The 72,089-nt window shown below is 36.2% G+C and overlaps 1 long non-coding RNA gene across 1 annotated transcript, besides 3 other annotated features; it reads right to left on the reverse strand.

Moving 5' to 3' along the window:
* Window positions 1-6,966: 6,966 nt before the first annotated feature.
* LOC105377152 (uncharacterized) lies at window positions 6,967-30,433 on the reverse strand. Its single transcript, XR_001740559.2, has 5 exons — window positions 30,351-30,433; window positions 23,917-24,042; window positions 10,492-10,648; window positions 7,871-7,927; window positions 6,967-7,187 (listed from the first exon to the last, which is right to left on the reverse strand). It is a non-coding gene; the product is annotated as an uncharacterized LOC105377152 (long non-coding RNA).
* Window positions 47,312-47,606: a silencer, noted in NCBI's record as "tiled region #8579; K562 Repressive non-DNase unmatched - State 24:Quies". NCBI's record gives its function as "represses a minimal TATA promoter and a strong SV40 promoter by Sharpr-MPRA in K562 cells {active_cell/tissue: K562}" and the evidence as "EXISTENCE:reporter gene assay evidence [ECO:0000049][PMID:27701403]".
* Window positions 47,312-48,290: a biological region, named in NCBI's record as "Sharpr-MPRA regulatory region 8579".
* Window positions 47,406-48,290: an enhancer, noted in NCBI's record as "OCT4-NANOG-H3K27ac-H3K4me1 hESC enhancer chr3:70664583-70665467 (GRCh37/hg19 assembly coordinates)". NCBI's record gives its function as "activates a minimal SCP1, AML or CMV promoter by ChIP-STARR-seq in naive H9 embryonic stem cells {active_cell/tissue: H9 hESC(naive)}" and the evidence as "EXISTENCE:reporter gene assay evidence [ECO:0000049][PMID:30033119]".

Genomic DNA, 72,089 nt, shown 5'->3' on the forward strand with positions numbered 1-72,089 from the left:
CATGGTCAAAGTTACCTCTCCCATGTTTTCTGTCTTGCAGCAGTGTTTTTGTGATTGATCAAGTGGTTTGTGGAACAGATTAACTAATATTTTGAAAACAATATTTTTGATAGGAAGTCTGACTTCCCCTACTTTGCTGAGATATTACAGAATATTTGAGCTGGGAGGATGCTTGAACCCATTCCTGCTCACACCCTGATTTTTACATTGAGGAAACTAAGGCCCAGTGGAATTAAGTAACACTTCCAGGCTATAATTCACAACAGAGATAAAATTAGAATTTAAACCAATTGGTTTTCAGTACAAGGGTCTCAGCTCACAGCTTTCAATGCTAAATATAATGTTTGACTGTTTCCTTTTCATATTTTTTTTCAAATGTTACCTATAAAACTACAGGTTCTGATACGCTTCTGTGCTGTTCTTATGTTGGAATAGAGTCAGGTGGCACAGAAGCTATTGTTACAGCCCCAGAATAGTTTCTGGCATTTTCAGTGGCACAATTGGAGTTTGAGTCAGAGATGTTCTAGTCAACATATTGTATGGGGCAAGAGGCTAGGTTACCATTGATCCTACCCTGGGAACCTTCAGAGGATCCTATGCTAGAGAAGTACCCACCTCCTACATGGAGACTGTAGAATTAGGCACATTAATAATCAAAACTCTCCAAGAATATCTCTGCATCAAATCAATCCAAGCATTAGCAAAGCAGCCAGAAACGTTTTCTTGGAGGCTTCTCCTTGACTCTCACTTATTTTCTCACTAACTGCTGGCCCTGCTTTTTTGCCCTGGATCCAACTCCATTATCAAAGACGCCAAGGCAAGTACTGCAATTGGATTGTCTGAAAATGAACAACACACAGATAGTGAGGAACAGATATTGTAACACCCTACCGTGCCTGTTAAATTCACACACCGAGAGAACTCGAAACCATCCAGGCGATGGAAGAAAATGGCGTCTCCCAGAAGAAATAACAGACTTGACAGGTAACACTGAAGAGAGATTTCCTGGCAAGGCAGGCTGAGGGGAATGACCTTTTGAGAACCCTCCCAAAACTTAATGATGTTAAATAATCAGCCTTTTTGCTGAGACATGAATTTGAATCCTGTGTTCTGAGATGCTGGGGTTTGGGCACAAATCACATTAGTACAGTATCATAACACTCAGGGAGAATCTGTCTACCATCAACCATCTTACTAGGCCTTTCTTTAATCCTGATTTCTTTTTGTGACAACTGACCACATAGAGGTAAATCCCAGAGGGTTTTGTTCCCATTTTGTGGCACTGCCAAATTAAAGGCACCACTTAAGCACCTCTGAGTTAGCACAACACTCCTGGTTTTTTAATAGCCTTGCACCCAACATCTGCATGTATTTAAGTTTTTTTGTTTGTTTTTGCAGACTTTAGTAACCCTGATTCTAAAACGTCTTCCTAATTCAGCAACACTTACCTTTTTTGTTTGTTTATTTGTTTGTTTTTGAGATGGAGTTTCGCTCTTGTTGCCCAGGCTGGAGTGCAATGGTGCGATCTCAGCTTACCGCAACCTCCGCCTCCCAGGTTCAAGCAGTTCTCCTGCCTCAGCCTCCCGAGTAGCTGATATTATAGGCATGTGCTACCATGCCCAGCTAATTTTGTATTGTTAGTAGAGACGGGGTTTCTCCATGTTGGTTAAGCTGGTCTCAAACTCCTGACTTCAGGTAATCCGCCCACCTCGGCCTCCCAAAGTGCTGGGATTACAGGCATGAGCCCCCGCGCCTGGCCTACCTTTTTCATTTTAATCCCTGCCTTAATTTGGGTTTCCCCAGAAGCCAATGCTAAATCAGGATTTTTCAACCTCAGCATCGTTGACATTTGGGGCTGGTGGATTAGTCCGTTTTCACGCTACCGATAAAGACATACCGGAGACTGGGCAATTTACAAAAGAAAGAGGTTTAATTCAACTTGCAGTTTTACATGGCTGGGGACACCTCACAATCATGGTGGAAGGCAAGGAGGAGCAAGTCCCATCTTACATTGCATCAGGTAAATAGAGAATGAGGAAGACCCAAAAGCAGAAACTCCTGACAAAACCATCAGATCTTATTCACTACCACAAGAACAGTATGGGGAAACCGCCCCCATGATTCAATTATCTCCCACCGGGTCCCTCCCACAACACGTGGGAATTATGGGAGTACAATTCAAGATGAGATTTGGGTGGGGACACAGCCAAACCATATCAGCTGGGTGAGTCTTTCATGTAAGAGGCTGCTGTCCTGTACATTATAGGGTGTTGAGCAGCATCCTGGCCTCTTCCCACTAGACCCACTCCTATAACAACCAAAAATGTCTCCTGACATTGCCAAATGTGCTGTGGAGGGAGAACCACTGCTCTAAGTCAAGGATTCAAGGGCAAATATAGATTAAATGGAAAAGTATTCTGAGAACAGTGGCACAGGAATAGGAAAATGTATTAGCATTCTCCAAAGCAGCAGAAAATATGCATATATATGTATATATGTATAATATATACACATATACGCACAAATTTTTTATATTATATATATATATATATATAGAGAGAGAGAGAGAGGTTTATTTTAAGGATTTGCCTCACACAATTGTGGAGGCGCAAGTCTAAACTCTACAGGATAGGCTGGCATGCTGGAGGCCCAGGGAAGAATTAACATTGCATTTCAAGTATGAAGGCAGCCTGCTGGCATAATTTCCTCTTCTTCAGGGCAGAAGAGTCTTTTTCTATTAAGGCCTTCAACTGATTGGATGAGGCCCACCCACATTCAGGAAGGTAATCTGCTTTGCCCAAAGTCTGCTAATTCAAATGCCAATCTCATCTAAATGATACTTTCATACCAACATCAAGAATAATGTTTGACCAAATATCTGGGTACAGTGGCCTAGCCAAGTTGATACAAAAATTAGCCATCACAAAAAAGGAAAGGAAAAAGCCAATAAAGGTGCATCATTAAGCAAGTTCTAATGGAAATAAGAGCATAATTCTGCTATGGAACTTGGGACACTGTATAAAACACATGCTTCACAGTTATCCACTCCATTTAAGTAGTGAGGGAACTGGAATATTCGTACACCAGTTCCCATCAGCCATTGACTTCCCTAGAGAGTTTAATGCCCTGACATGCCTGGTCTGCTACATGCTCAGGAAAAGCAGGTTCCAGCAGCTTCATTGCAATCTGTCAGGCAAAGAGGTGCTGGTGCTGGCAGTTGGAATTCAGATTGACAAGGAAAAATGGTAACTGGCCAAAGGGCTATGGGCAAGGTTCTGACAGCATGTGCTATAGTTTGTGTGAAATCAGTCACTAATTGGTCCCACCTCTGTCTGGCATTAGACCCTCCTCTCTCCATGCCCCCAAATACTTGATTTTTAAAAAATGTGGTAAAATACATATAACGTAACATTTATCATCTTAACCATTTTAAGGTGTACCGTTGGCTACATGCAGTGGCTCACACCTGTAATCCCAGCACTTTGGGAGGCTGAGGTGTGCAGATCACTTGAGGTCAGTAGTTCGAACAAGACCAGCGTGGCCAACATGGTGAAACCCCATCTCTACTAAAAATACAAAAAATTGGCCAGGTGTAGTGGTGCACGCCTGTAATCCCAGCTACTTGTGAGGCTGTGGCATGAGAATTGTTTGAACCCAGGAGGCAGAAATTGCAGTGAGCCGAGATTGCACCATGACACTCCAGCCTGGGGGACAGATGAAGACTGTGTCTCAATAAATAATTAATTAACTAATTAATTAATTTAATTAAAGTTTACAGTTCAGTGGCATTAAGTACCTTCATATTGTTGTGTAACCACCACCACCACCCAACCACAGAACTCTTTTCATCTTGCAAAACTGAAACTCTGTACCCATTAAACACTAACTCTCCTTTCCCCACTCCTCTCAGCTCTGGCAACCTCTATGCTACTTTCTGTCTCTACAAGTTTGACTGCTCTATGAACCTCATGTAAGTGGGATCATAAAATGTTGTCCTTTTGTGACTGGTTTATTTCATGTAGCATAATGTCCCCAAGGTTCATTCTTGAAGCATGTGTCAGAATTTCCTTCCTTTTAAGGGCTGAATAATATTCTGATGTATGTATATACCATACTTTGTATATCCTTTGATCTGTTGATAGACACTTGGGTTGCTGCCACCATTTGGCTATTGTAAACAATGCGCTGTGAACATGAGTGTATACAAATATCTCTTGAAGTCCCTGCTTTGAATTATTTGGGGTATATACTCAGATGTGGAATTGCTGAATTGATTGTCTTTTGAGTTCCATAGATAACAAGTAACAGTGTGCAAAACAACAGGGTGAAAGATAAGCATTCTGCGAAAGTCTGGGGTCATCCATCTCCATGACCCCAGTCAAACCTGGGCTTCTATAAGTATAAGACACATCTATGGATTGTATATAATTACTGCATTTCATGTTCTAAAAACAGTTCTATTTGTCTCCTCCTTTGCCTTCTGATGAAGAGCTTTGTTTATGAAATACCCGTCTTCAGAAGTTCTTGAAAGATCTCAAGTGAGTTGTCCTCAGAAGTGATGGCAAAAACATTGCCTGGCAAAGCCTGTGATTGACAACATCTTTTTTTAGTTACCTGAGCTCTATGCCTTCATTCTCTCACACTTTCCATTTTCCCTTTGTTTCCCCGAGTTTTGCAGCAAACTGCTGTTTAGCAAAGAGAAGCCAAATTCAGACTTAGGCCAAGCCCTAGTTACAGGCTATTTCTTTTTGTTGTTGGTACCAGCATCACATCCCACCTGGACAGACCTGCCAAGTTTTTTGGATTTCCTAGAGGAGGTTTTTATTCTGTCTGCTTGTCTGCACTTGTATACAAAACCTGTAATTATATAATAGGTGAACTTACTGTTGAGCTATTGTGCTTTCTTTTCTTTTTTTAAACCAGCTGAATTGGTCCTTTTTTATATTTTGAGCCTATTGTTACCTTTAAAACTGTTACAGTTTCCTTCCCCCTGGCTTCTAATACTTTAGCCTTTATGCCAGCAACTAAATATTTATGTAAAAAAAATCATTTAAAAATTCTCTTTCCACAAAATCTAAAAACGTTTATGTTTCTAGTTATAATTTGAATGTTTCAATGTTATAACTACACATGACTGTTAATGAAATAAATTTTGTTCTCAAAATATGTTATCCTATTTTTAGATTAGAAAACATCACCTATGAAAGTCATCAAAAATTAAGTATTCATATTTAATTCTTGTACTTAAAGGTCTGTGTCTTCTAATACATGATGTTCCTAACCTGCCCTTAACTAAGGAAATGTTTTATGGTTAGCACATGACCTGGACTTTTTGAATAGTTATATACAATATATGAAATTTAAAGTACAATGAATGCTTGATAAAATTGTGACTTGATGGAGAAGCTGGCATTTTTAAGGGAACAGAGGGAATGGTATGTCACGACCTATTTTGTGACACTATGAATTCTGCTCTTCAGTGCGGTGGTCCTTTCTTCAAACTTGTTAATTTCATGGATGCTAACACAAACCTCTTCATTTCTGTGGGCTATGGTTTTTCCAAGATCTATGGACTATTTTGTCATAGAACTACCCTTGTATTTATTTTATTCTCTTCACCTAAATGGAAAGCTTGAAGAGAAATGGATGATACCTGGTTATTTTCTGCTACATGACACCCAAGAGAAAATGAAAATGAAATGCTTAGAACACTGTCAGGAACCCTGTCAGCCTCTCAGGATACTGATTGTTGGTGTTGTTGGGATTGTAATTCACCAAACCTAAACAGATTACCAGATTATTTTGAATGGGTGTTCTTGGTGGCCATATCTAAGGATACCGTTTAAAGGAACAGTAGATAAGGACTGAACATTAAGGTTTTATCTCTGAGATTGTGTCTTAGGAACAAGCTAATCACTGCTCCCATTTTCATCTCTTTTACCAATACTACTCTTCTCTACCCTGTCTTTTTCTCTCTAGCTGGTGCAGCATTCTTGTTGATGAGGTCAGGGATCATACTGTATTTCTCTGTGATAGGGAATCATGAGGTATCTGACAAAAATGGATCTTGTTGTTCCAAGACTCAGTACTCCAGTAAAGAAGGCAAATGTGGCTTTCCTCTGAAATGGCTGGCAGTCCTTCAGAGACCTCTTGATGAAAAGGCAGAAGCAGTTATTCAACGGTTAAAGGTGCAGCCCCATTGCAAGGAGGTTCATCCTTGCAAGAGAAGAATAAAATTTTGCATTTAATTAGTCAGGTATGGATGCACAAACACTCTCCATATGATTCAGCAAATATGTGTATAGCCCTTTGCTGTAGTCAAACACACAGAAAACATAGCACTTGGTGATAACAGGGATGCTACTATTAAACATAACCAATGAATCCAGAGCTGATCATTTGAACGTAGTTTAATTCCCTACATATCTTCAGGCAGCTCACCTTCTTATTTGAGGATGCACATGAAAGAGCAGTCATGGGCAGTCAAAAGGGAACTAACTGTGAGATCGAGTCTCAGCTCACTCAACCTCTATGACTTCTCTGGTTGAACTTGATAGTATTAAAATATTTCCTTTTTAGCCATAGTGCCTTTATTTTCAATTATCTTATCTGGAACCCTAGTATATAAAACAGATAAAACCAAATTCATAAGCTCTGGTAGAACTGAGGGCAGGATCCCAGAGTCCAACCCACATAACATAACCTCCTCCTTATGTCTCCACCCACCTACTCATAATCTGCCTTAGACACTAGGACTCTGCAGAAAAAATTGAAAAAGGCTGCAGTAGTTACACTTTCCAAAGACTCTTCTAACTCTGAACATCCAATGCCATCAAGATATTAAAAATCCACTTAATCTAGGCTTTCACCCACCTAAATGCCCTGTGTTCCATGCTGTCAGTCTCAAAAGCAACAGAAATCTGACACCGAACCATTGGGAGCAAGAGATATGTATTAGAATAGTAAACTGTGTGTCCCAGTGTTCCCAATCTGGAACAGGAAATGAGAAGTTCTAGAGAGCAAAATATAGACCATTTAGCAACACTTTCCATGTGGATCTCTATGCTTTTCCTTTTGTAGGGCATTTTGCCCCCAGACATCTCTTCTGTCTTTCACTCCACATTTCCACCATTAAATTCAGATCAACACAGAAAGATCTCTGGAGCTGCACAGTACAAAGAATATACCTTTCAAGGCAAAGAAAGAGAAATAGGGGAGAGTCATTATGTTTTGCCTCTCTTTCACATTAGCAACATAGAATAACATGGAATTAAGTGCCGTTCTGAGTAAATAATATCCCTCCAGGCCACTGAGAGGAAAAATGCTCGCAGTAGACTTAATCTTCACCTCTCAGCTTCCATATGATTTTGTTTTATCTTACGTTTAAGACACTTGACGTTTGGTTTGCATGATAATTTAGGTTAATAAACTGGCCTTATTTTACTATTATATTGCAAACTTCTTAAGGGGAGGAACTTTTTCATATATGACTGTGACTCCTTTATATGGCTAAAGATGTCACCAAGTATGGTGTGTCTATTTCAGTAATTCATAACCATTAATCCCACAGTGACACAGCAATGTGGATAAGGGGCAATGTCCCAGTGGAAAGAAAGCTGCATCTCCTATGGAAATATTATATCTCCTATGGAAATATTACATCGGAATTTTAGTGGCGAATACTCGATTTTACAAACAACAGCCAGCTCTAGAAGAAATGATTTTACTCTTCCTCTCCTTATTTTGTGTCATCTTTTATCATTCTGTTGAATATTTGGCTCCTGGGAACTTCATAATACCCATCTAGCTGCTTTCTAAGCAGATACAATGTTCAAAGTTCTACCCAAGCTCACATTTCATCAACAGGTACCTCTCTAGTATCCTGTGGTCTTGTTCTGCTCATTTTCTTCCATGTGACACGTTGGTTCTAAATTTAATGAGATTACATAACTAAAGTTGAGATGTACTTATTTGTAACACTGCCTAGAAATGTTAAACTGCAACAATCAAGTGGTTAAGATGCAAGCATTTTCTACGTGATATTAAGGAAAGAAATGAAGATAAGAAATGTCAAGGTACAGAAGGATGGGACCAATTTTTTTTTTTTTTTTAATGAGGAAGAGGTCAAGATATTCTCTTGTTCTCCCACCTAATCCCCACCACACTACAACCCAGGAGCATCTAAACTTTTAGACACTGAAAAGTTGTCTCAGAGGAACACTGAACTGTCTGTATGAGCCAGTTAGAAATCTTAGTATAGGCTTTGTTCTCCCTAGCTGTCTTCTAGCTTGAAGACACTGTGATTTGGATCTAAAATAATTACTGCTATTCAGTGTCATCCACACATAATTAGCCTCAAATTATAATGAATTAACATGGCTTGCCATATTCATGAAGTGAAGTGATTCTATTACTATTTTTTCCTCTCATATACTTAGAATAAAAACACTTTAAAACTTTCATCTTGTTAGGTGGGATGTTTTCTGGACTGTGAGCTCGCAATGAAGACAAAAAGTCAAGGATGGCTAGTTCATCTGACAGGCTGCGTTATAAGGCGGAGTTCAAATGATCTCTGAGCCCTTTGCTTTCTCTTAGGCGTTGCACCTGTTGGCTATCTCTTATTCCACATCTGCTCCCCATGTGTACCTGGGGAAAACCTTAGTGTGATAAAGGTTTTAGGTCACTTTGAAAGAATCTAAACCAGAGAGATTGATTTGTCTCCTTATTCTATATAACTGGGCACAGACAGATGTTATTAATGAAGGAATTTTGAATAGTAATTCTAAAACACAGGCTTTAAGAAACATGTTTCTGAGGTGGGTGAGGGGGAGAAGAGGAAGATTTCAGAGCATGAATTTACCTTTTATTGTCATTACACGTATACAGAACAGCTCCATGAAAATTCAAGACTTTGAAGGCAAAATGCTTGAGCATCCCCACTGTTCCCTGGCCTTTTCTACAGTTTTAGCTTTTAACATTTAGTCCACTGCTCAGCTCCTAAGGAGCAAAGTATCTATATATTATAGACATATATTTAAAATCAGTTCCTCCTCTGTAACCTTGGTTTGTTTTTTTTTTCACACTCTTGTTGCCAAACCATAAATTTGAAGTTGCAAACAGGGTATTTTCCATGAAAATTTCTCATGCATAAAAATCCATCTCAGATTCCAACCAAAATTATCCGAGAAATTAGTTCATTGATGAAACTCTTGTCTATGAATGGAGTTTTGAAGATAAAAATGCCTTTTTTCTTTCTTCTTGAAGGGAACGAAACAATCCCTTTATTGTCATACTTCCTTAGAATTTATTTTCCACTGCTTATTATGCATGCCTCCTTTATGTCATCGATACATAATCCATTATGTACCCCTTATCATATTTGCTCCAACTATTGTCTCAAGATGATGTCGAAAGACATTAGATACCAGAGACTAACTTTGCGGGAGTGAATTAACGTCAGTGTTGAAGGAGCCTATAATCATATGACTAAATGGGCTTTCAGGAGGCCACACCGTATGCTGATGACAGAATCAAGAATGAAACCTAGGAATTCTGACCATTTATCTTGTTCTCTGTCCACAAATGATACTTTCTATTAGTATCGAGTACAGGCTTTCTGAAAGCAGTCTATTTTCTGGTAACATAAAACATTCATGAAGGAGTTTTAAAAAATAATCCAATGGAAATTGCTTTAGTGATTACAAAAAAGTTCTGAAAGAAAATAGTGTATGCGTACAATTATATATATAGTGTTATAAGATTATTGCAACTTGGAGAGTGCATTGAAACATTTCTTTGAAAAGTTTAGCCGATTCAAAAGCTGTAAGGCCCTAGACTATCTGATAATAAGACAATGTTTATGTCATGTATGAAACTATTGCAGTGCAGGATAGGAGCTAAGAGTATGGACTACAGAATAAGATAGACCTGTGCTCAAATAGTTTTTCCATTAGCAATTAGCTATTTGATCTTAGATCAGTACTTATCACATTTGAGACCTCAATTTTCATGTTTGTAAAGTAGGGGCATTAAGACTGGTTACTTGGTTTGTTGTAAAGATTAAATGAAATAATGCATCATAAACACCAAGGCCAGAATTTGAAGATGTCCATTGTAAGGGCAGTGTGGTTTTGAAATCTTCCCCAACTCCCATATAGAAACAACATAGCAACTAGACAGCAAAACCAGAACCCTACAGACAGTATTCACAATAAGCCTAAGTGACAATGTAACAACACAAGCCCCAAAATGTAGGAAGATGAGGACAAAACAACAAAAACCACCAGATCTGTCTGTTACAGACATCTGTACAGCAGCCAGACAACCAGTTTCTGACAACCAGAATGACCAGGGAGACATCAACAGAAGACTCTTTTGAATACGTGTATATGTACTTGTAGAACTAAAATGACATGCTATAACAATGTAGACATAGTACAACTCTAAAGAAATGGAAGAAGAATGGGAGAGTTTTTGCAAAAAACTACTTACCTGTTTCTGTGACTATAATTGGTGGTGGTAGTATTAGTATTGTTCTTCTGTGACAGTGGCATTTGCAATGTGGGGTAAAGCAAATGAGTAATTATGGAATATTCCAATTCTATCATTCCCGTGTCCTTGAGAACCAGAATTAAGATTCCAGGATTCTCTGCATGTAAGAAGTAATAGACCAAAAGTTAAGAAAGTCTATAGCCCTAGATTAGAAATGGAAATCATGAATATGAACTCATGAGGCATTCTATCTTTTATATGTATAAAAAACATCGAGTATAGTTATTCTCTTTGTCTCTATATAGAGTATATACTTAATATTTTATTAATACTTAAGTATAATATTTAAATATATAATAACTCATAGAGAGAGAATGAATTATATATTTGAGGATAATATATTTTATATACTATAAAATATTATATATTGTCATAATAATATTTTAATATATAATATTCTATATGGGTACAGCTGTGTGTATAAATAGAATTTATTTTTTAGCTCTACTGGAAAGATCTAGGAACAATGAGTAGCAATACAGTCCTGAAATACTATATTCTATGAAAAGAAGGCACTGCTTCTTGGAGAAACATGGCTGATATTAGTATTTTCTGCAAAATGTATTTTTTTCAGTATGGTTTTATGATTTTTTTCTTTTTTTAAATTTCTGAGACGGAGTCTCACTTCATCACCCAGACTGGAGTACAGTGGTGCAAGCACTGCTCACTGCAGCTTCAACCTCCCAGGCTCAAGTGATCCTCCTGCTTCAGCCTCCGAGTATCTGGGACTATAGGCACGTGCCACCACACCCAGCTAATTTTTTAATTTTTTGTAGATACAGAGTCTCACCATATTGCTGAGGCTGTTCTCAAAATCCTGGCTGCAAGGGATCCTCCTGCCTCAGCCTCTCATTTCGGGCATGAGCCAATGTGCCTGACATGGTCTTGTAATTTTTTAATGTTTTCTATAAAATTGCCTTTGATCTTCAAAGGTGCATTTTGAGATTAATAAAATTGAAATTATTGACTCCTCCATAAATTTAAAAGTAAGCTTAGAAGAAGATTAAATACATGATTTACTTTTCGTCAATCATATTTGCTGAGTCCAATTAGTAATGAAAACAAAATAAATGAAAATTTAAAAATTATAATTAAAAATTTACAAAACTGAATTATGGCATGTTCTATAAGCGATATTATATCAGTCACAGTTGTCTTATATATTTATATATTTTTTTCCAAAATAGAATATTTTTAAAGATATTTTAGTGACTTGGTGGTTTCGTTTAGAAAAAATATGTAAAAGACACAAGATAGCTCTTAGAACTTGGTACATTTTCTTGAGGCAATACTCACTTTTTCAGTGTCAAAGAATGCCCATAACAGTTAATTTAGCAATTCACTTAGTTCATACCATTTGAACATCATATATGTATTAATTTGTTGTTGCATTTTTCAAGTGGACAAGTTAGCATTTTAAGTAATGGAATTATGTGATATACTTTCTATTCAACAAAGATCTTCTTTAAATTGTGCTCAAATATATAGGTCCACAGTCCTGCATATGAAACCCTTGAGCTAATATGTTTCAGGATTCTTCAGATTTACAGAAGTACTTTAGTGGAAGAAGTGTACATTACATAATGTATCCCCCCAACCTCCCTCAGTACAGTTGCGGGCAACACCTCATGATCAAACACGTAACTCTGCCGGAAAACATATGACTATTCCCACTAAGTAAAATAAATAAAAAGTATAAGTGGACTTGTGTTGGCTCAGGTCAGGTTTTGCTGCCAAATGAGTTTGTGCTGAATTTGCAGAGAGAAAAAATTGGATTTTCAGAGCTTTTCCAATTTTAGAATTGTGGGTTCAAGGATTGTAAATCTTTCTTGTTTGTATCTTAAAAAAAAAAGCAAAGCAGCATAATGATCTGAGAGGGGTACAATATCACTTCTGTTGTTACACCCAAAAAAAATGTATACCTTGTACTCAAATATGAGGAAATGTCAGACAAATTCAAATTGATACTGTGGTAGGTAGAATCATGGTCCCCTAAAGATGCCTACATGCTGATTCCTGAAAACTGTGAATATGTTACTTTACAGGGCAAAGGGGCTTTTCAGGTATAATTATGTAAAGGATCTTGAGATGGGAAGATTTTGCTTGATTAACGCACTTAGCCCAATATCATCACAAGGATCCTTATCAAAGGGAGGTATCAGGTCAGAGTCAGAGATGGAGATGTGATGACAGAAGGAGAGGTTACAGGGACATGGAGCCACAAGCCGAGGAATGTGGGCACCTTCTAGATGCTGGAAAAGATGAGAAATAGATTCTCCCCTAGAGCTTTGGAAAAGAACTCAGCCCTGCTGACACCTTGATTTTAACCTCCATAAGACTTATTTTGGACTTCTGACTTCTATAACAGTAAAAGAAGAAATTTATGTTGTTTTAAACCACTAAATTTATAGTAATTTGTTGCAGCAGTGATATGAAACTAATACAGAGACATTCTACAAAATAACTAACCAATACTCTTCAAAAATGTCGGTCATGAAAGACAAAGACAGCCTAGAGAATTGTCCCAGATTGGAGGACACTAAGAAGACATGATAAACAAATGCAATGTGGAATCCTGGGTAAGAAGAAAGGACATTAATCAGAGACAATTGGTAAAATGTGAAAAGGGCCTCTAGTTTGGTTAATAACATTGTATGATGTTAATTTCCTGATTTGATAATTGTGTTGTGGTTATATAAGATATTATTGTTAACAGACACAGAATGAGGGAAAATTTTCTACACTTTTTGCAATAATTTTGTAAGTCTGAAATTATTTTGAAATAAGGTTTTTTTTTTTAATAAAAAGGACTGGAGATAAATCAATGGGATACCACTTCCTTTCCTCAGCACTTATTTAATATTAACATAATTGACACATATTAACCTATTTATATTATTAACATAACAGTATTAACACAACACCTATTTAATGATTAATATGAACAGACTAGGCACTGCTCTAAGCTTCCACATATATTAACTAATTTAAACTTACCATGCTAGAGGTGGGTATTAAAATCTCCACTTTACAGACACTGAAACAGAGAAGGGTAGGGAAATTTTCCAAGGTCACACAACTAAGAAGAGTGCCAAAGTCTTGAGTGTATGCTCTCAACAGCTACTAAAGGTGATTTCTTACATATTAAACTTTGAGAACATATGGCATGAATGTTACTGACTTATAGTAGAGAAATTGACTATTCAGGAAACTTTGCTTATGTCCTAATTTGTATGTTCTATACTGGTGATATTGACAAGTAACTGAATCCTAGTAAGCCAAGTTGTTACCCTAGTAATATTTTCAAATAATGAATATCACAATCTGGAAACACTAGTTCTACAGAACTAAAGGAATTTTTCCATATATTACCTTTTCGTTGTGTTACTTTTCCTCATGTTGACCAAACAGCATCCTAATCTTTTAATTAATTAATTAATTAATTATTTTCTAAAATTGTCTCAAAACTTCTATTCTGCCAACCAGTTTCCCTCAAAACTTCCAGACTTTATGTCTGTCTTGGTGCTTTAAATGTAATGTCCATACTTTTGTTCTAGAGTTAAATATATCTTATACTGAAGATATTTTTTCCCACATGGCAATAAGACAGGAGGAGTGGCCAGTAAAAGTTTTGGGGAAGAAAAGATGAGTACTAGGAATTACTTCTCAAACACCTGTGTTCTAGTGATAATCTGACATAGAAAGTAGGAATTGGGGAAAAAAGGAAAGCAGTGAAGACGTTGTCTACTTTAGCTTTAAAGCATTTAGGGCAGAAAACATATTATTTTCCATACCTTATACTGAGTAAAGCATATTGTCAATACTCAACCACAATAAATAATTAGCTATATTAGATTTACATACTTAATTCATCATACGCAGAGATTAAAATCTGTCTCTGAAAATAAGATTCTGAAAGAAAGTCTTTGATATATTCTGATAGAGGTGTAAATCATAGCACTTTGTGCAGATCTTAGATAAGTTAAATATATACCATTTTACCCTTTCATTATATCATAAGTTCCTTTTTAATATTTTTAAATAAATGCCTGCAAACTGAAAGTCTAATTCTCTTTAGAGGCTTTCCACACACATCTATTCCCACATAGATATGGATATGGTTATACCTAGCTATTTATCTACATATAATATATAAAGCAATTATTCACTGGTAAATTTGTACATTTCATTTTCCAATACAGTGTATTCACTTTAATCACATACTTTCTAATCTTTTTGCCTCCTAGTCTCAGATTTTTGAATTCAAATTTTCTTTCCTTTGTCTGTATTTAAAAATAATAATAATCATTTTACATCTATTACAAATAACAATACCTAGTCTCTGATTGAATGCTAACATTGTAATTCATTCTCAGGGTTCGGCTGCCATTCATTCATAGCTGGAGCTGTGCTCTCATTATGTATGACATCAGCAGAAACTCTCAATTCAATTGCAGCCTTTTATTTAATTAGGGGCTATGTATTATTTGGTGTGTAGTATCCAGAATTAAAAATAGCCCCTTCCACTGTGTAATGGGAAAGGAAGAAAACTTTGAATATATATTCTAATTGATATTTTTAATACTTACTCTAAAAGCAATCAAAACTTATGTTAAATATTAATTATAATATTTTTCTGCTTTTGTGCACCTTGATTTATTGCTGCCCTTTTGGGTTCACTTTTAATTACATTACAGGAAAACAAAGGATATTTTTATTGGAAGAGTTATTTAGCACAGACAATACTTTCAATGGTGATGGTTATACTGAACTTTATATTAAACTTAATTTTCAAAAGCATATTTAACACAGTTTGCCAGGCTTTGTAAAAATTATTTTTCCTTCCTTTAACAACATGCCTGTCGGGTCTCTATATTAGAAATCAGGGACAAAGCTCATAAAGGAACAAAGACCCAAAATCAGGGATGGTCTTTTAAAAGAGGTACAGTTTCAAAGACTCCTAAAGATATAAATCAAAGTGCTTTTGAATACAGAGAGCATTCTAAAAGAATATTGAACTGTTTGCTTAAAATCTCACATTATTTCCTGCTTTTTAAACCCTATTCCTTTTTGAAGGCTAGCACCAGATAGGGACAAAAGGAATATTTTCATGCAAAAATCAGGGCCAGGTACAGAGGCACAGTCAGAGTCTATTTCAAGTGGGGACAGAAATTTAATTCAAGTTATTCTCCTCTTTATTCCACATTTAACAGATTTGAAGGATTTCTCCACCTCTCTGACACTTGTGCAGACATCACTAGGTAATGTTTGCACCAGTGGCGGGCACCAGGAAATCTTGGTGTGGAATTTTTTGTTCCCTTGGAACGGATTCTGAAAAACACAGCAGAGTCCAAACATGTCTGCTCAAGGAAGGTGGGGCTTTATGTTTCATGAAATCAACCCTTCTGGCCCCCTCTACTAAAGAAAGCGAGTAGTCGGTCTTTTCCCTTTTTATTAGAATCTTATGTTACCCACAGCTAGGTCTTATTCTAGATGCTATTCTTCAAAGTATAAATGAATATCTTCATACTGTTAGGAAGACAGAGATGTTACTCACCTTATTCTAGATCTATGCTTTTTTATGTTTTATTTTTCATGTAATACTTCTAGCACTTTTGCTAAATCAGTGCAAATACCAAAAGTAACTAACTGATCATTCTATAACAAATCTTACTTTCCAAAAGTTATGACCAAATACAAGGCTTAAGCCCTTATGATGTGTGTGTTTCATTAAGAAAGTGAAATGCTATACCTCTGAGTAGAGCAAGTATCTGTGATTTTTCATGTTTCCATAGCAACCTGTAATTTTTATTGAACTGTGGAATAAATAGGCAAATAAAACATGCATAAAATATTGATGGCTGTTGAGGCTGCTGTCCAGGGACTTTAGTAACTTACGGTCACTACTGTCTCTTTTTAACTCATGAAGCCATTTTTTCTAATTAAAGCATATATTTATTATGATTTCCTTATTCTTTATCTAATAGATAAAGTTTGCTTTTCAAAACAGGGTTTTCCCTGTTTTGTAGCAGACATATTGGAGAGGATACTGAGAAAGTAACATAAGCATAGAGACAAAAAATATTCCCTAAATTTTTCTAAGGGAACTTAGGCGATTTGCATTGTCCTGGATTGAATTTCTCTTTTTTGACTAATTTTTGCAAGTTACAGACAGTTCTCTATTAAAAATATATATTGCCGATGAGAAAATAACAAATGCAAATAATAATAAGCATGTTTGAGAAAGTAAATTGTTTATGGAAAATAAGTATTTCAACTTTAACTGGAAATAAAAAATGGAATCAATTAAATTGTTTATTTGAACTTGAAAAAAGCAAGTTATAAGATGAAATTGATCTAACATCCATGTATTTCATTGATGCTGATCATTATAGTACTATGTGGTCTGTGTCATTTCAGTTCAATAAACATTTATTGAGAACCAACCTTATGCTCAGTACCATGCCAATTGTAAAAAAAAAAAAAAAAAAAAGAAAAAATAGTAAAGTTTCTGAACTTAAGTTATAGCTTAATAGAAAAGTCTTGATGAAAAGAGAAAAAAAAGAACCTTAAAATCACATCTAGTATCTGGAAAAAAATAAAGCTGTATCACTACCTCGTAGCTTACAGCAAAATAAATTCCAGATTGATCAAACTAAAACTTACAAAATAAAATCATTAAAATACTAAATGAAAGCATAGACTTTTTAAAATATTTATGTAATCTTAGAGTCAGAGAGTGGAAAATTTCTACATATGATCAAAACTCAGGGGCCATTTAAAAAATGATAAATTCTGTTGCATAAACGTGAAAACAATTCACATGACGAAATAATATCAAAATGTCAAGGGACAAAGAACAAATTGAGAAATATTTTTTCTGCTTATATCACAGCGACTAATTTTTAATAGATATAATATTCCTATAAGTCAATAGGAAGAATATTTACAATGTAATAGGAAAATGAATAAAAGAACAGGAAACAGAACAAGCACATGTTTGGAAAAAAATGCTCATGTACACTCATCATAAGATAAATGCACGTTAGTGTGATACTATTTCCACCTAGCATATTGGTTAAAATAAAAAAAGTTTTATAACCAACCTGTTAGCAACAGTGTGAGTATAAATTGTTACAAGCATTTTAAGGATGCTTTCATGACTTTTATAACCTCCTTGGATGACATTCTAGCAATACCTATCCAAAAATGCCCATAACAATTTCATTTCTAGGACATTCTCATCTATGGGCAAAATGCAGGTTATTCATTGCAGCACTGCTTGCTATATAAAAACATTGGAAACAACCTAAATGTTCATTAATAAAAGACAAGTTAAATATATTTCAACACATTCACACAATGAAATACTATGCAGCCATTAGAAGAAGCAACTCTGTGAGTATAAATAAGGAATTATGTCTAAGAATATTATTAAATGAAAACAGCAAGTTGCAGAACAGTGTTAAAGTATACTCCCATTTGTGTGTATAAAAGGCAAAATATTTCTTTATGTGCTGTCATATATATAAACTATCACTAGAAGTGCACAAAGAAAATCCTTACTCTCCGAACAGATGAATTTGTAGCCTAGAGTACAGGGCTGAGATGGCAACTTACCTATCATTCTGTATCCTTCTATATATTTTGAATTTTGTTCAAGTATTTGTTGAGCTTATTTAATTAATTTTTTGAAATAGGTATTAATTTTAAGATAATACAAAGGCAAATATATAAAAGTATGCTAACTACTTGGAAAATTTTAAGTAACAAGAGACTACTCTGTGATGCTATTCAGAAAATGTTTAGAATAAATGGGTCTTGAGCTAGACTTGAACTTAAAAGTGAGATCAGGAAGTAGTATCATGACCCAAGAAGGGCATAATCATACGTTGATGGTGCAAGCTTATGGCCACATCATTCAAGCAATTATAAGATAGGGAGGAGAAAAAATAGGTGGAGATTATGGAAATAAAGGAAAAGTGTGGAAGGAACAATGATATTCAACTAGGTCTAGTTTATTAGAGCAAGATAATGGGTTTATAGGAGTTCAAAACAAATATTCAGGCTGGGCGCAGTGACTCATGCCTGTAATCCCAGGACTTTGGGAGGTCAAAGTGGGTGAATCATTTGAGGTCAGGAGTTCGAGACCAGCCTGGCCAACATGGTTTGGGAGGCTGAGGCAGGAGAATTCTTGAACCCAGGAGGTGGAGGTTGCTGTGAGCTGAGATCATACCACTGCACTCCAGCCTGGGCAACAGAGTGAGACTCTGTCTCAGAAAAAAAAAAAAAAATTCAAATAACATCATGGTGGAAAATACCATGTTCTTAATGATTATGTTGCAAAAATACCTCTTTTTGCATAAATATTTAGATGAGGAGAAGTAGCATGATGTATTAGAAGAGGCCATGAACCTGAATTCAAGAGACACTTAATCTGGTCTCTGTTCTGCCTTTAATTAGCAATGTAACCTTGAGAAGGTCGCACTGTGTCTTCAGGCCTCACTTATATTGTCTGTAATATAAGGGGGGGGGGGGGAATGTGCAGTAGATTCATAATTCCACAATCCCTTTTTCATCTGAAGAATACTTTTTTTTCAAATAAAATATGAGAGCAAACAGTAAAATTGATAGGAACAGTGTAACTTTGAATAAGGCAGGAATGGGTGCCCCAGAGCCCACCTGCACAGTGTCATTATTTCCTACCATTGCCCTCTTCAATTGAGCAAAATCAAAGTCCTGGGAACTGGCCAAGTTCGATTTAAAACTATTTTACTAAAGGATTCCTAAGGTCCCTTTTCATAAGAGCATTCCACAATTCTAGGAGATAATTGATTCACAGGTTTAATCATGTTGTGTAATTCCTACAGAAACATTTGCCAATATAGTGGTGGTGGTAGGAGGCTATGCAGGAAGCAATTACTTTAAAAAAGATTTGTTAAGCATCTTTTCACTTGGCCCCCACAATGTTGAAAGATACAAAGCTGGCTAAAGTGTGATCCTGTCCCATTCTCATTCTCACAATTTAAATGTATTGGATTTTCTTTTTAAATCTTTTTAGGGTTCTCTAATAGGCTTCTCAAATATATGAGTTGGTATCTTTTATTTGTTGGGAACTTTTGTCTCTCCTCTCTCCTAAGATGGCAATTCAATGTATTCTAGAACTTTTAACCATTTTATATGCCTCTTCTGCACTTTTCCGTTCCATTATTTTTACTTATGTCTCATTCTGAGTGTCTTTTATTGACTTGTCTTCAGTTTTCTAATCCTGTTTTCAACTATGTCCCATTTGCTTTTAAACTCATCCACTGAGTTCCTAAGTTCAAATATTGTATTTTTAGTGCTAAACTGTCCATTAAGTCATTGTTTATGATTCAACTATATCTTTTGAAATTTTCCTTTCCTTACTTTGTCTTTTTCTCCTCGAACATATCAGTCAGAGCTATGTTAAAGACTTGGTTGGCTAATATCAGTATATGGATTATCTGTGGGCTTGTTTCTATTGTCCATTTTTTCTCTTCATTGTTGTTTATGGCCATTCCTTTTCTCACGTGTAATCATTTTTAACTGTATTTGAGACATTGTATATGTTTAAAAACTGTAGAAATTTTAAATGGTGTTCACTTCCACAAAAGAAAGTTCCTCTTTCCTCTGTTTAGCAGGTAGTGTGAGGGGTTGATTAGCTAAATGAAGTTATGGAATGAACTAGATTAGCACTGGGCTATAGCTTTTCCACCTATCTCTGTGGAGGATTCAGTTCTGCCCTGTAAAAATGTTCAGCTTGGCTCTTTGACTTTTTGCCTCATGCAGCTTCAAAACTTAGTAAATGTATTAAGGTCATGTATTGGAGGCCCTCGAGCTTTCAACCTTCTTTTGTCAGACCACACAAATATCAAAATATCCCTCAAGGTTATCTTTCTAGTTTTCAGCTTCAGTTGTATCTAGAATCAGTACATAGCCCCAGATCACGTGAGCTGCAAAATTGTCTTCTTACTCCATAAGACAATTAGACAAATCCTAGTACATTTCAAAAGCCATGTTTTTATAGTTATCAGAAAGCAACAAAAATCAGTCAGATTAAAATGCAAGAGAAGGGAGAACCAGTAAGAGGTGAGTTAATGAGCTGATGAGCAGTTCCATAAGAAGCCTCCTTTTAGGGTTCTTATCTGTTGCTCAATTTGTTTCAGGCCTTCTCTTCTAGAAGCTTTTTGTTTCCTAAGTTTGCAAGATTGTGGAATTTTTCACTCTCCTTTTCAGGATCTTTTAGTTGATTTCCTTGGCATCTCATACATTCTTAGACTCATCAATTTATGGAGAAATGGGCTGTCTGTTTGAGAGCCCTCAAATCTCCAAATTTAATAAATTTGATTATTCTGGGTTCATTTGCTCACTAAAATCTTTACTTTTTGTCTTTTTTTATAGTGACTTTCTGCTTGCACCCAGATCTCATCCTTGTGCCCTACTAGTATAACAGATACCTCCAGGGAAAGAACTGCTCATCAGCTTATCAACTCACCTTTCACTGGTTCTCCTTTCTCTTGCATTTTAGTTCATCTGATTTTTGTTGCTTTTTGATGCCTATGAAAATATGACTTTTGAAATGTATCTGGAATTGTCTAATTGTCAGTGGGAATATTCATCTGCAGTAACCTACTATACCCTACACAGAAGCTGAAGTTCACAACCCAGATTTTTGAGAACCTTAAAATCTAAGCAACATGAGACAAATTTTAAAATTTTTAACATATGCTCTCATACCGTTTATGTTACTATATATGAACAGATGTTTCTAAATCATTTATAATATAATAGCATGGCACATTCTCTGGTTATGTCATATAAGATGGCATCAACAAATATGCTAACAATCAGGCCAAAATTTAATTGTAGACATACAACTCTATATCTAGTTAGCTAGTAACTTTATTCAGGAAGGCAGAACTCTTTAAAACACATTAACACTTTTTAATTTTTGTACGAGAGTAATTATATAGGATCAAGTTAGATTAAATTTTGAATTAGATACTAATTTCCCAGGGTATAGAAATAACCATACACTAATCATAAGTAGTATAATGGAGGAAAAAGTGGTATTTTCTACTGCTATATGTATAACATATAAGAGGTATAAGCTTATGTTGTATTTTGAAATTCTAAGACATTGATGTTGCTATCATTTTTTTCACCTCCCAGAATATATCAACACTCATTTTAAATTATTTCTTCAATTAACTTCAGGATATCCATCATGCTAAAATTTTTAGAAAGCCTAGAGGGCTTAAGAAATTGTGTGTATGTGTGTGAAAGAGTGTACTTAAGAAATGAATTTGGTTTGCCTACCGTGGATTACTTGGAATTTATTTTATTCTTTCTTTTGTTCTTGGTTTCTTTATATTTTAATCAGAGTCATATTTGTAAAGCAATTTAAAACTAGATTAAAATTTAACCTGCAAAAGTGTTGCGTGAGAAATGAATTAACTCCTTCTGACATTCTATTTTTCTCTTGCCCTTTTACCTCCAGGACCTGTTACAAGCAATAGAACCCACTGTAGATTTTTTTTTCAGATAACACTTCACTAAACCAGTGTTTTCCAAAGCATCATAGGTGCATGAATTACCGAAATTAGATTATTGAACATGTTGAGATTATTGGGTTTTACTTCAGACAGGGACCACTGACAGTAGGACCAAGAATCTGCATTTTTAATGTGTGTTGTCCATGCAGTTGCCCAACGCCATTACCCAATGACTACTCCATTAAAATAGCATAGGACAGTGTCACCATTGACTTTTTTCTTGTTCACTTGAAGGATCATTACCTTAGTTCCCACTGCAATGCCCATAGTGGCTTCCTACATCAGCAATAGTAAGGAACTGGCCTTATTTCCCTACTCTTATCTACCTCTAGTGTCCTCCGAAGGGCTCCTCACGATCTGCTCATTTTCTATTACACTGATCTCACTAGAAGCTCTTCCAATTCCTATCTTCTTTATTCCATATTCCAAGACATTCAACTATACCTGTGTACAGGTCTTCACCTTTAAATTTCTCTTCTCAGGATCAAACCTGGAGGGAAATGTGTTACTTACCACTGGACATGTTATTTACCAAATGAAAACACAGCGGCTTGTGATACTTCTGGTGTCTATGTATTCTCTTGCAGTCAGAGTCAGTTATTTTCCCAGGCCTCACCAAGTGGGAAAACTCAACGGAAGTTTTGAGCATGGAAGATCCTTAATGAACCTGCTTAGTTCTCACCATTCCTTCAACTCTGAGTAATCAGAGGCAAAAGATAATAATAGACGACAGGAGCAAAACTAAACCTCACTTGTTTTGTGTCCAGACTGCTCATTAAGAGCAAGGGATTTGTGGTCGGACTGCCAAGATTCAAATTCTCCTTTCATGACCTTAGCCAAGTTACTTAACTTCTTCAACCCTATATATCTGCATCAAAATGGAGGAAAATAATAGTCCCTGATACCTCAAAATGTCTTAGCAAACTGTTTTTACTGAATTATAGCGCATACAGAAAGGTGCATAGTTTATAAATATGCAACTCAATGAGTTTTTACAAAGTGAACACACTCTCATATACATAGCACACAGATCAAGAAACAAAAGGTCTCCTTCTCCTCACTTCTGATCAATACCATCTCACCAATATTTGCCACTCTCATGACTTCTAGCATCACAGATCAGTTTTGCCTATTTTTAACTTGATATTTACATGTATACAATTTGGTCTCTTTTCTGTCTGGCTTCTTTCTCTTACTATTACATCTGGGAGGATCACCTTGTTATTCCATGTACTTATAATTTGTCCATTATCGTTGCTGCACAGTATTCCCTTTTGTAAATATAATATAATTTATTACTTGTTTTATGTGGATAAGTATTTATTTAATTTCTAGCTTGGAGCTATTTTAACTATTTCGCCATATGTATTTTTATTATATATTCTTATGTATGTCTTTAGTAAATAAATGTAAACATGTCCATTAGGTATATACTTCAGAAAGAAATTAGTAAGTCATAAAGTATGTGTAGATTCAACTTTAGGAGATCTGCCAAACAGCTTTCCAGTGTGGTTGTACCAATTTACACTCCCACAAACAGTATATGAGAGTCCCAATTATTCTATATTATTATCACTGAAGGCTATCATCTTTTTTATTTTAGCCATCTTGACAGGTTGAGATATTGCCTTGTGGTTGTAATTTTCTCTTCCTTAATGACAAATGCAGTTGAGTGCCCTTCACATGTACTCATATTACTGTTATGAGAACTAAAAACTATAGACAATGTAAAGCTCATTGCATAGGGCCTAGCACATAGCAAGTGCTCAACAAAGTTAAGCATTCTTACTTCTTACTCCTTTGCCTGTTGGATTGCAATGAAGAACCACCGGATGATCTCAATATTGCACATACCTACTTTTTAATAATCATTATTCTTTGCCTCTTCCAGTTGCAACAGCAAAAGCCCAGACAACTAGACAAATCATAAAAGAGAAGCTTGGTTAAAGGAGAATAAGAAGCATATTTTATGGCTGTTTCTATTTTAACTAGTATAAGCAACAGAAGTTTATCTTATTGAGCACCACTGAATTAGCACAAATGAAATATAAGCTCATTAATCACCATTTATTGATTTACACCTCGCTAATGCAATCATTTAGGAAAGTAGCTGTTAGGTAATGGTATCTCATTATGGTTCTTGTGTAATTTCCAGATAGGAATTATTATCAAGTATGTCAAGTGGGAATCCTGTGCACTGAGTTTGCGATTATCCATCCGCTCAAACAGTTGTACAAAATACCACCAGGGACGTTTCCAACTAGCCAATAACGAATAATGTAGTTTTCCTTGGCCACACTTTAAAGGGAGTTTTCTTTCTTGGCTTTTATCATTCAGTCTGGAGTTAAAGAGGGATGTAGCAACCATTTCTGGTCACATTCTGCTCATTTGAGTGCAGTCAGAAGAGAAATGCAAGCATGAAATATGGCCAATAAAGGGAGCAGAGGGCTTTGAAGACTGGGGGCTCGACCATGTAAGTGAATTGGTGTCCATTCAAAAATTTAAAACTAGGAATGACATTGCAGAGGACACAAAATGACCTTAAATTTTGAGCTGTCTAAACAATGCCAGCAGGCAGACCTTAATCAGTGCCATCCAGCATATGGACAAGAAAATTTATCCCAACAAAGTAGCTTTTATTTTTTGAATTATTGAATTGTTTGTTGTTTCCTTTGCATGAATGCTGAGTAGGGAACCTCCCTAGACACATCCTCATACATATATTTAAAATGTGAGTTGATAAATAAATTCACTGGTGTGGGATACAACACAAACTATACAAATTAAGAAATTTAATTTTTCTCACTTCTGAGATTATCATGGGCTTTGAATATACTGCCTAACACGTATACTTTGAGTTGTGCAATAAATCTGTAATTTGAACCACTTGATAAAGAACTGACTATAAAGCTTAAATACTATTTGAGTCAACAAATATTTAAGTAGTCGCAGACTAGGTGCAAGGCTGCATTTAGTAATGTGCTAAATGCAAGAATACATACATATGTAACTTTAAATCAAACCAAGGTATGGAAAGTGTAATCATAAGCAAGCCCACTCAAGTGGGTATGCAGCTTGAATACAAGGTTTAGAGCAGTGGTTTTCAACAGGGGCCATTTTTCCCCTCAGAGAAATTTGAAAATGTCTGCAGATATTGTTGGTTATCACAACTAGGGTAAAGAGAGTGCTGGCATCTAGCAGATAGGAGTCAGAGGTCCCGTTCAACATCCTGCAATGCGCGGGCTAACACTCCACAACAAATAGCTCTTTAGCCCAAAAAGGCAATAATGCTGAAGTTGACAAACCCTGATTTATAGCATTTAACCTTATCCCCAGGGTCCAGAACAGAGCCTGCCACATAGAAGGCTATCAATAATTATGTTTAAAGAATGAGTGTACTATACAGTTACTAACCTACTCAACAGAAAAGTTTGTTTAATACCAGTAATCAAATAAGCAAATTGCATGGTATGTGAATCATATCTCAATTAAAATATTAGAAACATCATATCCGTTTCGCTTTCTGTGAATATAATATTTGGATTTTTTTACAGATGTTCATATGTTACTTTCTTTATTTCCTTGACAAAGTAGAAAACAGTTTAGCATTTGAATATTGTAATAAGAAGTAATGGTTTGAAGTCAGAGAGACATGAATTCAAATCCTAAATGACCGTCAGTTTCCAGGACTGTGAATTAGGATAAAAGTAAATAAATATGGGAAAAATACGCAACTAAAATGTACTCATTTTGCCAGGTGGGGTGGCTCACATCTGTTATCCCAGCACTTTGGGAGGCTGAGGCAAGTGGATCACTTGAGGCCAGACTGGCCAACATGGAGAAACCCCGTCTCTGTTAAAAATACAAAAATTAGCTGGGCATGGTGGCGCATGCCTATAATCCCAGCTACTCGGGAGGCTGAGGCACAAGAATCTCTTGAACCCAGGAGGCAGAGGTTGCAATGAGCTGAGATCATGCCACTGCACTCCAGCCTGGGTGACAGAGCAAGATTCTGTCTCTAAAACAAAATAAAATATACTCATTTTGTAATAATGGCTAATAGAGTTTCAAGTATAGCACAGGATTGTCACGCAGATTCAGTTGGCTGTATATTATCCCTTGGTACTATTGGTTGGCAGGCAGGATTCATTTCTATTTGATGAAGGAATTACTTTATTCTGGGCTATTGCTCTATGAAAGTGTCATCAGGTCACCTAAAAAGTCATTTTGAAGTAAGAGTTACATCAACAATATCAGTCTCTTCAATGTAGGGAATTTCTACAAGCCAGGCACTGTGCTAAACACTTCATAGGCAGTTAATACTGCAGTCCTCAAGCGAAATGATGAGATTGGGATATCAAGGCTTAAAAAGATTTGGCCACACAAGCAGGAAGAGGCAGATCCAGTTTTCAACAATACATTCCCTCTCCAAAATGAAAACTCTTCTTCACTGTGAATGACTGTGTCCTGGAGCAATCAGGAGAAAGCTTCATGAGGGATAGAATTTATATGCAGTAGTGAGGAGCAAAGAGGGCTGATGAAGATGGAATGAAAAAGAAAGTAAACTCATCTCCCGTCAAAAGCTCAAATACTTTGTATTGTACAAGTTTGTTCTTTAGAACATTGTGTACAATAAGGCTTCATTAAAGTCAACTTTTATGACCATCATTAGGTTATCATGTAAATATTATAGACTAGCATATAACCATTGTAGTTAACAAAGCAGATGTCTGTGCACTGACTTGGAAAGATGGCATTTTTGTTATGAAAATGGAGACAGGATATAGAATGAGGTATACATATATCCAGATGTGTGTGTGTGTGTGTGTGTATTAGATAAGTCACAATTGTACACAGGATTGGAAATAGTGCCTACAAAGGAAGAAGAGTTTATGGAGTGGCATGAGTGATGGTCAACAGGATTTTTGCTTTCTTTCTTCTCTCTCTCTCTCTTGCTCATATTATGTTCACAATGCCTACAATTTATTAATTTAACACACACTTATTGTGTACCTACTATGACCAGTCACCACTGTTCTAGACATTTGAGTTTCATTCTTGCTCTATAATTAAGCAGTATATGAGATTGTTTCATTGGTACTCAAGCCACAATCAGGGAGTGAGCTGATGAGATCCTGGACTACCAAAGTCCTTTTGGGAATGCAGGGGAAAGAGAGGATGATATCCATCTAATATGCTTCTTGTGAAATGGAGTGTATGTGTCTCTCCCATAAGCCCCTCCATAGCAGCATTTGGTGAAGGTCTGCAGGGAAAAATCAGCCCATACATTCAGTCCCCAGGAGAAAGAACCATTTCCTGAAAACAAGGAAGATTGAGGGATTTTTAAAGAGCCTCTTCAGAGACGATTGTTCCTGCGTGACTATAATATGACTATTTATTCATACAATACTTTCCATAGATTCTGATTTTATGCTGCCATAAAGTAAAATTTTCAGAAACTTGGTGGTGGGTAACATAATGCTATCAATGACACTATTAATTAATGAAGAATTCTACTTAGTGAGGGTGAGCATCATATTCTTCTGAAAATGAATCTTGAGAGCTTCCTTGATTATACTGTGATTCTGCTTCCATTATCATTTAGAGATTGGGACATGAGATGAGACTGGTGATTATAATGATTTAAGAGGAGAAATAATATGTCAGAACTATGGGAGATTCTATAATTTCATGGTCTATAGCATAAAAAAATACATCACATCACTACATCTGGGTGTGTTAAATTTTAATATTGGCTGTTGTCATACTTTTCACAATATACCTGATTGCAAGTTTATCCTGAACTCTCCTGATATCAGTGATATATCTATTGCAGTTACTAATGAAGAAAAGAGAATGTAATAGACTTTTATTGGAAATTTCTTTAGGGTCTAGGCCATAATGGCATATATCAGGGGGAGGAGAAATTTTTCATTACGTATTTCCTAGGGATTCTTCATAATTTCACCTAGCAACATTACAGACCCTAGACCCATGGGTGCTTCAGCTGGTGCCGACTGGAATTGCTCCGCTCTGCAATGCAGTTAGCCATATGGAGAACATTATACCTCCAATCTGAAACCTGCAATAAAGATCTTTTTGCTTTCTGGAGCAATTTTGGGTTCTGAAATTTTAGTCTTTAATTTGGGTCCATAACATCTTTAGAAGCAAGAATTTTTAAGTATCCCAATATCTGTTCCTGAGATTGTGTGTGGGTGACTTGAAGATTTTGGGTTTTGATGCTTGAAACCTTCATCATTAAAATGAAACATGAAATAATTCAGATGCTTTCCAGTCAAGAGAAATTTGGCATCATGATGAGTAGTCAACCAACAGAGTAACTGAATTTTCAGTTTCTATCTGAATATATTTATATTTTTTATAAATAGATAAGAAAGTCTAAGGAATATAAGTACCAGATTATTTTCCTCAGGCATCAGATATCTTAAGAAGTGAGGTTAAATAAATTTTAAGTTTTTTACTTTCAACTTCTAAAAATCACATTTCATTGAATCTAAGACGCGCTGATTTTTATAATGCACCATTATTTTATCTACAACTATGAACTGTAATTTTAAGACTAATCCCAATTTTGAGAAAGGAAGAAAAAAAATCTTAGAATCAATAAAACTTGTAAATCACAAAGCAATGTATCTTGAAAAAAAGCAAACAACACACAAATATGGAAGTATTATCTACTCCCATTGGAAAGCTCTATAAATAATGTGTTCTGCATCCCCCATAATTGTGTAAACAGTTCTTTACAAGATAAAATTATTCAATATATTTTGTATTGCAACTGACTTTTATCATTCAACAATATATTAGGGACACTCTGCCGTAACAGTTATCTCATTTTAAAAAATAACTAAAATAATATTTAGAAGTGTCTTTTCTGTCTTTGGGTCAGAAGTTCTAAACTGTGGGCCACAACCCACTGTTTTAAATATCAATACATTTCATATACATTTCTGGTTTCCAGTTTCCCTTGAAAATCAGGCAAGGGCTACACTTTCATATGGTGACAGTTGGCTATAGGCAACTAATGACTGTTCCTCTAGTTGGAGGACATCCCTTTAGCCCCCCAGTTCACCATGTTTCCCATAGCTTTCTGCTCTCATTACATTTCTACCTAGCCCCCCACTGGTTTTAAGGTTTGCAACCCCTAAGTGAAACATTTGGAAAAAAACTTAATATAGGAAATCAGGAAGACCTTGTTGTTGCATTCCAAGTTCACTTAAAATTTTACGTAATTTTTCACTGTCTACCACTTCCACCATCTAGTTTTTACTCCTGCAACATTTACATATCTGATTCAAACTTTGTTCAATTCTCCTACTTCCTTAAAGCTGCAGTGAGAGGAGTTACCAGTACCATTTTATTGGTATCATTTGTTTTATGATTTTTTTCTATCACGTGCATTTCATTTGACTCTCAGAGACCCAATTACATTTTCACATTGGTAGTTTTTTATGAAACCTCATTTCTGATGATCTGTCATAGTCCACCCAAAATGGAAACATTTCCTTTGTATTGGTAGCTATGTCAACATTGTTCCTGAAGCCCAACTTGGCCACTTCTTTAGTCATTGTTTCCCTAGAGCCTATCCTTTTGTCACCACCATTTCTTTAGTTGGGAAAAAAAATTGTGGAAATGTCTGAATAGAGAGAGATCTGGTGTTTCATTTGCTGATGTGGCCCATTTTCTAGTGTTACAATTGGTATAGAACTATATTGGTTGGTAGTACTAAACAAAAAATTTCAATTCTTCTTAATAGACTTCTTATAACTATTTCACCACTTAAACTGATTTCTTGGAGACATTCTTAGTAAAACCAATGTGCCACTATTTTCTTGAATTTGTATATTCTACAAAATAAAATAAATTTCCGTAAAATAATTTAAATGTAATCTTTATATTTCTGGAAGACATCCTGACATATTTCTATTCTGCTTCAAACCTAAAGTAGAAAAATAAAATGCACAACATTGAATTATCAAAATTGTGTGAATATCAAAGAATGAATATCATAAATTTATTCCAGAGTACTTGTTTATATATGTCACAACTAGATAAAAGGCTCTTTCTGTGCCACTTTTCTCTCTGTCTCTGTCTCTTTCTCTTTTTTCTTTGACTGTATATAATGTCATGTCAGTTGTGATAGCCAGCAAGTATTGTTTCCCCTGAGGAATGATATGGTAGGACTAAAAAGGGACAACTTACATTAAGGGGCTTAAACTGTAATGGCGTTATCTCTTGAAAACACCCAAGTCTCTTAGGTAGACTTCTTCCCTTGGGGAGGAAAGAAAGAAAGCAGAGAGCCTCCTTGGTAAGTTGCCATTAGATTGTGTCCTCTGCATTATAAATTAGATGCAAAGATGTATAAACTAGGAAGTTTTCCAGACTTACTCTTAAAGAAGTATTGGCATTTCCCAAGACTTCCATGAAAGCAAGATTCTTTGGACTATCACAAAGCTCAATGCCAGCATGAAAATTCTGTGTGCTCTGTGAGTGTGTTGAGTAATGGGCAGTCAGGAATAGAGCCAATTGTGTGGAAGCCATTGAATGCACGTGCATTTCAGAGTCATTCAGCTATCATTGCCTTTCTTAGGTGGGCCAAAAATTTAAGACATGGAGTAATATTATCTCACTCTGATTAGATATCGTAATTCTGATGACAATTTCTAAATTTTCTAAATTTCTGATTATAAAAATATACAATATAGAAAATCTTAAAAATATGGAAAAATAGAAAATAAAGTTCCCATAATGCTAATATTCAGAGACAGTCTCTGTTAATATTTTTATGTGTGTTAATTCTAGGTGAGGGGAGGTTTTTTTTGACATATTTAAAATGTTTGAAATTATACCATATATAAATACTATACCCTGCTCTTTTCAATCAATTTATAACATACACACACACTCATGTATATGTATGTGTACATACATATACATACACATATATATATCTGTACATATGCTTATGTACATACATACACACATATGTGTATGTGTATATGTGTGTGTATATATGTGTATGTGTTTATACATATATACACACACATATATATGTCTGTGTATATATGTCTATATCTGTATATATGTATATACATATGTGTACACATATATACGCATCACATACCAGAGCCATCTTCCCTAGCTTGTTGAATGCACACATACTGTATGTTGTATATACACACATCTGTACAACATATAGCAGAGCCATCTTTCCTAGCTTGTTGAAAATTCCTGAAAGCATAATTTAATGACATTATTGTGCAACTGTCCATTGTGTCAACATAATAACACTTGTAAACCATTCTCCTATTTTTGGTCATTTAGTTTGTTTTTATTTTTTTGCTGTTATAAATAACCACATTACAAAGCAATTGTAGTGATTCTTGGTGAATGAAATGAGTGGGTAAAAGGTATGAAATGTTTAAAGACTCAATAGACATATTGTCAAATTATTTGACTAAACTATTATTACCATCTTACCTGCATTGAATGAGTCCCAATTTCAAACCAGTCTCATTGGCACTGGGTAACCTTATTTTCTAAATGGTCCTTTTAATAAATTAAATTTAAAAAATGTTATCTTTTGTTGTTTGAAAGTACATTTCTTTTTTCATGGTGAGGGTGAATATTTTTCCATGTAAGTATTTGCTTTTGTAAGAATCACTGAATTGCTACAAGACAACATTACACAGAGAATGTTGTCTATGCCTATTTGAACATCAGGCTAATTTTTTTTAAAAGTGCTTTTCAGTTTATAAACTGCTGTCACGTACATAATTACCTCATTGGATTCTGACAACAACCTTTTGAGATAGGAAAGAACAGGTATTATTTTCCTATTTAAAAATGAGGCAGGTGAAGTTCAGAGAAAATCAGGAACTAGCCCAAGTTAATCTAGTTAGCAAGCAGAAGAGGGACTTTTGTTTTGTTTTGCTATTGAATCAGAGGATTTCAACAAAAACCGGAATTTATGTGAAGTGAGGTCCAATTAAGGCAAAATGGAAGAAAGTAAAGTAGGAACAACTATGTAATTCCCTTCTTTAGCTCTCTATAATAGAACATAAGGCATCAAGAAAAGGAAGGTATCATTTTTTATATGGTGTCTAAGACACTCCAATTCTGAATCAGGATAAATATTTAGCAAGAGAAAGAAAATGTGAGCTGAAGGGCTGTTTTTCAGACTGTTGCCTCAGAAAATGTTAATCTTTAGCACTCATGAGCTTAAATATAAGAGGACAAAAAGAAGTACTTAAGAGGTGTGCAGAGGACTGGCAATATTTTTGAGGCAATATTTTTCAAGAGGCCATGGCCAATTAAGTAGTGTCGAGTGTATGTTCACAGCAAAGGGTTTGCTTCTCCTTCTTTATTGCACAAACGCTAATTGCAAAAAGTAACCACTTCTTCCAAGATGCTGATTTTGGGGAAAATATGGCATACAAATGTCTGCAGTGGGCAAGTGCTCTGTTTTGATTATGTAATCTCATTAGAAACATTGGACTAGATATCCTTTATTTGAGTCTTCCCATTGATGAGAAATCACACAACTTTCTAAAAAATGAACCTCTGAGCTTTTTGTTCTTAATCAATTCCATCCATTTTTATCGATTACAAAATTTGCATAGGCACAGTATAATTTTTACACCAATGGTACATGTATTTTGGCACAATGTGACCACATATAAGCTATATAATAACCAGGTGGAACTGGAACTTAGGTATTATATGTGCTATCATTTGGTGCCATCTCACTTGAGAAGTAGCAGTTGTATCAGTTAGGATCCTTCATTTCAAGCAATAGAAGCTGATGCTGGTAATCTTTGGCAAACAGAATTTATTGGCAGGCTCTAAGGGGCTCACAAAATTAATCAAATCCTGGGAGGCCATTCTTTGAATACAGGCATAAATCTGCAACGTTCTAAATGACACTATAGCAAGAACTACAGAAAAATATTCACATCAAAAAACTAATCAGACCTGCCCAACACAGTTACAAATATGATCCCAAGCATCCCCACATCCTGTGTCACTAATTTTGAACTCAAAATCTAGAAGGAGAGGCTTCTAGTTAGTTAAGATTGTATGTGCCTATTACCTCAAAGTAGGAAGAGAGACCTGTTCAATTTTGTGGTCAGCAGCAGCTATTAGTTTACAAAAACTGTACATAATTTGGAATTACCCAAAAAGGGGACAAAGGAATTTCTTCATAGGGCAAGACGAAATTCAATATTAAAAATATGGAAATTAAATGAGAGTCTATGTAACTAGGAACGTTGAGACTACCAGCCATCTCCTCAAGCCCTCTTCCTACACTTAACCAGCACAAAGTGGGCAGGCGGTTGTATATCTTACATGCTGGGTATGGGAGGATTTTTCTATAGTGAATCCAACCAGCCCAAAAGCACCAACCTTAAAAACACTGACACTGGGGTTTTCCCGATGAACCAGCCTAGCTATATCACCTTGCGGTGAGATGCAATGTCCATAGACAACCACTCATGCACATAGAGCTTTTCATCAGCTTTTTAGCCTCCCACTCTTAAGAATATAAGCAGACAAGCAGAGACTGCCAGATATCTTAGCAAAGCCTCCAACATGAAAGGCAATTGCCTCAACATATAAATAGAAAAAAGCAAACTGCTGGGAGCGTGGATATAAATTTTATATATATATATATATATATATATATATATATATATTTTAGTGTCCTCAGAGATAAGCGATAATATTACATCAGTGACACAAGAAGAGACATTTAGATAACAAAAATAAAGGTCTTAGCAATTAAAAATAGAATCAAATAAATACAAATCTCATAGAAGGATGGGGTTACAGGATTGAGAAAATCTCTCAGAAATCGGTGCAAAAAGACATAGAGCTGGACTGTGGGAGGGAAAGGATAAGATAATCGGAAGATCTTTCCAAGCACTTCAACATCCAGATGCCCTTTGCAGAAAGAAAAGTCATTAGATTCCAAATTAAAGATGCCAAAGGACAACCATCCACTCAGCACAATGGATGAAATTGAACCACACCAAAGTACATTATTACAAAATCTCAGAATCCTGGGACAAGAGGAGAAATCTTAAAAACTAACGGAGAGAAAAAAAATCAGGTCGCAGCAAAAGATCAAGAATCTGAATACCAGTGAATATATCAAGAGTAACTAAGAGATAGTGTGAAATGATAAATCAAGAATTAAAATACATGTCTATATTTTAGAGACATGGAGATAAATTCAAAAAAGTAAAAGAGCTGAAAGTTGTTGCATCAGGGAGATTGAAAAAGCTATGGGAGTGTGGATGGCAGGTTTTTTTTAAATAATAAAATTTACATAAACCATTTACTTTTCGGACTATAAGCATATATATAACTTCAAATGAATAAAGGTTAGGAACAAATTGATAGCTCTCCAATAAGCAGAAAGAGATAGGAAAGAAAGAAAGAAAGAAAGAAAGAAAGAAAGAAAGAAAGAAAGAAAGAAAGAAAGAAAGAAAGAAAGAAAGAAAAGAAAGAAAGAATAACTAGTTTATTTAGTATATGTACAGATGCATATTCTCTACACCAGAAAATGAGTTGGTGACATACTATCTGAAAGTGTCTGAAAACCAACTCAAAGTAACATAACAAAATTGGAGATGGACTTTGGTGACTCTCATAGATAGAAGCATGCTGGGGCAGCTTAGACTATCAAAGCCAGAGCTACAAGAACTGAGACTTCATAATTTTGCTTGCCTCTATTTTTGCTTGGCTGCATTTGCAAAGAGAAGCATTCCTCATAAAGCATTTCAGAAGGCCACTAGAAGCCCACATTTATATTTTTCCAACTTTAGCAATCTAAGTGGAATGAGTTCTTCTTTATCCCAGTATTCTTACATTTGATTGGGTAAGATAATTGGGTCTAACCTAAACAGAGCTCTAAGAATGGCCGGGCCTGAATCAGATGCCCATCCCATTGGCCAGATTTGGCAAAGGTGCACGGCATAGCGTTATGATTGACTGTCTTTCCTTCTCCCCCACCTCACATCTTCTCATCTCAACTTTTATGACAACCATGGCTAGAATGACTAGTTTCATGCAGTTATAACCTGTGACAATGTTGCTTCAGCTGATCTCCTTCCTTCTGCTCTGAGGCTTTCACACCTTGGCATGGAAATATCTTTGGGGAAACCCCTGCTGCAAAACCCAGAAGTTTTTAAGAGTTAAGAGACTTAACACGCCATGGGGTAACTCTTGATCAATGAGACATGGGAGTCAGTGAATAAATGGTGTTCTCTTCTGTCACTCAGGCAAAACTTCTGAGATGCCATTTCCATGGCCCCTCAGAAGATCGCAGTGAGATTAGCACCAGCTGCCTTTGATAGTGACTCAAGGACACACCCTTACATTGACTTTCCGCCTATGCTTCTTCCACTTAACTCTCAACTCTTCTTCCCTAAAATCACTTTCTTCATTCAGGCTCTTATCTCAGGTATTTCTTTCTGGGGAGAATCCACACTAAGCCATGAGTTTTCTCAAAGGAATACAGATAACTTGTTAGACAAAAAATAACATATCTATCTTAGATACCATAAGCCAATGATCTCAGGCACTTCATCAGTGGCTTGCGAATAACTTGAACTTGTCATTTCAGAAGATGTAAAATTTGAGTTTAGCCTCACAATAATTTATTTTCATATGGACTGATTCTCCCAATAAATCCTGGTTAAATAGAAGGCCAACTATTAGGACGAGGACAAATTGGACAAACATATATGAAAATCACTTCTGTATATACTGTAAAGCAACAGAAATGACTTGTAGTGTGATGGGAGCTCTCCAGCTATTGGGCAATTGATGTGAGATAGTCTTACGAAAGGAGCATGTTAAAGTGATAGTAAATGTGGTTGTTAATTTATACAACCTAATTAAAGCCTGAACCAATGTTTTAAACAAGGTTTTGGGTTACTATATTCAACGTTAAAGAATACAGCTAGGCATGGTGGCTCATCCCTGCAATCCCAGAACTTTGAGAAGCCTGAGCCCAGTAGTAAGGGACCAGACTGAGCAACATAATGAGATCTAGTCTCTACAAAAAATAAAAGTTAGCCAGGCATTGTGGTGCATGCCTGCAGTCCCAGCTACTCGGGAAGCTGAGTTGGGAGGATTGCTTGAGCCTGGGAGGTCAGGGCTGCAGTGAGCCGTGATCACACCATTGTCTGGGTAACAGAGCTAGACCTTGTCTCTCTCTCTCTCTCTCACACACACACACACACACACACACACACACAAAGTAAAAAAGATAAAATATTTTGTGTTCTGAGGAATGTTTCTAAACTTGGCCCATTTAAACTATCATTTCTTTAAGAGGAATGGTTTAATTTCTTTATTGTTGTGCTACTTCAAAATGCTTTTCAAATGACTTATTTTATTGATTAAACAAATTAAATTTTGGTTGTTATTCATAAAACACATATTGAAGCTATACATTGATCAAAAAATTTATTCTTTAAACTTTACCAAAGATGGTAGGGTAAATATGGCAATGTATATATTTAAAAAGGTATGTGATGATTATTTTAAACATCTATGCAAAACCATCTATATTCCCCATACTTTGTATTATAACTTTTCATATTTATATATTGTATTTCCCCATTAAATTGCAATGACCTTGAAGACAGACAGAGACTCTGAAACTTCTCTGCACCTTCGTTGGTTCCTAACAATGAGCATTAAATGCAGAAGGTGAGAAACAAATGTTTCATTCACTGATTTCAATAATATAATAACTATTTTTATTAAAGAATTAAATTACCCTTATTATAAACAATACAAATAAGGAGAGAAGAAGTAAATAAAAAATTATTCACAATCCCACTATCTCTGCTGAGGGGTGAGCAGTAACCAATATTTGGTGTGTGTTCTTCTTGTTTTTCTTTCCTATTTTAAACACATACACAGATATGCACTAATTTAAATGACACCTATATATGTACATATATGAGGTCCTACTAAACATACTACTTTACTATCCTGATTTTATCGCAGTCATTTTTTCATTACTTTATTAGATTTTATATTTAAAATTAAAAAATTAAACCTCCCTGTAATTAAATCAATTAGTATAGGAACATATAATGAAAAAGTATTGCCCCACCTTCCCCTAACCCACATCTCTGAAGTAAGCATTATTAACAGTTTGGTGTCTAGCCTTCTATGTCTTTTGCTCTGTGTTTCTACAAATATAAATAAACAGAAACATATAAACATGTATAAGGTTTTAATTTATAAACTGCATTTTCACACACCTTTTGGGAGCACAGTCAGAAAAAATGAATTAAGAAATGTCAGCATATTAGTCGTTTGGCTGTTAGGACTCGTGCATTAAAATAGAATTAAAGTTGATAAATACAATTTGATTTCTATTAGACTTCTTATTAAACTCCTTTTTATTAGTACTTAGTTCTGAATCAACATGGTCAGTCTGTTGTCCATCTTGGGAAACATCTCTGGTAAACATGGTTCCTATGGAGACAAAGGATAAGCAAATGACTCCCTTTGCAATTTTCATTGGGGTCTCTACAGATGAATATCTATTAAATTCAATAATCACTCAACATTGACTAAAATTATCTCCTTTCAAGAGCCAAAGAAATATTTGTTGTTATCTTATTTAGTGTATAGAAAATTGGACTCACATTCTTTCCAACCTTCTCTTAAAAGGGCCCGTAGGAAAATAACTTGAAGATTAACTCAATAGCCATTGAGTTTATAGAATGAGACACCTATGAAATTATTAAAAACACTTAAATTCACAGAGTTGCTTTTCAAACTTACTTAAGTCTAATTAAATGGTTGTTTTCATCACTTCTTATAATTTATTTTACTCTAGATAAGAGGAAAATATATCAGTCTCCAAATAGTATTAAATATTTCCCTCATAATGTATGGTCAACAAAGTCCTGCTGAATTAATGAATTGTGTGGATGTTAGAAAGTAGAATTGTACTTGTCTAATTGTGGCATCAGTTGTCATGGAGACTATCAGCCAATCAGTGAATAAATGCCCTTATTTGGCAGTGTTTGGGTGAAGAAAGCTTTGTGCAGTTGTCAGCCTGAGATTTATGATGGTAAAACTATATTTGGCAGGCAAATCAATGTGTTGACCACTGTTTGTGTTTCTGCCCTCATTTTATGTCACCCCCTTGTGATTCAACTAGAATATTAAGAGACCCTGGGTCTTTGGAGCAGTTTTGTTATTAATCGATCACTTTTATAAACTGTGTATGGGATGACTAGCTATTTGTGTACATACCCAACGAAGCCAACCCCTGGTATGTCTTTGTCTTTGCAATTGCAAATGTCAGATCTTGAAAGCAAGTGGGTATTAGAGGATATCTTTTTATGTCTACTATTAAAACATGTTGAGTGATCTATAAATTACCCCACATAGATAAACAGTGGATTAAAATTAGGCACTTTCATTCTGTCATCACTATAATATTAATCATTGGAGTTTGGGTCTTTAATGTTAATATATACCTTTTAGCAGTATATGTCACTACATATTAAATTACATGATAGCTGACAGACTTTTAAATCAAAACATTTTTTTCTCTTAATGTCATAACATGATAAGAATTAGAGTAATTTTGGCTTACATAGAATATTGTTTAATCTTTTGCACATGCTGTTTTCTTTTGTTTATATTTGCAATAAACTAAGATATTTTTATGAGTACCTATTCTTATTCACATACACACCAAAATAGGTGATCAACGTTTCACTTAATATACAAAGAGCTATGCAGAGTAATGCCCATAGCGCCAATGCTATTTTACCAATTTTTAGTAAAACAAAATTGTGGTAAAATATGAGATCTTCTAAGTTATGTGTTTTCTTTTACCAGAATAAATTGTTATCTGAAAACACATTATTAGGATTATGATAAAATAGGTGACTTTTATGTCCTAATCAATCCAGAACAGAAAGGCTTACTATATATCCTCTGGTAAAGAGTGATTTAATTTCTTATACTCATTACAAATTCTGAATATTTAGAGAGTATGAATAAATTGCATATAGTTAGTTGACATAAAATATATCCATTGAAGAATGGGCAGGTAGTGTTGCTTATATGATAGTTAGTGCTGAAAACAAAATTCCTTCTACAAGTCCCCTATCCTAATTTTCCCATCTGCTACTGCACAAATCCATTGCAGAAGCTGAATCTTGCATAGAGTAAGCACATAGTAAGATAATACTTTGCAAGCAAATGCACCAAACTTTCTTTACCTACTGCCCATTAGACTAAATAAAAAGTCGATCCTTCCCCCATTGGACTGGGTTTCTATTGTAATTTTGTTGTGGTTATTATGCTTATATGTGTGTGTCCTCTGACTATAAGATCCACAAGGGTGGGAATCATATTCATCACTGTGTCTTTGGCACTTTGAACAAGGCTTGGCACACAATCAGTTCTCAAAAGTGTTTGAGTGAATAGAGGTTAAACTGCTCTCTTAGATTTATTGCTTTCTTATCACGTGAGGCTGCAGCAAGAAGATGCCATCTATGAACCAGAACACAAGCCTTCACGAGACACTGAATCTGTTGGCGCTTTGATTGTGGACTTTCCAGCCCCAAGAACTGTAAAAAAAATAAACTTTGTTGTTTATTTTAGAAACAGAATTTATTAGTAAAAATTTTAAATGTATGACTTATTGGGTTTTTTTCTCGGTTAAATTTTCTTTAATTCCAACATATTTAAGGATTCAAATAAAAATTATCCTATCTCTATTTCATAAGTGTAAAAAATAAATTCATGAAAATGAGAAAAAATGTCAAGAGGTAGCCGGAAAGATAGTTTTAAAATAATGTCATACATCACTGATGATGAACTTTTTAATACCATTATAAATAGTATTTTAAAAATAATACCTGAATGGCAAGAGAGGCTTCGCAGAGTATAGAAACAATAACTTTTATTTTTATATTAATTTACAGTTCCTAAGTCATTTTTTACATATAATTCCTCAATTCCTTACTCCAATTTTATAGATAAGGAACCTAAAGGACAGAAATTTTGAAGAACTTGTCCAAAAATAGAAGAAAGTTATTCTGATGCCAAATCTAATCATCTTTCTACTATCAAAAATATATGTTTTAAAAATTCCATATCTTACATATCTCTATTTATTACAAATAACAAGTCTGGATTAAAAGAAAATAGGTCTGGCAGGTTTAGTAGCATGCTAGTGTTTTACATTTTAAGGAATTTTAAAATATCCCAAGTCTAAAGCTCTTTTTTTGTAGCAGATTAATAATAACCAACACAGTGGTCCATCTTGGAAAAAATTAATGCCACAGGCTATGATAGACTTTCAAAGTAACATTTAGGGTGTGATATCACCAAAAACATGTACCTGGCAAAAATATCTCCACTGAAGCATAAAATCTTTGGCCTGGAGCCACTTTGAGTTAATCAGTGCCATGGGGCATATTTACTGCTGTCTACCCACATCTCCACAATGAATGAACAGCTTTCAAATACATATTCATCTAACTGATGACCTAGGAGAAAAACAAGGCAGAAAGTATCAGTGAGACACTCCAATCCACCATAGTTATTGCTTGCATTTGTTTATTTCTCTTGATATCACACATTATTTTCCTTAGTTTCTGTCCATTTAAAATGTGCAGTTTACTTTCTGTTTTATTCATTCTCTTCCATTGTCAAACTTGATATGCAATCTGGGAAGCAGATTATTAGCTCCTTTAAAAGCGAATACTTGAACATTTGACATGGTTTACACTCACATTACTCTCTGGTATTTTTAATATCCAAAACGTTTTATCAAAGAAAAAATGATTGTTGGTGCAATAATTTAATTCCATCTCCATACTATATTCCCACATGTAGGTGTTTTTTAGATAGAATGAATGTATGTGGTAGTGAAGGACAGTTGTTACATTAGCTGTTATGATTCAAGGATTCTCTTCATTATGCAGGACATTGAGAAATAAATTTCAGTATGTAGAGTATAAACTTATATGCCATTAATATTTACATGAATGAAAAAAATTAAAGTTTTTACTTAGATCTATTTTGAGCATACTCAATAACATTTGTGTTAAACTAAAATAAGGCTAAAGACATATTACAAATCTGCAAATAGTTCCTAGTTTGACTAGAGTTGTTGGAATTTGTCAATCAGTTCAGAAACAGATCTTTTTGTCTCTTTTTTAAATCAAATCACTGAAGATTGAGTCATAGCTCCCTTTTTTATTTCTTTATTTATTTTATTTGTTGTGCATGCACAAATGAACAAAGACATTTCAGAAATTCTTTTTTATTTTAAAATATGCTCTGGCCACAAAACAACATTTAAAAACCAGTAAAATTTATAAAATATTTATATTTTGCTCTACAAGTAATTGAAATAAACATCCCTGGAATCTCTAGTAAAAAAAATTGTCATTGTCCTACACAGCCACATACAAAGTCAAATATTAGTATGTGGGAATTATATTGGTTTACCTATATTATGTAAATTCTACACATAGGATTGTAATTTTATTAATCTCTTTAGTTATCACTGACATATGATATTTATGGAGTTTAAACTTTTCTGCATGAATTCAAAACTTGTTACCATTTTCTTGTTAGCATGTCCTGATAATTTTGCTTTTTGCTATTCTTTCATTATTTATTCCTCTAAATGTCTCAAAACTATTTTAAGGGAAGCTTTTAAAAAGGGAGAAATAAAAAAGGGAAATATGACTCAATCTTCAGTGATTTTATTTTAAAAAGAGACAGATCTATTTCTGAACTGATTGACAAATTCCAACAACTGTAGTCAAACTAGGAACAATTTGCAGATTTGTAATACGTCTTTAGCCTTACTTTAGTTTAAAAAGGTTAAATAGTATTTGTTATATTTAAAGTTTTGATCAGTTTCTCTTTTTTGTTTGTTTTTTCATATGAAAGTATAAGCTCACTTGGCTTCCTGGTGAAAAGTTCAAAAAAATCAAGCTGTGAATTTAGACACATTGATAAAGTAGTTTTGGTAGAATTACTGATAAGCAACATAAAACTTGATTTTTTAAAAAAAGTAGTTTTTTCTTGAATTACACAGTCACAAGTATTTTGTGAGTTTTTTGGTCTGAATTTTAATTGGACATTGGAATTTTATCTATAATTTTATCTCACTGATGCCCTCTTTTCTCAAATTTAAATGGCAACATTTTTTGCCTGTATCTCCTGGTATTGCACAAAAATTAAAAATTAGATCTACAATTATATATAACATACTGTTGATTGTGGGCATTTTGAAAATACAGCAATATCCATACCAACTATAAGTGAAGTCTGATACTATATCTGATTTGTCTGTTTCCTTTTTTAAAAAAATCATTTATGGACTAATATGTTATTTCAGGAGCTACTGAACCATGCAGGGACTAGCATTCCAAGTATTTGAAACCATCTGTTTGAGATGATGTTACTGGAATATTTTTTTCTTTTGTTAATGTTTACTCAAAATTGTTTCTTTAATAATTTTATAAAATGGCTAAAATATCTTGTTTCCTTGAGAATTACCCTTAAGAAACTTAGTTCCTGACTATTAGAAAGAAAATTCTTTCGGTATCCCTTGAAATACACAACAGTGGCTAAGAAAACATCTTTTCCGTTGTCTAAGAAGATCATTTGATATAAGAAAACTAGTAGATTAAAATTCTAGAAAACCTTATGATTGAATTATGAATCTTTGTTTTTAATAATACAGTGATCAGTCTTTCTACTTCAGTAAGAATTTTGTGTTGTATGTGATTTTGCTTTATTTTTGGTATTGATGTTGCCAGAATATTCTTAATCAAATGTAGTTTAGAATATATTCAGGGACAATATTTGTCTCTTACAGAAAATGAATAATTTCACCTGCATATATGGCTTTTAGCCTAGTTTTAACCTACTTTTTAATCTCATTAACTGTTATGAACAATTTTTGGTTATTAATTCTGAGAGAACACAAATTGCTGGACGACTCCTCAGAATTTTGGTTTTAATAAATTTGAGTGAGCTCCAGAAACTGCGAACTCCTGAGTGATGCCAATGTTGCTGGTCTGGGGGTCAACTTTGAGAACTACTGAATTTAAAAATAGATTTTAGAAAAACGGAAAGATGGCAGTGGCTCATGCCTGTAATCCCTGCACTTTGGGAGGCTGAGGCAGGCAGATCACCTGAGGTCAGGAGTTCGAGACCAGCCTGGCCAACATGGGGAAACCCCGTCTCTATTAAAAATACAAAAATTAGCCAGGTGTGGTGGCAGGCGCCTGTAATCCCAGCTACTCAGGAGGCTGAGGCAGGAGAATTGCTTGAACCCGGGAGGCAGAGATTGCAACAAGGGGAAATCGTGCCACTGCACTCAAGCCTGGGTGATGGAGCAAGACTCAGTCTCAAAAAGAAAAAGACAAGCAGAAAGGTGGAGAAGCCACCCTGAGCTCTCATGCCAAGAATTTTAGGAAAATAATGAGAGGTGACAGCATGCTGGCAGCCCTCGCAGGCTCTTGGCACCTCCTCGGCCTTGGCACCCACTCTGGCCACGCTTGAGGAGCCCTTCAGCCTGCCGCTGCACTGTGGGAGCCCCTTTCTGGGCTGGCCAAGGCCGGAGCCAGCTCCCTCAGCTTGCAGGGAGGTGTGGAGTGAGAGGCTCAGGCGGGAACCGGGGCCGCGCAGGGCACTTGTGGGCCAGCGCGAGTTCCGGGTGGGCGTGGGCTTGGTGGGCCCTGCACTCGGAGTGGCTGGCTGGCCTGCCGGCCCCGGGCAGTGAGGGGCTTAGCACCTGGGCCAGCAGCTGCTGTGCTCAATTTCTCACCGGGCCTTAGCTGCCTCCCCATGGGGCAGGGCTCGGGACCTGCAGCCCACCATGCCTGAGCCTCCTCCCGCCTGCCCTGGGCTCCTGCGCGGCCCAAGCATCCCAGACGAGGGCAGCCCCCTGCTCCACAGCACCGGGTCCCATCGACCACCCAAGGGCTGAGGAGTGCAGGCACATGGCACGGGACTGGTGGGCAGCTCCACCTGCAGCCCTGGTGCAAGATCCACTGGGTGAAGCCAGCTGGGCTCCTGGGTCTGGTGGGGACCTGGGGAATCTTTATGTCTAGCTAAGGGATTGTGAATGCACCAATCGGCACTCTGTATCTAGCTCAAGGTTTGTAAATGCACCAATCAGCACTCTGTGTCTAGCTCAAGGTTTGCAAATGCACCAATCAGCGTTCTGTGTCTAGCTAATCTGGTGGGGACTTGGAGAATCTTTATGTCTAGCTAAGGGATTGTGAATGCACCAATCGGCACTCTGTATCTAGCTCAAGGTTTGTAAATGCACCAATCATCACTCTGTGTCTAGCTCAGGGTTTGTAAATACACCAATCAACACTCTGTATCTAGCTAATCTAGTGGGGACATGGAGAACTTTTCTGTCTAGCTCAGGGATTGTAAACGCACCAATCAGCACCCTGTCAAAACAGACCAATCAGCTCTCTGTAAAACAGACCAATCGGCTCTCTGTAAAATGGACCAATCAGCGGGATGTGGGTGGGGCCAGATAAGAGAATAAAAGCAGGCTGCCTCAACCAGCGGTGACAATCTGCTGGGGTCCTCTTCCATGTGATGGAAGCTTTGTACTTTTGCTCTTTGCAATAATAAATCTTATTGCTGCTCAGTCTTTGGGTCTACACTGCTTTTATGAGCTGTAACACTGGCGGTGAACGTCTGCAGCTTCACTCCTGAAGCCAGCGAGACCACAAACCTATGGGGAGGAACGAACAACTCCAGACGCACGGCCTTAAGAGCTGTAAGACTCATCAGGAAAGTCTGTAGCTTCATTTCTGAGCCAGCGAGACCATGAACCCACCAGAAGGAAAAAACTCCGAACACATCCGAACACCAGAAGGAGCAAACTCCAGACACACTGCCTTTAAGAACTGTAACACTCACCGCCAGGCTCCGTGGCTTCATTGTTGAAGTCAGTGAGATCAAGAACCCACCAATTCCGAACACAATAACAGCACGTTAAAACAAAAGAAAGTTGTGAAAGAACAGAAATTAATAACATAGAAAAGACATATAAAATAGTAGCAATGAGGCCCAAGGATGAAATTATTTTTAAAAGCTGATAAAATCTTGATGAGTATATAAGCAAGGAAGAGAGAAAAGACACAAATAATATCAGAACTGAAAAAGTGCTTTCACAATGTATCCCAAAGGATAATAACTAAACATTTTGAATGACTGTATGCTAATAAATTTGAAACTTTAGATTAAATTTTAAATTTTTCTGGAAAATACAGCTACTTTGTTGTTGCACAGAAAGAAAATCCTATATCTGTTTTAAAGATTAAGTATGTAAATAAAAATTTCCAGCAAAGAAAACCCCATGCCAAAATTTTATTTAAAGCCACTAATTTTATTTAAAGAAGAAATACAATTTTAAACAAAATCCCCCAGTGAATAACCTTTCTCCTATTTTACCCTTTTTCTTAAAAGATAGTTTTTCTTTGTTCACAACTTCAGTTTAACAGTCATTTTCTCTGAGAACCAGATGTTAGTTACCTTCTTGCTTCCATTGTTGCTGCTGAACGTCTGCTTTCCATTCAATTTGAGATTAATCTGGCTTTTCTCTTCAAGTCCTTTTAAGACTTTTCTTTTGACTTTGGTATTCTGCGGGTTCACTAGAGTTGTCTAAATTTTTTAACCTCTGAATTTTATATACTTTGCTTTTCATATTTGTGAACTCGTGTTTTTCATAAGTTGTAGAAAAGTCTAAGACATTTTCTTGTCTACACCATTATTTCTAGTGTGTTTTCCTGCGACTTCGACTGGGAGTATACCAGCCTTTCTTATTCTATTCTGCATACGTATTAACTTCTCACATGCATCCTTGTCTCCCTATACCATATGTGGGTACTATGTTAGTCCATTTTGCGTTGCTATAAAATAATACCTGCAGCTGGGTAATTCATAAAGAAAAGAGGTTTAATTGACTCACAGTTCTGTAGACTATACAGGAAGCATGGCACCAGCATCTGTTTCTGGTAAGGGCTCATGAAGCTCACAATCATGACCGAAGGTGAAGTGGGAGCAGACCTCTCACATGACGAGAGAGGGAGCCAGAGAGAGGAAGGAGGTGCTAGGCTCTTTTAAACAACCAGATCTCACGTGAACTCAGGGTGAAAACTCATTCATTATTGGGAAGATGGTACTAAGCCACTGATGAGGGATCTACCCCCATGACGCCAACACCTTCCACTAGCCACAATTCCAACATTGGGAAACACATTTCAACGTGAGATTTTCAGGGGACTAACATCCAAGCCATTATTCCCTCCCTGGCCCCTCAGATCTCACATCCTTCTCACATTACAAAATACAATCATTCCTTCCCAATGGTCCCCAAAAGTCTCAACTCATTTCAGCATCAACTCAAAAAGTCCAAAGTCTCATCTCAGACTCAAGGAATGTTCCTGCCAACTGTGAGCCTGTAAAATTAAAATCAAGTTACTTACTTCCAAAATACAATGATGGTATAGACATTGGGTAAATATTCCTACTCCAAAAGAGAGAAATTGATCAAAAGAAAGGAGAAACAAGCCCCACACAAGTCTGAAACCCAGTGAGGCATTAATCAAATCTTAACACTCTAAAATGGTCTCCTTTGAATACATTTCCCACATCCAGGACACACTGGTACAAGAGGTGAACTCCCAAGGCCTTGGGCTGCTCCAATCCTATGGCTTTGCAGGATACAGCCCCGCAGCTGCTCTCACATGTTGGAATTGAGTGCCTGTGGCTTTTCCAGGCTCAGAGTGCATGCTGTCAACGAGTCTACCATTGGGGGCTGGAGTGGCCCCATTCCCATAGCTCCAATAATCAGTGCCCCAATGGGAACTCTGTGTGGAGGCTCCAACCCCACATTTCCCCTTGGCACTGCCCTAACAAGGGCTCTCTACAGGGGCACCACCCCTGCAGCGGGCTTCTGCCTAAGCAAGCAAGTTTTCCGATACAGCCTCTGAAATCTAGGGGGAAGCTGCCAAGCCTCCTTCATGCTTTCATTCTGTGCACCTTTAGGCTTAACACCACATGGAAACCACCAAGGCTTACAGCTTGCACCTTTTGAAGCAGTGGCCCAAGCTGTATCTGAGGCCCTTTGAGCCAAGGCTGGAGCTGTAGCAGTTTGGATGCAGGGAGCAGCATCCCAAGGCTGCACAGGACAGTGGTGTTCCAGGCCTGGCCCCTGAAACCATTCTTTGCTTTTAGGCCTCTGGGCCTGTGATGGGAAGGGCTGTCCCAAAGACTTCTGAAATATCTTGGAGGCTTTTTTCCCATTGTCTTGGATATTACCACCTGGCTCCCTTTTTGTTAGGCAAATCTCTCTAGCATTCCTTGCTCCAAAGGGTGCTTGCATTTCTCTCCTGAAAAAGTGTTTCCTTTCTCTGCCACACGACTAGTCTGCAATTTTTCCAAATTTTTATGCCCTGCTTTTCTTTTAAATGTAAGTTCCAACTTTAAGTCATTCCTTTGCTCCTATTTGATCCTAAGTTGTGAGGAGCAGCCAGCTTTGCTGCTTAGAAATTTCTTCCACCAGATACCATAAGTCATCACAGATAAGTTCAACCTTCTACAGATCCCTACGATGCAGACATAACGTAGCCAAGCCCTTTGCTAGGGTGTAACACAAGTGACTTTTACTCCAGTTCCCAATAAAGTCCTCATTTCCATCTGAGACCTTGTCAGCCTGGCCATCACTGCCCATACATGTAATAACATTTTGGTCACAATTATTTAACTAGTCACTAAGAAGTTCCAAACATTCCCTTATCTTCTTGTCTTCTTCTGATCCTCCAAAATCTTCAATCTCTTCCCATTGCTTCTGCATTTTCAAGTATCTATATAGCAATGCTACACTCCTCAGCACCAATTTTGTGTTTTAGTTCATTTTCCATTACTAGAAAAGAATATCTGAGATGGGATAATTTATAAAGAAAAAAGATTTAATTGGCTCACAGTTCTTCAGGCTGTACAGGAAGCATGGTGCCAGCATCTGCTTCTGGTGAGTGCCTCAGTAAGCTTACAGTGATGGCAGAAGATGAAAAGGGATCAGGCATATAACATGGCAAGAGAGGAAGCAAGAGAGGGAGGAGGTGCCAGTCTCTTTTAAACAACTTGATCTCACATAAACTCACAAAGTGAGAACTCATTCATTACTGTGAAGATGGCACTAAGCCATTCATGAGGCCCCATGACCCAAACACCTCCCACTAGGTACCATCTCCAGCACTGAGGATCACATTTCAACATGAGATTTGGAGGAAACAAATATCCAAACCATATCAAGTAGTTTATTTGAATCTATCTTTTAGTTCCCTCATGCTCCCTTCAACAGTGTGTAATGCCTTGTATAACCCATCTAGAGTCTAATTTTCAGCAGTTACATTTCATATTTCTAAAAAGTCAATTTGATTGGTCATTCTTGATAGCCTTTTGTTCTTTGCTCAATTTTTATTCAACTTCCTACTTATTTAAATGTATACTATACTATGCTTATATTTGTGTTCTATGTCTGATCATTCTAGTAACTAACCTCTTCAGTTGGGATCTTAAACCATCATTGATTTTGCTGATTCTCACTCATGGTTCCTTATTTCATTTTGTGTTTGATGATTTCCTTTTTTATTGTGAGCTCAAATTTTGTTGAACTGGACCTGTAGGACTATCACTGTTACACATTTGGAATTTTTTATTCTGGAGGAGAGTTGTAGGATTATCGTAGGACCACTTTAGCACTTTTAAGTTTCCAGCTTAATGAAGGAGTGAGAGATTCATCCCCTTCAATGTGTAGCAGCCACAGTTTAGCCTTTTGGTATCAGCACTGGCATTGACATTTACTTTTAGGACTTCACTGATCCTAGTGGTGAGAGACAGGACTAGCTGGATTTCCTAGGCCAACTAAAAATCCCTAAGCCTAGCTGGGAAGGTGACCGCGTCCATCTTTAAACACGGGGCTTGCAACTTAGCTCACACCTGACCAGTCAGAGAGCTCACTAAAATGCTAATTAGGCAAAAACAGGGGGTAAAGAAATAGCCAATCATCTTTCGCCTGAGAGCACAGCAGACGGACAATGATCGGGATATAAACCCAGGGATTTGAGCCGGCAATAGCTACCTCTTTGGGTCCTCTCTTTTTGTATGGGAGCTCTGTCTTCACTCTATTAAATCTTGCAACTGCACTCTCTTTTGTTCCGTGTTCCTTACGGCTCGAGGTGAGCTTTCACTTGCTGTCCACCACTCCTGTTTGCGCTTTCGCAGACCCACCGCTGACTTCCATCCCTCCAGATCTGGCAGGGTGTCCGCTGTGCTCCTGATCCATCGAGGCGCCCATTGCCACTCCCGATCGGGCTAAAGGCTTGCCATTGTTCCTGCATGGCTAAGTGCCTGGGTTCGTCCTAATAGAGCTGAACACTAGTCACTGGGTTCCATGGTTCTCTTCTGTGACCCGCAGGTTCTAATAGAGCTATAACACTGACTGCATGGCCCAAGATTCTATTCCTTGGAATCTGTGAGGCCAAGAACCCCAGGTCAGAGAACACGAGGCTTGCCACCATCTTGGAAGTGGCCTGCCACCATCTTGGGAGCTCGGGAGCAAGGACCCCCTCGTAACAGTGGTATCAAATGGTTTATTAATTATTTTCCTAACTCTACTGAAAGTACAGAAATGCATAAAAAATATACTTCATGCACATTATCTGGCAGCTAGGTTGTCTTGCAGCAGAACGATTTTTTAGGGTATCTAGTCCTTTCATACTACCAGAAGCAAAAATCCCAAAAGTAACATTTTTCACTGTAAAAAATTTCGAAATTCCACATAATCCCAAATCAAAAAGAAAAATAAATTCTCCCATCACTGAGCTATCCAGAAAATCCAAGTAAATAATTTGGTGAGTATCTTTCAAACATAAACACACACTCACAGAATACATACACACATACACACACACATATGTATATAGAATTTTTTGTACTATTTGCCAGATACATGATCTGAATGTCAAGACTACTACCTTCTTCACCCTCACCCCATCCATGGCAAACAACATCAGTCAATTACTGCTTTCCGACTCTTGGGACTGGTAGCTTTATGTCATGTCATCAAATTTATATCATCAAAAAATTACAGAAAACAACTACCAATCAGTTGGAGTTAGTTGGTATGTAAGGTCTTTTCTTCCTTTTTTTAAACTTAATACATAATGCTCATTTATTTTTCAGAGTGTGTATAAATTAAATTTGGTAGAAGCAATTTATGAAACTCATATAGAAAGTATTACATTATTTTTAACTAATGAAACATTCATAAAATGTACTACAGAGAGCATATTTAGGAATTAAAACTGTTGCCTCCAAAAGAGTAAATGTCAATACAAATATGGCATAGGAGGAAAACATTCCAGGTATCAGAGTGGATTAATAGACATATATTATAAATGAGATGTGTTATGCTGCAAATAATCTTCATCCTTAATGAATCTTTAAAATCGAACTATATTGACAGTTAAAGATGTAAGAGGGAGACACAGCCCTTTTCTCAAAGGTCTATATTTTGTTTATAAAGATTCTAGTTCAACTAGTCAACAAGCAACAGCTCAAATCCAGTCTGCCTTCTAATACATAAATAAAGTTTTATTGGAACATAGCCATGCCTATTTGTTTCATATTGTCTATGGGTGCTTTTGTGCTAAAATGGCAGCATTGAATAGTTGAATTAATAACATAGAACATACAGCTTAAAATATTTACTTTCTGGGCCTTTACAAAAAATGTTTGCTGAGCCCTGTTTGTCATTCAGGGGTTGACTACACGATGAACTGAGATTAAAAGTCAGCACAATCCCAGGTGGCCTTGATTTCCTCCAGCTTCTCTGCTGAAAACTCATCTACTTTGCTGTTTCTTTCAACTTTCCCTGCGTCTAACTCCCCTTCTCTCTGTCACTCTCCCTGCCTTAAGGCTTGACTCCTACTGCTATATGATACCAAGAATTGCTTGAAGATACATAACTCCCAGGGATGTGCTAAACCATGGTTATTCTGACCCTGTATAATTCAAATGTATTTGTTTTCTTTTAACAAAATTGTAGGTCATCTATTTCTAGCCCCATAATCTCCTCCTCATTTGCTTCCATTAACAGAAATTCTGAAGATAAATGACATACAAGTGCCAAATTTACAGTTCCAAAATGAAGAGTTCTGCATTCAAAAAAAGGATGAGAAAGGATGTTATTTGAGCTAGACCTTCAAGCACAAGAGGAATTCCGATAAGTACGAGGCACTGGAAAATTATTATAGTCAAGGATAATGGCAAAAGCAGAGAATAAAGGCAGGAAGGGGCATGTAGTGATCAGAAGCCAAAACAAAAATCAGTGGGCAGATACATTCTTTAGAACAACTCATTATTATCGTCATTATATACACAAGAAAACAGAGTTCATCAGATAGGTTCAGCAGATTGTTCAAGGTCACATAGCAAAAGATGGAGACTCTTGGATTTTATCCCAGCCAGACCAACTCTAACCACCATCCTGTGCAGCCTGAGACCAATTGTTAAAGTTACATGTATTGGTATGACCATTTCCACCTGACAGCAAATGCAAGGGAACCATAAATACCACACAAAGAAGAAAAAAAAAATGAAGAGAGAATGAATGAAAGAAAAATGTTTGGCAATGGGAACCTACAATTATGACTCAAATGCCCCTAACTTCAATAAAAGGGAAATGAACTATGAAATTATTGAAGGAAGCAGTATATGAAAATGAAGGCATAGATACTCCATTCAAATCTCTTAATATATAAATTTAAATATTCACTCCATTTTAAGTGAATGATTCTGTCAAAAGAATTAATTTTCTGAGCAATGAGGATATTCATTTACCATGATTCCACCATCTGCAATTTATGAACCAAATTATACTCTTTCAGAAAAAAAGAAGTTCATACAATGCATTTAAACTACATCAAGACCAAATCAAAAATGTTTTCCTAAAATTGAAGAAATCACCAAGTAAAAGTTAATCACCTGCACCTTTAGTAGACAGTGACCATTACAGAATAATATATAACAAACGCTTTACCCAAGTGGTTTTTCAAACTTTAACAGTTTATTCATGATATGTGAAGTCAGAGTTCTAGTTTTAACTGGAAAGGGGAATTCTCACATCCACAGAGCAGTCAATAGTCTTGGTGTCCCAGAAAAGACCTTTTAAACAAGTTGTCATTTCCAAAAGGGTTTGCAGGGATCTTAGGAAAAAATGCCCATCAAAGCAGTCTGGCAGGTAACTTTAACGGGGGAAACAGGTTAGACAGACTCTATGCAAAGTGGAGGAACTTCCTCTGTATGTGAGAAGCAAAGCACCAGAGTGCCAGCTAAGTGTTGCCATAAGGGAATAGGGGCTTACTGTTATCAGCTATTCCAATTTTTCAAGAGAAACTGCAACTCCAAATATTTCGGTAAATTTTTAAATGGCCACTAAGTGAAAATGTTTAAGACACTGAGCAGACTAAAACCACTTAAACAAATTTGCAGGCTAGGTGACGAGCGGGCTGCAACTTACCCATTTTGCTCTGGAGCATCTGTCATTTACCAAAGAGTGAAACAAAGCATGAATATACACAAAAGGAAAAACTATTAAGAGAACACCATGGGTCTCTTTTATATATAACAGAGATGATCACCTAATTACCAGATTTGTCTTTCTTTCACTTTTTCCTTCTTTACTCATTTATTTGTTCTCTTATTTAACAAATATTTGCTCATTGTCTTTTTGGTATCAAGCTCAGCAGCTGGTGGAAGAAAAAGGAATGCAATCAAATAATTACAGCTATTTAACATGTGCTGGTAAAGATATATACCAAAGTACTGTGAAAGCAAGAATAGGAAGCGTTAACTCTCCCCAGGGAGGTCAGAGAGCCGCACTGGATTTAGTAGGTAGCTGTTAGTTTTGCTTGCTCAGCATCCATTTCCTTTTTTTTTTTTTTTTTTTTCTGGTGACATTGACTCAATTTTAATTTGAGAAATATTTTAGTCTCAATAGGTTAGTAAAAGCAAAGGCAACATTTTATCATTTTATTTCTTGCTCACACTACACAGTTTTATTCATGCTACATTTCCTATACAAGGTAGAGAGGAGTTCATTTGACCACAGGCACTCAGGGACCAAGACTGACAAATATTCTATCTCATTTAGCTACACCATGTAGAATACATGGCAGAAACAACTAGACCACCTTGCACTGGCTCCTCTTTGCTTTAGCTTAGACATATCATGTCCTCCTGTGGTTCAAATAGTCGTGTGGTCTCATTTCACTTCCTGGAGGCTTAGAAATGTAGGACAACCTATTATATGCAATCTTGGTGACATGTCCACCAAAATACCCAACCAGCCCATGGTTGAGACATGGACATGTTACCCAAGCAAAGGCAATGAGATAATTTCTTCCTTTGAGTCATGAACCTTGAACTGAATATCACAGAATGCAAAACCAGAACTGACCCATTCCAAGGACCTTTTCTATGAAAAGATGAGTCATTAGTTCCTACAGTCTAGATTCATAAAGGTTTTTTTCTGTGCCTTGAATGTTTAGTTGTTGGGTTGTTTTTGTTCTTTGAGCTACCTATACCTACCTGTATCCATCTTGTATCTTTTCAAAACACTCATTTTATTGTCCGAGTTAGTCAGAGTCATTTATGTGAGCCAACAATGATTACTGATAACCTGGAAAAAAACATGCAAAGTAAGTCTTAGAGAATGAGTAGCAGTTTGATATGATATGGGATAAGAGTTGGTGTGGTGGGATGAGGATGACATCGAGGGCAACAAATGATCAAAGTCAGAGAAGCACGTAGAGCCAGGTATAAGTAGTTCTGCATGGCTAGAAGAAAGAATGGGTGGATTAACGCATGTCAAGAAATGGGAAAGATACTAAAGGCTGAGAAATAGCAACAAAGATTTCTACATCATCCTAATGAAGTTTAGATTTGACCCTGAAGAGAATATACATGTCCCAGCCAGAGAAGTGTGCCTGCAGACTGCAGACAGTGAAGAGCCATAGAAGGCTTTTAAGTAACTGTGACTTCACCATGTTTTTTTCCTTTGGTCTTATCTAGATAAATTTCACATAATATAAAATTTACCAATTTAAAGTGCACAATTCAGTGGTTTTCGATATGTTCACCGAGTCATGAAATCATCACTACTATCTAATTTTAAAATATTGTTATCACTCCCAAAGAAAACTCATACCCATTAGTAGTCACTACCTATTTGCCTAGCCCCTAACAACCATTAATCTACTTTCTTTCTCTAGAGATTTGCCTATTCTGGACATTTCGCACAAATGGAATCGTACAGTATGTAGTCTTTTTTACTGGCTTCTTTCACTTAGCGTAACGTTTTGAAGATTCTTCCATGTTATAACATGTATCAGCATTTCATTCTTTTTTATGGCTGAATTATATTCACTTGCATGGATATACTACATTTTGTTAATGCATCCATTGATGGAAATTTAGGTTGTTTCCACATTTTACCTATTATAAATAATGGTACTATGAACATTCATGTACAAGTTTTTGCATGAACATATCTTCCATTTATCTCTTGTATATATACCTAGGAGTGGAATTTCTGGGTCATACGTATGCTTAATAAGTTTTTAAAGTGTCAAACTATTATTCAAAGTGGCTGTACTATTTTGTATCCCATCAGTAATGTATGAGAGTTCTAAATTCTCCGCATCCTTGCCAACATTATTAGCCATTAGGGAAATGCAGATAAAACCTCAATGAGACCCCTTTAAACCTCCTAGAATGAATAAAATAAAAAGATACATAGTAACAAGTGTTGGCAAGTATGTAGAGAATTTAGAGTTCTCATACATTACTGATGGGATACATTTATTGGTCATTTGCACATCTTCATAGGAGAAATGTCAATTCAGATCCTTTGCCAATTTTTAAATTGGGCTATTGTATTGCAAGAGTTCTTTATATATTCTGGATACAAGTTCCTTATTAAATATATGATTTGCTATTATCTTCTCTCATTCTATTGTCTTTCCATTTTATTGGTGGCATCCTTTGATGCATGAAAAATTGTAATTTTTATAATGTCCAATTTAGCTATATTTTATTTTTTCGCTTGTGCTTTTTGGTGCCACGTCCAAGAAAACATTGTATAGCCCAGGGCCCTGGAAAGTTACTCCTCTATTTTCTCCTAGGAGTTTTATAGTTTTTGCTCTTACATCTAGATCTGTGATCCATTTTGTGTTCATTTTTGTCTATGGTTTGAGGGAAAGGTCCAAATGTATTCTTTTGTATGTGAATGTCAAGTTATTCATGCCATTTTTGTTTTAAAAAGTTATATGTGGTAGCTAATAAATAAATATATAAATGTGGAAGCAAACACCAATTAGGAGGTTATTACAATAATCCTGAGAGCAGATGAAGCCTGAACTAATTTGTTGACATGAAGAATTATTCAGAAGATATTTAGAGGAAGAAGCCACATTTGGTGGACATTTGTAATTTGACAGCATTGTTCAGCATTCACTCCCCATTTCAAACAGCACCCAACTTCCTTTTGGGGAAATTATATTTTCTCTATTACATGCTGCCTCAGTGGATGATAAATTCAAATTACTTCTTTTTTTAATGGAAACCAAGTGAGCCTGCTACTTTCTCTAATTATCTGTCTACATAGAGAGGGAAGGCACAGAACTTACACTTACGCTATCAGAAGTTGTGTCCTAGCTTGGATTCTTGTATAAAAAAAAACATGAACGTGGAATAAAATGTTAAAGTTGCTTCATTTAGACACATGGCCCTCACCAGACTATTCCTTTGGTTCTGGTCATCAAACCACTCTAAAATGTAGGGGGTGGAAATAACCATTTAATTATATCTCATAATTTAGTGGTTTAGGCTTGGCCAGGGCTAAATATTTCTGCCCTAGGAACCATCGGCTGAAAATCAATTCCCTCACATGCCTGTTGTCTGGGTGAGGATGACTAGGAAGCTGAGCTTAACTGGGTTTCTCTACCCTTCTGTATTCTCAGGTTCTCCCCATGACACCACTGCTGTAGAGTAGTTAGACTTCCTACATGGAAGTTCCAGGAACCCAAGTTAGTCCTTTTGAAGGTGACGTCTGCAACTGTCATGGCATTTTTCTTCTGTACTCTATCAGTCATAACAGTCACAGGATAATCCAGATACAAGGGGAGGGGAAGTGGTCTCAATCTCTGAATTGAAGGAATGTCATGGAATTTGCAGCCCTCTTTGACGTGCCTTATATACACTGAGAAAACCAATATTGCTTCAATTCCTCCTCCCTAGCTTTCCAGAACTGCCAGATTTAAGACTAATTTTTCAGCCTTCCAAACCCTGGTGTAGTCCTCATGGGCTGCCAGTAAGTTCTTGTCTCTGTATGTTGTTTTCATCCAAAGAAGCCCAACTGATGCTGCCCAAGAGTTAGAAACTGGTTAGTGAAAAATCATGAGGGAAACAGGCATCTAGGATTCCTCACAGGCTTATAGTTTGGTAGATTAAAATGACTGTGCTGCCACTCTAAGATATATAAAGTACAGAAGCAAGAGGGTTGAGAATCAGATCATGAGTTCCACTTTTGATAAAACAGTCATTTCAACAACCTGTTGGCTATATGGGTGGTAATTGTGACAGAGATTTAAAAATCATAAACACATTGGTGATAACTGAAGCCAATGGCATAGGTGAGGTGTGTAGAATGAAAAGAGAATTAAGCCAAAGAATGAACTGTTGGTAAAGCAGAAATGAAAGAGGAAATAAATGGGCCAGAGGTAGAAATTATGAATGGTTTAAATCTGGGGGAAAGAATCAGGAGAGGGGGAGAGTCGAAGATACAATAGAAGGCAATGGATTCACGGGTTTTCTGTGGGGATAGAAGCAGATGGGTTCCAGACTAGAATGGAAACATTTTCACAGAAGGATACTTTCATGATTCCAAGATGGAGAAATGAGGTCATCTGGAGAGTCATTCTCCTTCTTCTGGGGCAGGAAGAGATTGGGGAAAGATAGTTGTGGGGAAAGATGAATCTGTAAATTAGGAAGGACACAATTTGCTGAAGGAGCTCGGTTGTTTTGTTGTTTTGTTTTGTTTTTCAATCTAATGGCTGCTATTTATAATACCAGTATAAAGGGGATACGCAAGGCTATCTGTTGAAATCAATGTGAGGCAGGAACTGATATTGTACATCTCTATCCCCAGCATCATCTTTTCTGTCTTCCTCCATTTTCCTTCCCAATGTCATGTTGATGCCCTCATTCTAATGCTCTCCCTGAGGATCTCTCTGACACCTGCCTCTATCAGATCTACACTCATACTTTTGTCAAGTGATCCCTTTAAGATACAATTCCAATTATATGACCACTATACACATATACATGTACACACGTATACATGTACACACATATAGAGACTCAAGGAACTGATCTCTTATTCCCTACTGAATTCAGTGTTTTAGAATGTACCATCATGTGCCTCCAAGTATCTGTATTTTCTTCTTAAAGATTTCCTATGCCCCTACTGCTATGGTGTGAACGTTTGTGCCCCTCCAAAATTCATGTTGAAACTTAATTCCTAATGCAATAGTATTGAGAGGCGAGGCTTTTAGGAGCTGATAGGCCATTAAAGGCTCTACCCTCATAAATTGATTAGTGCCTTATGAAAAGACTTGAGGGACAAGGTCACCCCTTTCTTCCCTTCTACCATGTGAGGACACAGCATTCCCCCACTCTGGAGGATGCAGCAACAATGTGTCGTCTTGGATACAGAGAGCCCTCACCAGACATGGAACCTGCCAGCACCTTGATCTTGGTCTTCCTCACCTCCAGAACTGTGAGAAATAAATCTCTACTGTTTATAAATTATACAGTCTGTGATATTTTGTTACAGCAGCATAAACAAAGACACCAACTAAAATCAACAATTCATTATTCCCCAAGCTCCCCCTGTATCTTCTTTCCTCGATAGTTCTGGCACTTTTGTTTCTTCCACACGAAATGCCTCCCTTCCAACTCTACCTTCTTACATGGGTCCATTTCTTAATCTCAGGGCCTATTATGGGATGGGGAGGGCCATTTGCTTTAAATGTTATATATACAAAAGACCTCACATTTACTTCAAAAGTGGTTACATTGATTGACAGATATTATAATTCTTGGTGTTAAAAGTATTAATTTCTTATATGTTATTAATTTCTTAATTATAATTTCTTATAATTTCCTACTTGTCATTTATTTATTAATATGCTAGGTGCCTCAAAAAAATGAAAAAAAGACTTAGGTCTTTCTGGAATTTTAAGAATACATGTTTAAGTTTAACAATAATTATTATTACAAATTTTTAATAACTAACACTTCTTAAACAGTGCCTATGACATGCAGGCACTGTTCTGAGTACTTAATATTTTATTTAATCCTTCAACAACAGTCCCATGGAGTAGATGCTATTATTTCACTATTATAAAGAAAGAAACTGAGGTTTACTGAGTGATATAGTGTAGATATTTGTCCCTGCCCAAATCTCATGGTGAAATCTAATCCCCAATGTTGGAGGTGGGGCCTTGGGGGAGGTGTTTGGATTATGAGGGCAGATCCCTCACAGCTTGATGCTGACTTCATGATAGTGAGTTCTCACGAGATCTGGTCATTTAAAAGTGTGCAACACCTCCCCATCCCTTCCTCAACCCTGCACCCTCTCTCTTTCTTGCTCCTGCTTTCACCATGTGAGACACCTGCTCCCCCTTCACATTCTGCCATGAGTAAAAGCTTCCTGAGGCCTCCCCAGAAGCAGATGGCACTAAGTTTCCTGTACAGCCTGCAGTGAGCCAAGTAAATCTCTTTTCTTATAAATTGCCCAGCCTCAGGTATTTATTTACAGCAACACAAGAATGGCCTAATACACTGAACATAGGTAGAATGGTCCAGGTTATACAACTCAGATGCCACCTGTTCATAAGTTTTTTTTTAATTCTGCTAAATAATAAGTCCAATAATAAGTCCTCTCTCTTTTCTTTGAATCCCCACAGCAAATGTTTACAATGTTATGAGATTCTCTTTATTTTATTCTGTATTATAGTTTTCTAGCATCATGACAAATCCCCAGAGTAGTCTGAGAGCTTCTTAAAATTAAGAAGGAAGGCAAAATGTTTTGTTTTGTTTTGTTTTTTTGTAATCCCACTGCCAACGCTGAGCCTTGCACACAGTAGGACTTCAATATATCCACTGCATTATTTTGGAGAATTACAGTTACTTAATCACAATTAGCTCTCAAACAAATTCAACATGTATGCAGGAAAGCAAATGCAGGTCGATGTTAGTGTAATTACTAGTACAGTAAATCAATAAGTAATGAAAGCATTAGCTCCATAAAGATTACAAGTCCAGTAATGATAACTAAGGAGAAAAATCTTACGTTTGTTCTTGCAGACATTTTCTCATTCTCCATTCTCTTCCACCTATACTTAACTGACATCTGGTAGAGTCTTTTTTTTCTTTTTCCTTTGACATTATGTGTTTAAGCACTTGCTGGTTGATGAAAATAATATGTAAAAATGTCCTTGCTCCTGTGTTTTTGCTTCTAAAAGTGACAGAAATAACCAAAAAAAAAAGTGAATTAATGGTAATCTGTTAGAAATGATGAAATTTGTTATACGTTCTCCTATAGAATATACATCACATTACTCTTTATTCTCCCCTCACTTTTTGTAATTTTTTATGTCCTCTTAGAAATTATATTCTATGCTCTTCTTCTCTTTCTTATCCTCTCACTACCTGTTTGCTTCTTTCTTACCTTTCTTCCTTTCCCTCTGTCTCTCTTATTTTCTAAAATCATTTAGGATTTCCTGTGAAAATCTAAAAGACTTAATAAAGAAAATTTTAAAATAGAATTATCTCTACAATTTGCAAAAAAAAATTTCATGTCACCACCATAAAATGGCCTACTGAAATGTACTTTATTCTCTTTGTGGTAATTATAGCCTTGATGTAGTTTTTTCACAATACATCGTTTACTCACATATTTCCAAATTTAAATCTAAAAATTTAAAAGCATCTTAATGTAAAAGTCCTTGACAACTGGTCACAATAATTCTCATTTTGACACGAACAATTTATTCGTTTTCTTGTTGGTGGTATTAGGCCATTATTTTTCCATTCACAATTTAACACTGGATAGTTCCTATAGTCTTCAAAGTAGCCACAATTTTGTTTATGTTATTGTTTAATACATTGTAAAATGTTACCCAAAGCTTTATTGCACTTGTTCATTTTGTAGATTAATACAATGTTTTCCTTGTATAGCCTTTGGGCACACAGACCATAAGCAAGCAGAATCATAAATTGATAGGAATAAAAGATTTCTGGTTTTCATTACAACTTGAGTATAATGTAACTAGAACTCTTCTGCTTTTGCCTCAACTTTACATGAAGTACAAAAAAGAGACTTGGCCGCTACACTGGGCATCTAACTCATCTTCCTCTGGAGGTTGAAAAGACTTAGGGATGCAGTCAGATGGTATCAAATTTCAATGTGTGGGAAAGAAATTTAAAAATAATAATCCAGGAACTCTGTGTAACACCACATAATTTACACAGCAATTTCACATATATTATCTCATATCTCATATCAAAGAAAGCATAATGCATATCCCACCTTCTTATAAAAATGGGGAGAGAGGAAACTCTTGAAAAAAAAACCCAAATTAAGGCATAAGGAAGTTTGGCAATGTTTCTAAAATTGCACCTAGATCTAAAGGAAGTAGGGCACTATTTCTATATGCATACTTAATACATGCTCATTTTTAAACCCTAAAATATAGTTAAGAGCCATCAGTTAAGATCAGCTTCAGATTGTATATAACAAAACAAAACAAAAATCTAGACATAAACAAGATAGAAGTTTATTTTTCTTAACAGTCCTGGGCTAGAACAGCTGTTCCTCCAAATCCTGCTATGTTATTCCAATACAGAGCCTTTATCTTCATTCCAAGACATGACTGCTTGATTCCCAGCTATCACATCAGAGCTCCAAGCCATAGAAGGGAGGAAGAGAAGAAGACAGAAGAGAGGCAAGCCCTCTCCTGTATAAAGAGACTTCTGAAATATCTTATACAATATTTCTCCTTGTATCTTGTTAATTAAATCTTAAATATTTGACTACCCTGGTTGCAAGAGCAGTATGGAAACGTGCTATTTTAACTGGATGGAAATAAACCCACTAAGGTAAAGTGGTACCCACCCACTCAGTGGGTAGAGTAAGCCCACCCACTAAGTAGGTGTGGGGTAGGCAGGTGGCAGACTTTGCTACAAGAAAGGAGAGAATGAGAGAGGTGAGAAGAGAGGCAAGAATAAAAGCTACCAGATCAAATTCTTTATTACCCCAGGGATTAATTTCTAACAGTCCTTCAAGATTTCCATAAATAATACTTGAAAATTTGACTTTATGATAATTTGGAAAATTAGCTGAGTGATGTGGTAACACAATAAAACATTGATGATGGCATTTGGGGAGTAGTAGTAGCAGCAGCAGTAATATTAAAAGCAGTAGAACTAATAGTAGGCTTTTTGTCACTCAATATGTATTCCCAAAAATATGTAAAAATAATTATCTTTTTATAATGAAACTAAACTTCTATTTGAATAAACATATACTTTTATTCTAAATGCTTTTCTGAGTTTCCTACTAAGTATTTATAGTTTATTAAACTTCAAATAATTGGTGAACATTTATACTGTAACTAATGGGATTTAAATAGCCTTTTAAAGGCTAAGTTAGTTGGTACAGCTTGTGTTTGAAAAGATGAAACGAGGTTGAGTCTAAACTTGGGCCCTATCACTGAAGAGCTATATGTGAGCTTTCACCTTCAGTGATTCACTCTCTAAGCTCAATCTCCTCAATTATAACACAGGGACAATAAAAACCCCCAAAATATTTAACTTAAAAGGCTATAGTGAGGGTTAAATGAAATAATACATAAAATATATAGAATTTGGTAAGTGTTCATAAAAATCTTTTTTCAAGATCTTCTGCGCAAAGTACTAAAGACTAATCAGAGATTGCTTTTTTTAAAACAGAATGATTCTAAGGGCAAGATATCCCTGAATAATGTGGTAGTATACATAGAGTTTACAAAAAAGATAAATACTCGTACCTGGGGAAAATGTGGTTCATCAGATAATGCATTCAGGAAAAAATAAAAATATTTGTTTCCTATAGCTAATAATAAATAGTTCTCAAAACAACAGAAATTAAATATTATCTAACCTAAGAATGGTTCCAAAATATGAATAACTTGTTTTTAATTTAGGAATGTGGTATAATTAAATAATCCTATCAAATTTTATTTTTTGGAAACCAAATTTTCTAAATTACCAGCATCAGAATGAAGAAGCAGAAAACTTTGGAGTCTAGTCTTAAATAGTACATTATCAATGATCATTTCCCAAATATAAGGTCTAATACTTTTAAGAAATTTGCTTTTTCTATATAAATCCAAACCAGAGAGAGTTTCTCAATCTTTTCTTATTTACCTGACTTGAAGGATTGTGGTCTCTTCATCACCACTCATCAAATCCATCACCACTATATATTACGTATTTGTGAATTTACTTTTTCTAAACAAATACTTTTCGCCAGGTGCAGTGGCTCACACCTGTAATCCCAGTGCTTTGGAAGGCCTAGGCTGGAGGATCACTTGAGGCCAGGAGTTCAAGACCAGCCTTAGCAACATGGCAAGGCCCCATTTCTACACATATTCTTTTTTTAAGTTGCTGGATATGGTGGTGTGTGCCTGTAGTCCCAACTACTCGGGAGACTGAGGTAGGAGGATCACTTGAGCCCAGGAGTTTGAGGCTGTATTAAGCTATGATCACCCCACTATGTGACCAAGAGACACTCTGTTTTGAAAGAAAGAGAGAGAGAGAGAAAGAAGAAAGAGAGGAAGGAAGGAAGGAAGGAAGGAAAGAAGGAGGGAAAGAAAGAAAGAAAGAGAAAGAAAGAAAGAAAGAAAGAAAGAAAGAGAGAGAGAGAAAGAAAGAAAGGAAAGGAAGGAAGGAAGGAAGGAAGGAAGGAAGGAAGGAAGGAAGGAAAGAAAGAAGAAAGAAAGAAAGAGAAGGAAAGAAAGAAAGAATTGCATGCTTTCAACCCCTTTGGTAATGGTCAGCCCTTTTGGTAATCGGGTAAACGGTCGGGTTAATGTCTCTTTCAAAATCAGCCTATGTGAGGGTGTTTCAAGCTGTGTAAACATGTGTTTGGGATCTCTGAAGGGGCTGCGGTGCTTTCAACCTTCTTCATCAATTATCCAGGTTTCTCCTCTTCTTCGTTTCCCTTACTCACAGGGTATCCTCTTGTCTTCTTGTCTTTTTTTTTTTTAAGCTGCTTCTTTTCTTTTTGCCTTAGAGAGCTTCAGTCACTGCCTGCTATGGGTAACGTCCAGAAAATCAAGTCTTTGGAAAGCTAAATAATATATTTATATATCCATTCATTTAAGAACACACAAAAAGTACTTATTAAAAATGTACTGCAAATACTAGGTAGTCACAAATAAAAGACAGTCAGTATACTCAAGGAGCCTACGATTTTGCAGCCAACAGACACTTGGCATCACTGATAAACCCAGGCTATCATGCAAGCTTTATCCTACAGGCAGAGTTTCTGAGCTACTCATGGAACAAAGGGCTTTTGAAGAAGGATGAAACATCTAATCCCATGTATTTTTTGTTGCATCAGCCTAACTAGATTGTAAGATCCTTGAAGTTCAGATAAATGTCTTTTTGTTTGTTTGTTTGTTTTTCTTTTGTTTTGGAGATGGAGTCTCTCTCTGTTGCCTAGCCTGCCAGGCTGGAGAGCAGTGGATTGATCTCAGCTCACTGCAACCTCCGCCTCCTGGGCTCAAGTGATTTTCCAGCTATTCTCCTGAATAGCTGGGATTACAGGCGTGCCACCAGATCCAGGTAGTTTTTAGTAGAGATGGGGTTTTGACATGTTGGCCAGCCTGGTTTCACTCCTGACCTCAGGTGATCCACCCGCTGGGATTACAGGTTATCTTTTTTTTTTTTTTTTTTTTAATCTTCTATTCTGCCAAGAGAGTTACAGGTATACGTTTGCTTGTTGAATAAATGAAACTATTCAGACTTGCTGATGCTGATGCTAGAACATCCTTAAGTGCAGATGATTTTGTTGGTTTGTCCAAAGGGCAAATTGTAACTTTTTAATATTAGCCATTTGCATCTCAGTATGGATTAATTCGATATTTTCCTTGGAGTGGGAAGATGTGCACAGCAAACAATTTATGGATTAGAAAGAAATCATGAAAATGCACGGAACATGTGGATGTTATTAATCCTCAAGAATTGAAGAAATCACAGAAAGTGATGGCTGGGGATTTTGGAAGATAAAGTTTGTCAAAGAACTCCTACTCTGATTAAAACAAGACTTTACCTACACAGGGACCTTACCTTATGTTTCAGAACTGAGCACTGCCGGCACTTGAAACCATCCAAAATAAAGTTTTTGTTTTTAAACATAGTCTTTAACAATGAGTTAACCTCTAAAAGGGGCCTCAAATACCAAATATTCAAGACTAAATAGTAGCGTAAGAAATGTTTTCTTAATCAAGTTGTAAAGGATTAGAGATTACTCTTAATCAGAAAGATGTGGTGTGGTTATGAAAATACCAAGTAATTAACTATATTTTCCTAATTGTAATCACCTCTTAAATTAATAAAAAAGGATATCAGTTTTCTTTTCTATTTTTTAAAACACAAGATTTAAGAGTAATGATAAAACACTGATTAATTGTTTTGTTTTAAAACAATTAGATTAAAATATTGTTTGAAGTTACTCCTTTTACCCAGTTGACATTTTAATGTATAAATATAATTACAGACTCTTTAAGAATGCTTAATTTTTGCCTTGATATATACGTTAGCAATTGTGTGTTTGAAAGAGAATCATAAAATGTAAAACTTTATGTTTAATCACCAGTGTCAAAAATTATTAGGTAATAACCACCAGAGGAGAGAATGTGGTAAAAGATACAAAGGCCCATATTTAAGACATAATTTTTCTAATAGTTTCTCTGATTTTAAGATGTCATGGCGTCATATGAAGGTTAACAGGTCAGATACCAAATGGACTTTTTAAAAAATGTTAAGTGATCAATTTGCACTCATAAAAGGGTTAAGATTACTGGAAACTAAAGTCCTCTTTGACCATCATCTAGGCACATCACTGGCTACAGAGACAATAAAATTGGCTTCTCCTGAGTCTTCAATTTGCTGAGCAAAAGTAGATCAGAGTAGTTGCTTAAAAGAAGATGGCCCCCCAGATTGGGACCAGAATATACTCTGGTGTCAAAACCAGAATTTTGACGCTAGAAAATATTGTTTGAACATCTGCTTCATTAATCCTTGTCTGGCTCTTGTTTCTCTGTCACCCCAGTCACAGTCCTCCTTTTGCCACTGTAAGAGAAGCGCAATGCCAGGGTATCACTGCTGTGAGGTTTCATCAAGGAAAGAGAACAGTCTTTTGACAAAGCTGATTTGTTTTGTAAATTGCATTTTTTACTGTTGAAAGCTTTGGCTAAGAGTGAGTTCTAAATCTATTATGATTGCAAATATAATATATTTTATTCAGCCTGTGTCTACATGCTGACAAACAAAACTTTGGGGTAGGAATAAATAAGAAAAAGACATGTTTTGAGTTTCCTAACAGTAGAACTAGATTTTCCCAACAAAATGTGACACCTAATTTTTTTAAATGCAAGATGAGTGTTTTAAAATTTTTCAGAAGTGCCTTTTTTTGTTAAAAAAAAAAAAAACACTTTACAGGGAATATTTTTATAAAGTTAAAGTTAGTTTTTATCAAACTGTGAAAAGCTTCTGCACCACATAGAAACCAAACAACAAAGTGAAGAGATAACCTGTGAAATGGAAGAACTTATTTACAAATCATACATCTGATAAAGGGTTAATATCAGAAATACATAAGGAACTCAAACATCACAACAGCAAAAATGCAAATAACCCAAGTTAAAAATGGGCAAAGGATCTGAATAGACAATTTCCCAAGGAATATATACATATGGCCAACAGGTGTATAAAAAACTGCCCAACATCAATAATCATCAGAGAAAAACAAGTGAAAAACATAATGAGCTATCACCTGACCCCTGTTAGGATGGCTATTATAAAAAAGTCAGAAGATAGGTGTAGGAGAGGATGTGGAGAAAAGGCCATTATAGAGAACAGTATAGAGGTTCCTCCAAAAGATAAAAATAAAGCTACCATATAATCTAGCAATCCCACTACTGCCTATATATCCAAAGGATATGAAATCATGTTGAGGAGACATGTACACTCCTATGTTCATTGCAGCACTATTCACAATAACCAATATATGGCAACAGAAGTGTCCATCAGTGGATCAACGGATAAAGAAAATGTGGTATATATACATAATGGAATAATATTCAGCCTTCTTAAAGAGGCTGTCATTTGTAGGACCTAATTGACAGCATGGATGAACTGGAAAGACATTATGTTATGTGAAATCACCCAGCCACAAGAAAGACAAATACAGGATGATCTGACTCATATATATGTGAAGTGTTAAAAAGCCAGACTCAAAGACACAGAGTAAAATGGTGGTCACCAGAGGCATGGGGGTTGGGGAATTTGGGGAGATATTGGTCAAAGGACACAAAATTTCACTTAGGAGGAATAAATTCAAGCAATCTATGGCATATCATGGTGACTATAGTTAATAATAACATATCATATACATGAAAATTACTAAGAGAGTCTATTTTTATTTTAATTGTTCTCACCACAAAAAAAAGTATGCGAGATAATTCACACATTAAATAGGTTAATTTAGCCATTCCACAATGTGTATATATATCAAAACATTATGTTGTATGTCATGAATATCTATAGTTTTTACTTGTGAAATAAAAAATAAAAGAAATAAAAAATTTTTTGAATATGCAAGCACTTTTTAATTTTTTAAAGTGGTATAGATTTTATCAAAAATCAGGATAAGCCATGTTGAGGAATCACAGTAAATGGAGAATACTTTTGCACTGTGCAGCTATCTTCCATCATTAAACCAAGTATCTCGCATTCATTTTTGGTCACGTTATGATAAAGGCTAAGTCTGGATACTGTCAAAATATCCATATGCAAATGAAACAAGCCATGCAACCAGGCTGCTTTGCTTAGCAGCTACCAAACTCCTTGGGTTTGGAGGCATCCAGATGATTGTCTGAAATGTTCATGTTGCATCTGGATGTTTTAGCATTGTGTAGCCCAACAAAAGACAAAGTGTTAAGTTTTACAGCTGTTAGGGTAACACCCTTTTTTTCCTTCTTATGCTTCACAGAAATAATCTGCTTTTACAGGATAATTTTTATATGAAATTACACAATAGAGTCTGAAAGCCCAGAAAATAGGAATCCTGTTTGGAGCAAGAGGGAGAGCACTTTGGGAGTAACAATTTCAGTAAGGGCTGAGGGTGGAGGAGGTAGTGGAAATCATAGTTCAATCGGTAGACTCAGTTATAAGATAATCTAATAGATATGAGAGATTTGATGGAAAAGTTGAAAAAAAAGAAGGATGAATTAGTAGAAAACTATGTAAGTGAAAATAATGGGGATTTATTTATGCTGGAGGTAGAACAGAAGAAAAGTAATTATGGTATATTAGTGCTGAAGCAACAATAAATGCTACAGATTTAGCTAAGTAAACTAAACTAAAAATATGTATAGATATATGTATGACTTTATATATAAATGTGTGTATATATAATATATATAAGTTCCACTGAGATTTATCTAGACTGTTGAATCTTTGAAAATGTTAATGACTTTATATTAAAGCTAATGTTTATTTTAAAAGTCTCAAACAAGAGCATCTCTTCTCTCTGAAAATACGGGCATTTCTGTGGCAGCTTTAGAAAGTCGTTGTTTAGCGGAAAAGTGTGGCACAATTCCTTCAGAGCTTTGCCTTATGATTTTCTACCTGTACCTGAGTCATGTTGATTAACTTTTGTCTTTCTTGCTTTCCCCAACTACAAAACAAAAACAAATCCTTTCCCTTCCTCTGCCCCAAGTTCTCTTATTCTTTCCCATCTGACAGGCAGTTTGAAATATATTAAAAGCTAAGAAATGTTCTGAGTTGCAGGAAATTGAAACCATCAGACTTTTACTATAAAATATGACACGAAGACAATTATCTTGTTTAGGATAAAATTATCTGATTTAAGTCAGATAAGTTCTACTATTATACCTTATTCACAGCATAATAGAGTATATCTCTATTTTTTAAAATTCAACATCAAACTTCTCTTTTCTAATTCATGTGACTTCATGAAGGATTCCTATGACTTGGAGTGTATCCATTTAAAGGACATTTTAAAGAAAACACTAAAAAAAGACATAGAAACATTAGGCATGTTTAACTTCTCAACTGAGAAAAAATGTTAAATACATGAAAACAAAATTCCACTGATATAAATATTTTTTATGTAAAAGATGGTTTGTTCTTAGGAAAACATATTAGTTACTTTCTCTTCTTGGATATATTTTCTTTCTCCCACCTCTAACTTTATTGAGGTATGATCAGCAAATGAAACTTGTATATATTTAAAATGTACAACATGCTGTTTTGATATACATATACAATGTGAAATGACTACCACAATCAAGCTAGCATATCCATCAACTCACCTACTTACCGTCTGTGTGTGTGTGTGTGTGTGTGTGTGTGTGTGTGAAGAATGCTTGAGATTTACTCCTTCCACAAATTTCAAGTGTCCAATACATTATTAACTGGAGTCGCCATACTGTGCAATAGGTCTGCAGAACTTACTCATCTTATAACTGAAAGTTTGTACCCTTTGACCAACATCTCATTTCTTCCAACTTCAGCCCATGGTAACCACCATTCTACTCTCTATTTCTATAAGCTCAGCTTACATTTTTAGATTTGACATGTAAGTGAGATTATGCAGTATGTGTCTTTCTGTATTTGGTTTATTTCACTTAGTATATTGTCTTCTAGGTTCATCCATGTTTTTGCAAATGGCAGAACTTTCTTCCTTTTTAAGGCAAACAGGATTCTATTGTGTACATATACCACATTTTATTGATCCATTCATCCTTTCACAAGTTGATTCTCTACCTTGGGTATTTTGAATAGTGGTGTGATAAACATGGGGGTGAAGAGATCTCCTCAACATACAGATTTCACATCTTTTAGATATATACTGAGTAGTGGAATTGCTGGATCATATGGTAGTTTTATTTTTAACTTTTTGAGGAACCACCATACGGTTTTCCATAATGGCTGTACCAATTTACATTCCCACAAACCATGTACGACAGTCCCTTTTCTCCACATCCTCTCCAATGCTTGTTATCTTTTGACTTTTTGTTAATAGCCATCCTAACAAGAGTGAGGTAATATCTCATTATGGTTTTGATTTATATTTCCCTGATGATTAGGGATGTTGGACATCTTTTTATACAACACTTGGCCATATGTTTGTCTTCTTAGGAAAAATATCTACTCAGGTCCTTTGCCCATTTTTAACTTGGATTATTTGTATTTTTGCTGTTGAGTTGTTGAGTTCCTTATATATTTTCAAGATTAACCCTTTGTATTAGTCAGGATTGCAGCGAAGCACAACCTATAGGATATATGTAAGTATATAAGAGAAGATTTATTATGAGAATTCACTCATGTGATTATGGAGGCTGAGAGGTCCCAAAATACACCATCTGCAAACTTGAGAACCAGGAGAGCAAATGGTATAATTCAGTTCCACTCCAAAGGCCTGAGAAATAGGGATGGGGGTAGTGAGGAAAAAGTGGTGCTAGTGCAAACACTGGAGTCAAAGACCTGAGAACCAGGAGCTCTGATATCTGAAGGCAGGAGATGCATATCCCAGTTGAAGAAGAGATTTCATCCTTCCTCTGCCTTTTTATTCTATTCTGACCCTCAATGGATTGGATGCTGCCCCTCCGCCCAACATTGACGAGGACGGATCTTTACTCAGTTTATTGATTCAACTGCTAATCTCTACCCAAAGCATGCTCACAGACAGATCAGGACATAATGTTTTACCAGCTATCTGGGCATCCCATAGCCCAGTCAAGTTGACACATAAAATTAATGATCACAAGCCTACCCCTTGTCAACTTGGCACCCATACACATCTCCTCAAACCACACTTGATGTCTAAATAAAGGCAATAACAAGTTCACAATACCATGTATCATGATACAACTATCCTAGATATAATTGGAAACACATTAATCCCTTCTCCAAAAGATGAGGTAAAGTCTGTGAATGATGTTTACTCTTCTCTTGATATCCCATAACTTATATACAATGATGTAAAATTAACAATATTTAAATACTGATATAAACTCAATACATCTTATGTTACATGATACCAGAATAAGAGAGGAATGAAAACAAGGATATCTGCTTAATATATGTATATAGCCACACAAACGTTTATAATAAACTAAGAAGGAAATATGCATTACAATTACAGTCATCATTTCTGCAGATATTCAGGTGGTCATAGATGGTATTTATAACTACATTCCTCTACTGTCCATTCTATATTCCCTTTGCCTTCAGAAAGAATGTCAGCTGGTCACAACAGTCACCTGGCTGGGTGACCCAAATTTTTATTCTTGAAAGGTCTGGACCATTTGTGGTACTGCCTGGATTGGGTTGTTGTAGTGTTCTATTAATCAGGGCATGGTAATATTAAAAGACTCACTAAGGGGATCTCCTGTATTCCAGACATATTCTTCTTACCTCCATTATGGAGTAGTCATCCAGTTTCCCCTTGGTAGTTTGGATCAATCACTCCAGCCAACACCATAGCTGTTGGCCAGTTGACTCAGAGGCATGAAAATACCAGTGTGGCTGATGACAGTCTTAACTTCTAGTGCAGTGGAATCATTTGTTTGTAGTGTTTTGTTTTTGTTCTTGTTTTTGTTTTAGAGATGGGATCTCACTCTCTCACCCAAGCTGGAATGCAGTGGCACAATCACTATAGCCTCAAACTCCTGAGCTCAAGGAATCTATCTCAGAATCCTGAGTAGCTGGGACTGGGACTACAGGCACACGCACCACCGTGCCTGGCTTTTTTTTTTTTTTTTTTTTTCTTATAGAGACAGGGTTTTGCCATTGTGCCCAGGCTGGTTTTGAACCTTGAACTGCTGGGCTCAAGCAATCCTCCTGCCTCGGCCTCCAAGAGACTGGAATTACAGGTGTGAGCCACCACACCTGGCCTGGAATCATTATTGTGTCTCCTGCTAGTAGCAAGCCTCCCTCTTGAACTAAGACCTCTAGGTCATCAGTGCACAAAGCCATGGGAAAAGGAAGCAAAAACAGAGCACAAAGTCGTGGGAACAGGAAGGAAAAATGTTGCCATTAAGTCAGTAAGGTAATTGTGAACAGTACCACTCCCATTTCCACCCCTTGATTCCTGGAAATACAGTACCATGTATTGGACACTGATTCAGAGAATATACAGCCTCCTAGAGAACCTTGTCCCAGCCCTGCAAGGTATTTACACCTAGCTGGCACTGTAACTGCATCTTCAAAAGGCCATTTCAGGCAACCTGCCCCGGGATGGTGGGGAACATGATAAGACCAGTAAATTTAATGAGGATGTGTCCATTGCCTCACTTCTTTGGTTGTGAAGTGAGTTCCTTGGTCAGAAGCAATGCTGTGTGAAATACCATGATGGTGATTAAGGCATTCTGTAAATCCACAGATTGTAGTTGTAGCATAAGC

The sequence above is a fragment of the Homo sapiens genome, chromosome 3 (genome assembly GCF_000001405.40).
Source record: "Homo sapiens chromosome 3, GRCh38.p14 Primary Assembly".
Lineage (NCBI taxonomy): Eukaryota > Metazoa > Chordata > Mammalia > Primates > Hominidae > Homo > Homo sapiens.